We start from the raw sequence: 70462 nt of genomic DNA, 5'->3' as shown, positions 1-70462 counted from the left end.
AGAATGTGACGCACCCCCAAGGCGGCTGCTCTGGCCTGGCGGGTTGCAAAGCCTGTTCCGCTTCCCCGTGGCCGCCTTGGCAAGTCCCCGCGACCCCCGGAGAGGAACGGGAGGGAGCAGCAGCGGCAAGCTCAGGCCTGCGCGCGCGGGTCCGCCAGCTTCGCTTTCCTCGCCCGCCCGCCTGCCCCATTTCCAGGGGGGCATCGTGAGCTGCGCCCCCTTCCCAGGCCGCGAGAACAGATGCCACTCAGAGGACGCTTGTTTCGTAGGTTGATCTGTGAAATGGGCACCTGGCCGCCTTCCCACCAAACGCGCTTCAGGTGGCAAAGGGCAGGAATAGACTCTATAGGGAAACTCAGCAGCGAAGGGGCGCGCGGGCTTGCGGCAGAGCAGGATCCTGACCCTGCTGCGTGTTGAGGCCGAGGGGGCTCTCCGAAACGGAGCTCTGCCCCCTTATTTTCTCCTCCTGGTCAGGGAGACCCCCACTCGGCAAGCAGCCGCTGAGCTCGGGACGCTGTCCATGGTACTTACTTGTTTTATTTATTTACAAAACTATTTATATGCCGCTGTGCCATAGAAATAGGCACAATATAAAAACATAAAACTATACACTAAAATCACGAAAAGCTAAAAACAAGTTAAAAGCAAAAGAATTGAAAGCAGACATCAATTAGCCACGGGGAAGGATGCAGTCTTCCTCTCCTGCCTAGGCCTGGCAGAAGAGAGATTTTTTACAGCAAGCGGACACAGAAGGCACCTGCTGACTCTCCCGTAGCAGGGAGTTCCACAGGCTCAGCTCCTCCTGGTCCAGGAGGGCTCCCTGGTGCTTCCAGCTGCCCGTGGCATGCCTGGGAGGGTGAGCAAAAGAGCTCAGGGGCAGAACACTTGCTTGGCATGCAGAAGGTCCCAGGTTCGATCCCTGACACATCTCCAGGAACAGCCAGAAGAGACTCCTGAGTCTGAAGCCCTGAAGAAACGCTGCCAGTCAGGCAGTCCTAGAATTGTAGAGTTGGAAGGGGACCCCCAAGGGCCATCCAGACCAACCCCCTGCAATGCAGCAATCCCTGTCCCTGTCCCTCTGCTGCTCGTAAACACGCATTTTCACACCATTATATTTTTCAAAGGAAATCTGCAGATAGTCTTGACATGACCTGCAGGACAAAAAAAAAGCAAATAAAAAATAAAAATAGCAGCAATACAAAATAAACAGAAGATTGAAAACAAGAAAAAGCACCCAAAATCATCACAGACGAAACATCAGGCAGAAATGCAGATTGTTATAATTTATTCCGTTTATATGCTACCCAGATTAAAGGAGCCCAGATTAATGCAGTCCTGATATTGGGGGGGGGGTGAGACATGAGTGGAGACAGGGGGGCAAAGGGCCCCCACCCCCCCGCTCCCCGCTAGAGCCCAATCCCAAAGGCAGCTGCCTTAGAGAAAGCCCTGGCACTCTGCTCTTTCCAGGAGGACAATAGTCCTTCTCTGCCATCTAGATGGCTCACTGCTCAGCCTGTAGCTGCTGCTCCTGAGAGCAAGGGGGGTGCACAGCTAGACTGCTATGTTCCCGTCTCAATTGCGGCCTCCAAATCTCACCCAAGGGGCAGGTTTATTTTTAGGAAAGGTTCCTTGTAGAGTTCTCTGCTTGATAATGAGTTTGCTTTCTGCTGCCAAGCCTGGCTGATATTCTTTTCCCAGGCAATGTGGTCCTTCAGAGAAGGTGCTCTTTTTAGGGGGCTGGGGCTGTCATGGAATCACAGGATTGTAGAGTTTGGACCCCCAAGGGCCATCTAGTCCAACCCCCTGCAAGGCAGGAGCCAGAGCTGAAGACTCCCTGACGGACGGCCACCTGACCTCTGTTTAAAGGCCTCCTGGGAAGGAGAGTCCAGCCCCCTCAGAAGGTGGACAATCTATGAAACGCACAACTAGAGTTGCTGCTCAGTCAATTCAGGGCACACCAGAACCTCGCAGGGGGAGAAAGGAGCCCCCTCGCCTCTCCCCACTTTCTGCAAACTAACTCCCCCAACTGCCCTCTTCTTCTGCCCATTTGAGAGGAACAAAGGAGGTCAAAGATGCTTCGGAAAGGTTGGAAAACAACAAGTCAACAGGCAAAGCATGGCGTGCGGGGGGGGGGGGGAGCAGGGGGGGATGGCTGCCCTCCTGAGTTTTACGTAAGTTCCAAAATCCATTTGTTCAGCTTCTTGCTGACCCCTTTAATAAAGTTTATTAAAACAGACAATCCCTGGATCATGGAATGAGGCAAGAACTATTGCAGTTACCTAAGTCACGAAGGAGGAGGCCGCAGGGCTCTCTTCACTCCCCCCCCCAAACCAGAGAGTCAGGATCTTCACCAGCCAAATGCAAGTCAAAGGAAGTGGATGTGAACTCCTTTTTTTAAAAAAATAATATTTATTACTTTTAAACCTTACAAAAAGGAGAAAAGAAAAGAAAAAAAGAAAAAGAAAGAAAAAACAATACAATACAATATATAAACAATACACAACACAACATTAACACATTAAACAAAACGAGAGCCAAAACAATTCAAAAAACACACATCATACCATCTCAATACCCTCTCTTTCATTCCCTTGTTTCATCGACCTCCTCTCACCTCCCTTTTTGTATTCCATTTCTATTAATTATTTCAGCAAATCCTTTCCATCTTTCTCTATTTTCTGTCATATGGTTATCTTAACATATTTTAACCTTATTTTCCATTAATACTATAGTACTTATTTATACTTAATTCATTATAACATTTCTACTAAAGCCATATAATTCCATTCCATCATTTTTCTAACACTCATTAATTTTACATTATTTCTATATATAGACTTTAAACTTTTTCCAATATTCTTCCACCGCCTCTTCTCCCTGGTCTCGGATTCTGCCAGTCTTTCCCGTCAATTCCATATAGTCCACCAACCTGGTGATCTTCTGTCCGAGGCTCTTAACTCTTTTCCAAGTCCCTTCTGCAAGTCTTCTTCATATTTATACATGCACTTTACTTTGTCTTCTCCTGATCTTGTTCTTATTTTCCTTCCTTTGATGCAGAAGAGTGGATCTCAGGGAAATTCCCACCTAGCAATGTTTTTATTCCTTCTCGACAGGTCAGCCAAATCTCCATAGTTAAAACTAAGATTCAAAAGATATTTCAGGACGTATTTCAAAGTTCCTCCAAATCTGGCAGTCCCCACAACTCCAGTCTCCTCCTGACCCAAGTCCAGGTCCCAAAGGTCAGTAAATCCCTGCATGAAGGGATCTATCCAACTTTCCTTTTCCAGTCCAAGCGGGGCTCCAATCCTCAAAATCTGACTTTCTCTAAATTCACTCATAAAAAACATCAACTTATAGTCATCAAATTGCATCTGTAAGGCTGGGGCTCTCTCCCTCTCCACTTGTGCTACTTTAGGTTCAACCACAACAACTTTCTCCCCCGCCTTCTCCACAATTTGCCATGTCAATTTGCCTGTATCGATTCCTGAATAGTTTCTGTAATAATGTTCACTTTTTGTCCCAAATTAGTCACTTTTTGTCCCAAGTTATCAATTTTTATGGTCATCACATCCGTCTTCTTATGGAGCTGTTCCAGTGAATCATTTATCTTACATAATGCAACCACTAAGGCTTCTTCTGTCAACATTCTTAACGCTCCAAGGTCAATCCCAGATTCTCACAGTTTTTTATCTTGCAGCTGGAAATTCCCCCAGCTCAGCTCATGTAACAATTTCAAAGGCTTCCTCTAGGGGGAAACAATTTCTATTTGTATCAATCCTTTTAAGCACAGTTCAAGCAATAAAGTTAGTTTCAATTTTCAGTTACTTTTACTCCTTTTTAAACGCAGAAGGAGACAATGGAAACAATGTATTTCTTTTATTTAACCAGCTGTCAACAAACAATCTATTCACAGTCAATGAGCATTTCCAAAACGTCAGTCTTACTAGCAGCCCGTTTCCAGGTTCAGAGCGGTGGTAATTTGACTTTCTTCACTCTCTCCTGCAGGCTTACACGATCCAAAATTTCCCCCCTCTTCTCCTGCTTCCAAGGGGGGTTTGATAATTTTAGCCGATGGAAGTTTAATCCTTTACGGAAGGCTTTCCAAGACTTTAGCTTGCAGTCTCTTTGCTTCAGTCTATTTACAAAAGGGGAAGGCGGACTTCCTGTTTGAAACCTCCCCGTTTCGGTTCCAAATTAAGACGTTTAAAAATCCAATTTTCCGTTCTACTCATGGGTGGTTGTTTTCAAATCAAATTGTCCACAGGAAAAAGTCAGTGCTCTCCGGCAACAGCAATGCGGCTTCACTCTGTGAAAGAAGCAGTCAATTCGAAGCACCGCGCCACTCACCCCACGTCGCTCCAGATCCCCGAAACCGGGTTTCCCCGCGAGTACGGGAGGAGCAAAAGGTGCCAGCCGAATCCCACATTCACAGGCTTCTCCCGCCTGTGATTTTTTGTGGGTCCCCGCCTTCGACGTGGCGGCCAGACCCTAATTTCCACGAAGCAAATTCCTCCCCATCAGAGGAATTCCGCCATTGTCCGGAGGCGCCAACCCGGAAGTGGAAGTGGATGTGAACTCCTGCATTTAGGCTCAAGGTGGGGGGGGGAGGAGGAGGCCTGGCTTGGCAGAAAAGGATCCAGGGGTCTTAGTTCCCAGGAAGCCCCCCCCCCGGAAGCCTCCTGATGGGACCCCTCTCTTCCACCCCCCCAGAAAGAGCTCCTTCCTGCCCCTCACTCCCCCCCTTTGGACTTTTTTTCTTTCTTTGTGGGTGGCAGAACAACTGGAAGAAGCAATGGTTCATTTCAACATCCCCACCAATAGCATTACTACTTGTTTTCTGATTTGCCTTGGAAGAAATAAGTCCTGCCCTCCAGCTGTCCGATAACAAATTTCTGATAGATTTCTGCTGCCTGTGAGAGATTTCCGGCCCCTGAAGAGACTCTGAAACTCTGAATTCCTAACTGATTTGCATTTGTGTCATCGGGTTAAGGTTGTGTTTTTGTTTTAACATATTAATGATATATTGTGGTGGTTTTTGGGACTGGACATGGCTTAAGAATTTTGAAATATTAAGCAGTTTATAAATGCTTTTGAGTGATATAATACAAATGAATGAACAGCTGGCCTTAAAGTGTCTGGTCATAAATGAAGGAATGGCGGCAGTGGGAAAGCTCTGAATTATAATTCATCAAGAACAGGGGTGTCAAACTCAAATTCATCGGGGGGCCGCATCAGCAGTTTGGTCACCCTCAAAGGGCCGGTTGTATCTGTCACATCACAGGATGGCATGCGCTCAATATAAAAACAAGTGGAGGTTTCCTGAATGCATGTAAAGTGGAGGTTTCCTGTGTAGAACGGCTGGCGCTACACGGGCCACATGACGAGGTCTGGCGGGCCGGATTCGGCCCGCGGGCCTTGTGTTTGACACCCGTGATCAAGAAGGTCAGCGCTCTCACTTAGGGACTGAATTGGCCTAATGCGTATTTATATTTATATTTATATATTTATATATTTATATATTTATATATTTATATATTTATATATTTATATTTATATTTATATTTATATTTATATTTATATTTATATTTATATTTATATTTATACCCTGCCTTTTTTCCTGGTGGAAGTCAAGGTGGCTTATAGATAAAAAAGAGAAAACAATTATTTTTAAAAAATAATAAACACTGATAGAATTAAAACTCTCCCTCTCTCTAAAAGAATGTGTTAATTGGCCGAGCAATGCTGGGATCTCTGTGTTATCAACAAACAACATTTTCTGAATAGTCACTATTAATTACTTAATTATTACTTTCCACCTTTCATTTCCACCTGCCCTCCCTGTTTACATGTCCACCTCCACCTGGCAAATTGCTTGTTGCAGAGACCAGTCGGTCAGGATCTGGTGCAACTCCACACCTCCCTCCGTTCGCGTCTGCTCTGAATGCTTCTTCTGCACTTCTCCCAAGGAGCAGCAGGCACCTCCGTGTTAAAGCCGTGCCATGCAAAATAAAACAAAAACCATTAAAAAAACAATTAAAATGTCTCAGTAACCACTGACTTTTGTTCTTCTTTGAGGTGCCAAAAGAGTCTTCATTGGTTCTGCTGCAATTTCAAGGTTGTAGCCAACTAAGTTCTACTTGTGAGTAGGCCCAGTAAGCCTGGTTAGCCAGGTCCATTCATTTCTATGGAGCTGCTATGGCAGAGGTGGGAGACAACTTTCTCCTGCAGAGGCAGGACCCTTTGGCTCTCAGGTGTCGCCCAATTAAATCTCCCCCCAGGCCCCAGGAAGGATGACCAGGAGGGAGGCTGGGAACTGGAGTTCAGCAGCACCTGGAATGCTACAGGTTCCCACACCTGTGAGAATGTCGATTCCGAGGGAAAGAAATGTCCTCTGGCAGAGAACAAAAACCCACAGCAGGCAATTAAAAAATCTGTTTGTCCGTCATCTTTCCACATTTGACGTCTCTTTCAGTCCACATTCCATGCTTCTTCTTCATATTACAAACATTCAAAAGCTAAGCGACAACATGCTTCAAAACGAGAGAGAGAGAGAAATACGGTCCTTTTCTAAGGAAGAGGAAAGTGAGGCGCAGCGGAGGAGGAAAGGGCGAGGTGCCTGGGCTCTTCCTTCCTCGCTAGCAAATAATCAGAATTCAGCAGCACAGCAGAGAGGCAGGAAGGTGACATTTTCACATGGTTTTTATCAGTCTGCTCCAAGAGAGAGCGACTGGCAACACCTCACATTCATGGCTTGAATCAGACCAGGTGACCAAGCAAGGGATCCTCAGAGATTACAGTATTTGCAGGGAAAGCAAATCTGAGCTTGCCAGAAACCACATTCTGCTTTCAGGTTCCCCACAGGCACCCAGTTGGCCACTGTGAGGAGAGGGTGCTGGGCTGGATGGGTCCCCTTTGGCCAGATCCAGAGGGCTCTTTCTAGGTCCTTACGACCCTCAGTCCCTTCCAACCCTGCAAGAGATCACCTATGATGCCCGCAGAAAATGGCAGCCAGGCAGGGAGAAGAGGCCTGGAGCAGCAGAGGGGCAGAGGGAGGGGGCAGGTGGGACTTCTGGTCCTAAACCTGCCCATTTGTCTTTGGACAGTGACACATTTACACCAGCCCCCTGCTGTGCTTGTTCTCCTCCACGACCTTTTAATGAGGCCATTAATATTTGTCTGACTGGCCCAACTTCCCTTTTCTCATGGGCTGGCATGAGAAAAACTGTGGATCAGGCCAGCAAAGGTGTGTCCAGGGGCCCTGAGACCACGGCGGCTTCTGTCCAGCAGGTCACCCTGTTAGTTGGCCAAGAACAAAACCCCGCCGTGGGGTGCCCCACTGGCGGTCTCCTCTCTCTCTTCCAGATGGAGCAACATGCCAGAGACTTGGGCTGCTTCTCAGGGTCTTCAGTGGACAATCACAGCACAAAAGCCTTCCTTCTCTGCAGCTCCATCGAGGTTCAGTCAGAGAGGGTGAAGTGTGGGCCAGGCCGTGAGGGAGGCAGTGAGGACGGGTTTTTCCTTGCAGGGAAAGGGGTGTTTCTGCTGCAGCAGGAAAGGACGGAGCCAGCCGGGTTTCCTCTTTGGAGAGAAGAGGCTCTGCTCTCCCAGGGCTGCTGCTGCTGCTTCTGTGGAAAGTGCGGAAATGGCTGCCTTGGCACCAGGAGTCTGAGTCCACAGCCCCCTTCCTTAGGCTGGGGGGGCATGCTCTCTGGCCCATGCAGAGCCCAGACCCCCTGCCTCCTTCTAGCGTGGGCTGAGACAGTTGATGGGGGGGAATCCTGGGGTGTGGATTTACTCCACTGCCCAGCCGGCTGGGGTACCACTCCCCATGGTCCCTCCAGTCCGCAAAAGGAGGAGACTCCAGCCAAGTTAGAGAAGCAAAGCAGCAGTCAGTAGACCTGACCAAGGTTCAAAGACAAGACGAGTAGGAACCCCCAGCATGGGGTGGCATGAACTTGTAAGAATCATAGAATCATAGAATAGAATAATAGAATCATAGAGTTGGAAGAGACCACAAGGGCCATCGAGTCCAACCCCCTGCCAAGCAGGAAACACCATCAAAGCACTCCTGACATATGGTTGTCAAGCCTCTGCTTAAAGACCTCCAAAGAAGGAGACTCCACCACACTCCTTGGCAGCAAATTCCACTGTCAAACAGCTCTTACTGTCAGGAAGTTCTTCCTAATGTTTAGGTGGAATCTTCTTTCTTGTAGTTTGGATCCATTGCTCCGTGTCCGCTTCTCTGGAGCAGCAGAAAACAACCTTTCTCCCTCCTCTATGTGACATCCTTTTATATATTTGAACATGGCTATCATATCACCCCTTAACCTCCTCTTCTCCAGGCTAAACATGCCCAGCTCCCTTAGCCGTTCCTCATAAGGCATCGTTTCCAGGCCTTTGACCATTTTGGTTGCCCTCCTCTGGACACGTTCCAGTTTGTCAGTGTCCTTCTTGAACTGTGGTGCCCAGAACTGGACACAGTACTCCAGGTGAGGTCTGACCAGAGCAGAATACAGTGGTACTATTACTTCCCTTGATCTAGATGCTATACTCCTATTGATGCAGCCCAGAATTGCATTGGCTTTTTTAGCTGCCGCGTCACACTGTTGGCTCATGTCAAGTTTGTGGTCAACCAAGACTCCTAGATCCTTTTCACATGTACTGCTCTCAAGCCAGGTGTCACCCATCTTGTATTTGTGCCTCTCAATTTTTTTGCCCAAGTGCAATACTTTACATTTCTCCCTGTTAAAATTCATCTTGTTTGTTTTGGCCCAGTTCTCTAATCTGTCAAGGTCGTTTTGAAGTGTGATCCTGTCCTCTGGGGTGTTAGCCACCCCTCCCAGTTTGGTGTCATCTGCCAATTTGATCAGGATGCCCTTGAGTCCATCATCCAAGTCATTGATAAAGATGTTGAATAAGACCGGGCCCAAGACAGAACCCTGTGGCACCCCACTAGTCACTCTTCTCCAGGATGAAGAGGAACCATTGATGAGCACCCTTTGGGTTCGGTCAGTCAGCCAGTTACAAATCCACTGAGTGGTAGCATAGTCAAGACCGCATTTTACCAGCTTCTTTACAAGAATATCATGGGGCACCTTTCCCCGTAATACATTTCCAACAGCAGCATCAATACATCACAGATATGTCACAGAAGAGGAGTGTTTGGCATGAAGAAACATGAAACTGTCACCCACCCCTGTCAATCACCCCAGTTCCCGAGGCCTTTTAACTACCCTCTTCCCCAAAGAACAATGGCAGTATTTACACATCCCCTGCACTTCTCCCTTGAAAGTATCAGGATTCAATCCACCATCCCAATGGGTTTCCACCTGGGATATGTGCTGCCCTTGACTGCCTCCTGCCTCCTATTGTGTGGCTAAGTTCCCACCTTGTGGAGGGGGGGGGGGGAGAATGTTACGCTTAAGGGATTATGGAGGCAGGGGAGACCTGGTTTCCCGTCTTCCAGAGGAACCAAGGAAATCGGTCAAACCGTTAAATTCTGGAGATTATTTGTGAAGTTTTTACAGTTCTCTATATTGGATAGTCAGAGGAAACAGTTTGATACCTGATATCTGTTTATGGCTACAATTTTATAGACTGCTTTTCTGAGCCTCTTTGCTGTTGCGTATCTATGGTGCCTGTGTCAATGGTCATTGTCCGGGTCTTAGCTGAGGCTGTGGTGGGGACTTGGGTTTTTTGGGGAGTCGTTTAACTCCCCCCCCCCGTTTTAAGACTGGAAAGGCCTCCTAGCTGAGCAGAGAGATGGAAATGGGGGTGGGGGAAAGCTCTTGCAAGCCTGGAGTGAGCCAGGAGAGCCCTTGTGGGCAGCGTGGGTGAAGGGGAAGCGCCACCAGCCATGCGCCCTCTGCACATGGAGCCAGGCCAGGCGCGTGACAAGGAGGCCTCCCCGGTCTTCCTCAGCACCAGCGCAGCCGGCCAAGTAGTGAGCTAAATATAGCCTGGCCCCAGAGGGAGAGCCGGAGCCAGAGCAGGGCAGGCTGAAGGAGGCAGGAGCAGGCAGGGAGCAGCCTCTGTCACCAGCCCACATCAGGCAGAACAGGCGCTTCCTCAGATGGAGGGACAGCTGGGGAAAGGGGGCTGCCCCCCCCAGGCAGGCACCCAACCTCCTTCCCCTGGCCTTCCTTTGGCCTCCCTCAGCATCTGGCTGCCCACAGAGGAGTCTGCCCTGGTGGTTTTCCTTTAGCACCAGGCTGGGCCAGATCCTGCACCTAGAGGGTCTGGTCCTTGCGCGCAGGGGGGTGGCTGAGGGGACCCTTGGGGTCTCTTCCAGCTCTGCGGTTCTATGAACTGTGGGGCTTCCTGCAAACAGAGAGTGAAGTCTTAGTCCTGCTGGAGCTACATGCCAAAAGGTTCCTTTGCCAGAGAGTGACGGAGGGAGCAAAGGAACAGAGCAAAGGTCTGCACCTTGGTGCCCCGACGCTCCCTGACTGTCCCAAGCAGGAAGGGCCTCCTCCTCCTCAGCCACTTCCCCAGGATGCTGAGCCCCCCCCCACTAGCAGCAACTGCATCAGACATGGGGGGCAGCAACGGGAGAGGGGGGGCTGCAGGAGGAGTGTGCTCAGGTGCAGGGGGGCTTGTTCCTCTGGCTGCCAAGGTGCCGTATCCGTAGCTCCTGGGCCCCTTCAGAAGGGAAGGATGGCCAGCCATAGGGAGTTTCCTGGCTAAGACATTACGGTGTGCAGCAGCCCCTCCCCTTATGCTCCCAGCAGGGGCTGAATGGCTGGCCTGCCCATGCTTCATCCTGCCCCCCCAGACATTTCACATCCCCCCTTGCTTGAGTGATGTGCGCCAGGAGGCAGCAGTGTGTGCAGAGTTCCCTGGTTGTGCTCACTGGCCACACACACGCACGCACGCTCTGCTGCGCAAGATGGATCTGTGGGTGTCGGAGGTGCAGCCAGAGAGACGAATGGGCAGGAGAGAGGCGGAGCTGCTGATGCAATGAAGTCAAACCCATCATGGAGAATATGTTCTGACTCTGACTCTCCCTCTGCCGCCTCCCAAGCGCTTCCTCAGCCTTCATGTGACACTTTTATTTTGCAATGCCTCACTGCCAGGCAGTTGGGGCTGGCTGCGGCTTCGCTGCTTCCTCTGGCTGCTTTCGACCAGGTCTTTCCTGTCTACTGGCTGATGGCATGAAGGCTGGGGAGGCTGCCCTCTTGCATTGGCAATGGGGGCGCAGGATGCTGGTCTAGCAAGAAATCTGTGGAGCCCAGCCTGCCCTGCTCAGGCCTGTGCAGAGCTGGTCTGAGGGCCAGGGAGGGAGCGCCCAGTCGGCAGGGAGGCACTGGGCATTCTTGGCATGACAGCGAAAGTCCAGTAGGGCCCAGCTTAGCTGTCCAGGATCCCCGGCTGCAGCCCCCTCCGGACTTGCCTTTTCCCAGAGACACGGGGAGAGCAGCTGGCATAAAGGCCATCAGAAGACCCCAGGAAGACCCCTATGGTCCCAGATCACCACCACAGCAAGAGCTTTCCCTCCAAAGGGAAACATAAGAATAGCCTGCTGGATCCGGCCAACGGCTCATCTAGTCCCTTCTCACAGGGAACAACCAGAGAGCAGGACCAGAGAACAGGAGCAACACTCCTCTCCTGTGGTTTCCAAACATTGGATTCAGAAGCCTGGCTGCCACCGATAGCTGCCTCCTCCACAAATTTGTCTAAGCCTCTTTTAAAGCCACCCAAGTTGCTGGATGTCTCCACCTCACTTTGAGCACAATGCAAGCATGCTCAGCCTTGCCTCTTCCACAGCGGCAGAGCATTGCGCACGGCCACCAGAGCAGCCTTTGGACCCCAGAGAAAATAAATGTGCGCTACGCAATTCTATGAACAAAGGATGCCTTTGTCCTATGGCCTTGCATTCCTAGTGACATAGAACCACATAATTGTAGAGATGGAAGGGGGATCGAACCTGCAGCCTTGGCGTTATCAGCATCACGCTCTAACCAGGGCAGAACAGAAGAGTCCTGCAGCTGGATCAGGCCAAAGGGGCCCCACCTAATCCAGCACCATCTCTTCACCATGCCCTATCCGATGCCTCCATGGGAAGCGCAGAAGGCCTGAGCAAAGCAGCAGCAGCAGTCCCCTCCCCTCCTGGGGTCTCCAGAAGTCGGGACTCGGAAGCATCTCTGCCTCCAACTGCTGTGAAAGAAGAGCTTCTTCTTCTTCTTCTTCTTCTTCTTCTTCTTCTTCTTCTTCTTCTTCTTCTTCTTCTTCTTCTTCTTCTTCTTCTTCTTCTATGATCCCTCAAAGCCGAGTAAGTTTGTCTTCCATGAACACAGTTTTAACAATGAGTCCGTAAGTGACTGTAGAAGCCAATTCTGGAGCCACACGTCCTTCCACAGTGGGGACATGGGTTTCTGGATGGGAGTTGATCACGGTGTGGATCTTGCCAAGTGTGCCTTCCTCCTAGCACGTTTCACCCTTGCGTCCTGAGTTTGAGTGTCTTCAAAGCTCATGACACCTTTGGCAAAGGCTGTTCTCCAACTGGAGCGCTCGCAGGCCAGTGTTTTCCAATTGTCAGAGTTTATACTTCATGTTTAAAGATTTGCCTTGAGAGAGTCTTTAAACCTCTTTTGTTTTCCACCGGTATTTTGCTTTCCAATCTTGAGTTGGGAATAGAGTAGCTGCTTTGGAAGATGATAATCAGGCATCCAAACAGCAAGACCAGTCCAACGAAGTTGATGTTGGAGAATCGTTGCTTCGACACGGGTGATCTTTGCTTCATGGCCACCACGTTTGAGGAGCCGGACATGGTTCCCTCGCTCCAGGATCCCGCTTGCTTTATGGGGCAGCCAAGCCAAAGAGGTGCCTCACAACTCTCCCAACCCGTGAACCTAGTTTCTGATGGGGCAAGGACTGGGGAGATTGAGTCGTGCTGAACTGTCCTCTCAGCTCATTTCCAAATATAAAGTGTAATTAGGAATGGGGAGCTGCAACCAATAATATTGACATGCTGCTCAGCGAGGGTCCCCTTTCCAGGACTTAAAGTCTCCTGAAGTGCTCAAATGAGTTCACAGCAGCCAGACAGGCAGTGCTCCAAGCACACCCACCCTCCGCTGTCCTGGGCATGGGTGCAAACTGCCCCTCCTGCCCCCCATGCCCAGTCGCACCTCTGCCATGCAGAGAAATTAATTCATTGGTGCTTCCTGACCTCATTGTGTTTGGCCCCCTGCCTGGGCTGGAGAAACCCAGATCAAAATTCAATTTTTAGAGGACAAGAACCAGCAGGTATCCTGCTAATTTTTGAAGCCAGCTTTTTTGCTGGGGGGGGGGGGGGGAGAGGCGACTCATTATCAGCCCCACCAGGAAGCTTTCAGAAGAAGGCTTCTCTCTGGACCGGGAAGAATCTAGAGGGGACTTTGTTTTTCTGCAGCATTACAGACTCTTAATTGATAATAAGTGACAAATACTAACTGCCACACAGCTTTAAGAAGGTAATGGACAATGAAGCCAAATGCAGTTGCGTAAAAGCATCAGAAACTGAGGTCCATGCACAGCCCCTGCCCCAGAATGACTCAGGCCCCAAATACCCCACGGCTGCCTCCTTCCCTACAGGCCCCCTTGGGTGCAAGACTGGCAGGGGGACCTCCTGGCAATCCCTCCACCCTCAGAGGTTCAAGGGGGGGCCTGGGGGAGAGTCTGCTGCTGGGCTCTGATGTGCCTTTGCACGCACAAGCCCAGTTGTGAGACTTTTAGTGATTGTTTGGAGTGGCTCCGTTTATCTACAGCCACGGAGCCTGTCTGTGTGTCTTTGTGTTCCAGAAGCCTCCTTTGCTTTGCGATTGCACAAGAGGAAGTTGGGGAAAAGGCGAGGATTAAATGGCGTGAGAACTCCAGCAGAGCCTGGGGACTGGGAAGTCCAGAGATAAATGTGTCAGCAGCAGCAGCAGCAGCAGCAGCAGCAGCAGCAAGCAAAAGGCAGCTCTCATTTCCAGTCGCCCAAAATGCCCCAGAGCCAAAGGAGGAGGGCCTGGTCTCCGAAGCAGAGGGAGCCGGGGGCAACTGGGCACCTGAGTCAGACCGTCTCTCCACTGCCTGCACTCTTGCCTGCACTGACTGGCAGCAGCTCTCCAGGGAGGCGTTGGACTCTGTGTTTTGAAAAGTATTAAGAGCAGCGGCTGGCGGCTTTCCTCACATGCCAGCTTCCCACCCCAATTTCCCCCTTCCATAGCTGCTGCTCCTTGTCCTGGGGGGAAAAGGACCACAGTGGCTGCAACACAGATATCTGGTGGGAAGGAGTTTTCCTGGTCCAATGAAGTGGATGCAAGCTGAGAGGTGCCCGTTTTGTAGGGTTTGAAATAAATAAAGGTCTTATGTATATAATAAAGGTTCATAAATGTACCAGGCAAACACGCACATAGATATATAGGCCACATGTCTGAAGCTCCACAGGAGAGAAGCCATGGAGCCATTTTGACTCCCAAACTGACCAGGTGGTTTTTTTCCTGCAAGGTCAATGGAAAAGCCTCCCCATTGTCTTTTCTTTCACAAAACCTGTCTTAAGGGTATGTCTGTGTATGAATAGGGTGAGCCTGTGACCTGGCTCAGGAACTAAGTATTTATCATTACAAAAGGCTGGCCAGGCTCCCCAGGGTATCAATCCAGTAAGCATTAACAGGTAACTTGTCAGACAGGAGGTAATCAACCTACTCAGATTTCTGCTTTAGCCCGCCCTTTTTTTTTTTTTAAAAAAAAGATATTTATTAAGATTTTCCACCATAATACAATAAAAAATCAAAAAAGAGAAAAAACAAAAAAGTTTAAAAACACATAAAGTTCACAATCCTTATTATCTATAACATATTTCCCTGACTTCCCCACACCTCTCCCTCTTGTATTCCAGTTCAGATTGTTGGTTCAACAAGTTCTTGTCCCTATTTTTAAACCTTTTTATATTTAGTTCTTTTAAAAAAACCAATTTTGCCTTATAGACTTCATATTTATACATCATTGCTTATTCTTTAAACCTTTTTCTAAAGTCGGCCTAAATTCCCTTCCACGATTTTCCCAATTTTCATACAAATATCCAAACAAAATAAAAACAGAGCAGGTTAAATTATACACCCTTTGGATTCCCAAACTCCACCCCCCTTTCCCGGTTTCAATCCCCAACAAACGTCCATCAGTCCATCTACTATCAGCCTGGAGATCTCACGTCCGAGGCTCTTAATTCTCTCTCAATTCCTCTCTGCCGGTTTTTTTTGTAGTCCTTGGTATTAAACACCAAATCTCGGAGAAGCTCTAGCCCAATAAGGTCCATGTTTCCTCCAGCCAGACCTCCATATTTAAAAGTGGAGCCTGAATCTTGTTTCTTAATCCTTTCAAGTCCAAATGTCCCCAAAGCTCCACCTTACACCTTAATCAAATTTGTAATCCTTAGGTCCACATAAGGAGATCCCTCCATTTTTCAGTTTCCAATTCAAACCAGATTTTCATCATCCAGTACTTATTTTCCTTTGTAGCCATCGCGTCAGGCCTCTGGCCTTCTTTATCTTTGACAACATTGCAGCTCCTCCTTCCTTTTCCTCAGGAACAACATATACCTCTTTCCCCTCACTCTCAAATCTCTCAAGTTTCTCTTCTTGGCCAGCTGCATAGGCTTCCTTAGTCAAATCCTTATCAAATTCAATGAATTTGTTTACTGTTAAGTCCAGAGTTGCAACATTTGTAGCCAAAACATCAACGTGGCCTTGTAGCTTTCCCAAGAGAACAAAAACTCTGTCCAACTTAGCTTGAATTTCCCCTCCTTCAGCCATTCTTGTAATGTCCCAAAACCCCCTCTAGAGGGATTTTGGTTACTTAGTATTCCTTCCAGTTCAAATCCAAAAATCAAATTAGTTTGTATCAGTTCTTCCTTATTTTCGACAAAGTATAATCAAATTGTCACAGATATAGCCAGCAGAAGCAGTAGAAACAAAGTTCCCTTTTTCCGTCTTGACAGCTAGTTTGAGAGCTGTCAAATTCTTCAATACCTTTCCAACAGGCTCTCTCGCGGATCACTCCCGGGTCTGAGGGGGGAGTGGTACCTCAGCTCCCAAAATTAGCTCTTATCCTCCAGTACAATTACTTGTAGTGCCAAATCGTGAAATTAATATCTTTTGCCCAATAAAGAGAAAGAATTCTCACGACCTTAGTTAGCAGGTCCTTGTTTTAGATTGTTTACAGGACAGGGAGACGGACTTCCTGTTTACGCCTTCCCCGATCGTGCCTAATTCAAAGAAGATTTTCTTTGCAAATCCAAATTCCGTACTACTCACGGGTTGTTGTTTTGAGGTCCAATTCACAAGAAGAAGTCAGCGCTCTCCGGCCATGGCAGCGCGGCTTCACTCCGCAGGAGAAGCAGTCGACTCTCAGCACCGCGCCACTCAACCTGTCCCCCGTTCCGTAGCCTTTAAAAAGGCTCCTTCGTGGGTCGGGGGCACGCTAATGGTGCCCGCCGAGTCACCAGGTTCACAGGCTTCACCGCCTGTGATTTCTAAGGGTCCCCGCGTCGCCGCCGCGGCAAGACCCAACTCCTACGGAGCCGATTCCCTCCGGAGCTCGGAGGGAATCTGCCATTAGCCGATGGCGCTAACCCGGAAGTCCTAGCCCGCCCTTTCCGTGATGTATGCATGATGTTTCTGGGGGTGGTCTTGGACTCCAGGGGGGGGCAATTTAAAATGTCTAGGTAAGGACGGGCACACCTTGGTTCTGGGTCTTCCTCCTTCTCCTGCGTGTGAAGGGGGCACCCTGTTGCAACAGTTCAATAAAGATCAGGCTTACTAGCTGCTTTGCTTCTCAATAATCTCTGGTTGGCCTCTGTTTTTTTCTTGCAACCAATGGAGAACCTACAAAGGACTCTATTAGGGCTCTTGTGTCCCCCATAATGGAATAAGTGCAGATTTTCATTTATTACATAGGGTTGCCATATTTCCTCTTTTTTTGAGGACACACCTTCTTTTTCAGGATTTTTAAAATTTGGCAAAATGCCTGAGTTTTGTTTGTTTGTTTTTGTTTACAATAACTCAATAATTTTTTCTAGTGCATTAGACTCAGATCTATGGTACCCGGCTAAGCTAGTCTGCAGCAGAGAATCACAACAGAGCAGCATCTTAAACTAGCTGCATCCTGTATAAACACCTTCTCTGTGGCTGAACTAAAAGGATGCTGGCTCAGCTACAAGATCTTGGAGAAGGAGTCTGGGAGGGCAAGAGTTAACATCCCTCTGGGCTTAAGGAGAGTCCATATGTACATGTTAAACAGTTTAATAAATTGTTCTGTGCACATTGATGTTCACAAAGATGTGAACATGAGCCCAAATGCTTTCATGTGGCAAGTGAGGGAGCAATAGGTATTATTATTATTATTATTATTATTTTGTTGTTGAAAGTTAAGAACTTTGCTACTAGCAATATATCACAGCTATAGCCTATATATAAGAGGGGTATTTGAAATGAGTCGTTATAGCGATCTGTAGCTAACAGTGGAAGTCAGCAAATCTGTCCTCTTTCTTTGCTCTTCAAAATCCGTTTGGGTCACTGGTGGCTGTTTTGCTCTCAGGCTCCCTTCCTGGGTGATGTGGCCTCAGGCGACCCAAAGGCTCAGGCTGCAAAGACCCTGAAAGGCTGAGCAGGGGCAGGTGCCCAGGGTGGGGATTCAGGTACTGGCAGAGATGCAGGAAATGGACTTTAAGGCGTTCAGTTCCTCTCTGGGAAGGCCAAAGCAGCTGAGGGGGGCAGAGAGCCTGTTTTTCAGGCTGAAGGGACCCCCTTCCTGAAATCCTGGAGAGCCACTGCTGCCAGCCCGTGTGGACAACACTGGTCTGGCTCAGGATAAGGCAGCTTCCTTTGCAGCTGATGGTTCCGCTGAGGGAAGCCGAGGCTTTTTGGCCTGCCCTGCTCAGCGGGTGCAAGGAGCTCGTTCCTGTCTATCCAAGGGGCGTGGAAGCCTTTTGAGAGGTTCGGGAAGGAGGCAGACAGCATCACCCTGGACTGATGGGGGTGCAGCATCACAGCGCCCTCCTTGCAGTAGCACAACAGGGGAGGAAGCAGTGATCCAGCAGGACCACTTGGGAGGCAACAGACCTCGACAGGGATCAGAACCCAGGAATGGCAGGCGCAGGTGGGAAATGCTCCAGGAAAAGCCGCCCCATCTGCCCCGTCTGTTTGCCCAACAGGAAGAGCAAAAGCTGTTCAGATACAAATGCCTTTGATCTTCCTCCTCTGGGATCCTTCCATTGGCATTACAATGAAGCGATATTTCATTGTACAAATAAACCTGACAAGCAGACATTTGAAAGGACTTACCAGGCAGGCTGGCCTCTGTTTACAAGTCCTTTCCGCTGGAGATCTCCCCCCCCCCGCAACTCCTATGCTCCTGGGTCATGTTTACAGCAGCCGGTGGCTTCTCAGGGAGCTCAGAAAGGATGCAGAAGTCTTCCGCGAAAGGACCTCCATGGGGGAGGAGTCTGGCTGTTGCCCTTCTCAGTCCTGTGCCAGGGAATCCATTCCACAGTGCAGAGAACTCCATGGAACTGTGGAACTCCCTCCCACTGGAGGCAGTGATGACCACCAACTCGGATGGCTTTAAAAGAAGATTGGCTAAATCCATAGAGGAGCAGAGAGCCAGGATGGCTCTGCCTGTTCTGAATGTCTGTGGCTGGAAACCACAGAATGAGTGTGCTTTGTGCTCAAATCCCACTTGTGGGTTTCCCTTGGGATGGGCCATGGGCCTGATCCTGCAGGCTCTGCTTGTGTTCTTACTCCAAGTATGGGAGGATCTGAGGGGTGCACCCAAACGAGGAGCCAGCAGGGCCTGCAGGATGCGGATCGGCCGTCATCCACCTGCTGCCGCCCAGCTGTTCTGCACCACAACTCCCAGCCAGCGCAGCTCTGTGATGGGGCTGATGTCTGTGAGAGATCCTGCCACTCTGGGAGTCAGGAGGATGGAATGGCAGGCAGCTTCTCTGATGCAGGCTGGGCAAATTCCAGGTGGTGTGGGCGAAGGCCGTGGGCCTTAGCAGAGACCCCTGCTCTGGAGAGAGATGGCTGTGCTTCCTCCTTTCATTGCCACAGAACCACAGAATTGTAGCACTGGAAAGGGTCCCAGGGCCATCTAGTCCAGCCCCCTGCAATGCAGGAATCGCAGCTCAAGCATCCCTGGCAGAGGGCCACCCACCCCCTGCTTAAAACCCCCTGGAGTTCTCTTTCAGTGCACCCGATTGCACAGTTTTGTGTTGGGATTGTATGCAGCTGCCTTTGCCAGGGAGGCTCCCCAGGACTGAACCTGGGCCCTCCTGCAGGCGAGAGAGAGGCTTCGCCCCGCAGACAAGGGCCAGCGCAAGGCAGTGTCCTCTGTGACTGTCAGCCTTGCCAGCTGCCTGCGTTTCCAGCTTGGCATCCCTGAAAGGGCTCGTGTCAAGGGGAGCAAAGGAATGCAAAGTTCCTGGGGCTGTTTTTTGCTCCAGCCTCTCTGGAATGGCCAGGCAGACTGGCTTTCTGCTTGCTTTATTCATCATCCCAACATCTGCTGTGATGAGGCTCCCTGGCGTTTGCCACTGGGGGCCTGGGGGGGGGTCAGGCGTCCCCAGGGCTTCCAGACCGCAGAGGATCATCACAAACAGGCCTGGGGACCTCCTGGGCGCCATTCAGCAAGGCCCAGAGCGGGGGGGGGGAGTTACAAGGAGAAGGCAGGACGGCCCAAGGCAGAAACCCAAAGGCAGCCTCCCCAGGGGGGCAACTTGGAACATGAAGCATCCCTGATGCAAGAGCAGTGCTTAGTGTGGGACTTGTACTGACCACCCACACATCATTCCCCTTGCCGTGTGTGCTAAATAGGGGAGGGCTCATTTCCTTCATTCCACCCCTCCCACTGCAACAAGCCCAAGGGTCACACTTTTTCTCCAGCTCAAACAATTTTGTGTCTTCTACCTCCTTCCTTCCTTCCCCTCTGACTTAATAGTCCCTGTTCCCTGGCAGAGCTCTCCTTGCGCAGCCCAGGCGCTGATGCTCCTTGGCCCTCCGAGAAGGGGCTGGCCTTGGCTTGAGAGGGGATCTCATGTGCTCACCTGACTGGTGCCTGGACAGCATCCACCTGGGCGACTCACACCCGGGTTCAGGCAGCAGAGTGTTTGAGAGAACAATACGTCCCAGATCAAGGGCAGAGCAGCCACCTGCCGCTTCCTTGTTGACCATCTATCTCCCACTCTGAGTCAGCAAAGCCCTCGGCCAGAACCAGACATCCCTTGTTGTGCTTTCAGATCAGGACTCTCTGCGTTCTCTTTATTGTGAAACTGTCATCTGGAGGAAGAGATTAAACTTGGAGTTCCTTTGGAGAGGAGCCAGGATCAGGCGGGGCGAGGCAAAGGGGTGCATTCAGCCCTGGGGAAACAGCCTCCCCCTCCCCACACAACTTGTCCCTGGTGGGCGGGGGGTCAGTCCTGTTCTCAGGTATCCAGCACCCAGTTTTTGATCCTGGGGAGGCTCTGGCCAAGGGTTGAGAAGGCAAGGAGCAAAGCCCCCTCCTTCTGGACCAGGGCAAGGTCTGTGGTCCTTTCCTGGGGTCGCAAAGGGCTATAGTCCTATGGGGCAGGACTGGGTGCTGGAAATCCAGGCTCCAGGCCCACAGGGCTCTGCAGTCCAGAGGGGCAAGGAGGTCCTGGGTGCATCCACAGCCCAAGTGGGAGGAAAGGGGTTGCAACCTGCCGGGGCCCCCCAGCCCCACTGCTGCAGAACAGGGTCAGCCCAAGGGGGGCCCATCTAGTCCAGCGTCCTGTTCTCGCAGTGGCCAACAAGATGCCCATGAGAAGCTTCCAAGCACAAGAGCCCCCTCCCCTCACGGGGTTTCCAGAAAATAGTTTCCAGAAGCTTCGCTGCCTCCAGCTGGGCGATCCAGGAGCCAAACAGAGCCACCCAGAGCCCTCTCCTCCTCCTCCTCCTCCTCCTCCTCCTCCTCCTCCTCCTCCTCCTCCTCCTCCATGAATTTCTCTGCTCCTCTTTTCAAGCCACCCAGGACAAGGGAGTTCCAAAGTTTAACTGCAGGCCGTGTGAAGAAACGTTTTCTTTTTTCTGCCCTGAATCTCCCACCCTTCGCCTTCATTGGATGGTCCTGAGTTCTGGTATTACGAGAGAGGGAGAAATATTTTTCTCCTCCTGCTTTCTCCACACTGCACGTCATTTTACAAGCTCTTCTCCGTCGCCTTTACCCTAAATTAAAGCCCCACATTTCTCCCCTGGAGAGTCACTTTTCAAGACCACCAGGACCCAGACCCTTGGGCAGGTCCAGGCGCTCTGATGGTGTCCTGCTCCCTGTTCTGCCCAGGCCTCTGCCTCCCTCTCCTCTGCTCCCCGTGGAGCCAGAGATGAGCGTCTGGCCTTCCTGCAGGGATCACAGCGGGAAACTGGAGCGAAAACAGCCAGGCTTATGTAACCAGGCTCCCTGCCCTCCGAGAAGAAGCAGCAGCAGCAGCACAGCCTTGGCTGCTTAAATAGGGCAGAGCAAGGACTGGAGCAGCCGGTCGGTTATTGAATACACACACACACAAAGGAAATTGACATTCGACTCTTGCACAAGCCTCTCCAGAAATTTGGGGCAGGGAACATTTTTTTGATGTAATATAGAGCCTTTTATTCTCGGTCCTCCTTGTGCCTCCAGTGGTTTCAGTCACAGGTTTATGTTTCTTGCAAGACAGGTGTGCCTCACCTCTTGCTCTCTCGTTTCTTATGACGCTCCTCTCCACTTACCTGTCTGCATCTTAGCATGACTAAGCGAGGGCCATACATTTCAGTAGGTCTACTCTGAGCAAAATGTGGCTGACTGCCACCCACAGAGGGTTGTTGTTGTTGCTTCTGTGACGCACGTTGCACATTCCTAAAGCGCAGGCTCCAATAAGAGGCAGTGTGGCATAGCGGTTAGAGTGCAAGACTAGGAGCTGGGAGACTCGGGTTCAAATCCCCACTTGGCCACAAGGCTCACCGGGTGTGTGACCTTGGGGGGACAGGCATTGCCTCTCAGCCTAACCTACTTCACAGGGTTGCTGTGCAGATTAAATGTGGAGGGGGCGAAGTCTCTTCACCACCTTGAGTACCTTGGGGGGTGTGTGGAAATGGATATAAATGCAAATAGATAAATAAATAACTGGTCTTGGATCCTGCCCCCTGCGTCCTGACAGCTCATACTTCTGAAACACAGAAAGCCACATGGTGAAGAAAGCTGGGAGGGGGAGGGGGCTCCATCCTGTGATTTTTTGGCGGGGGGGGGGCCTGCTCCATGGCTTAATCTCCAGCTGTTTAAGTGGGTCTTCCTGTTTTGAGCACAAGGCAGCCCTTCCTGCCAGGAAAAGGCATCTGGCTGTGGAAAATACGCTCAGGAAATCTCTGGAAGAGTTGAGAGAAGCTGGAGCAGACGCTGCCAAAAGGGGCTGGACCTGCAGGGAGCCCAGCAAGGATGGAGTTTGTGGGGGGAGAACATCCAATGGATGAGGCGCAGTGGGGAGATGAGGCCCCCCAAGCAGCCCAGCGCAGCAGAGAGACCCAGTGGCAGGAGGGGGGCGAGGAGAGGCTGCTCACGTCCTTCCCAGACTCATAGAAGGGTAGGGGTGGGACTCGGAGGGACCCCAAGGCTCATCTAGTCCAACCCCCTCAATGCAGGAATCTCAGCCAGATCACACATGACAGAGGGCCACCCAACCTCTGCTTAAAAGGCTCCAGGGAAGGAGAGTCCACACCTCCCGAGGAAGTCCGTTCCACTGTGGAGCAGCTCTTATCGTCAGAAAGTTCTTCCTGATGTTGAGTCGGAATCTCCTTTCTTTGAACTTGAAGCCATGGGTTCGAGTCCTGCCCTCTGGAGCAGGAGAAAACAAGCTTGCTCCCTCCTCCTTGAGGCAGTCCTATCAGTCTTCTCTGTTCCAGGCTAAACAGACCCAATTCCCTCAATGGTTGTTGTCCCAGGACTGCCAAGTTGTGCCCAACATTGGGGAAGGGGCCATCGCCCGTGCATGACATCACACACACAATGCCAACTTGCCCTGCTGGCCACCCCCAGCTGCCTTACCTTTTGGAAAACGATGCTCAGGGCGAAGCATCTTCACTCTGCGCATCCCTGATAGAGATCTCCAGAGCACCTTCCAGGAGGACATTCTGGCCATCTTCCCAGAGAGGCACAGGGCCCTCCACTCGTCCCACCCTCACCTGTCTCCTGGGCACTCACCTGGTGACAGCAGGGGATGACAGCCCTTTCAATATTGGGGGGTCCTCAGCCCCCTGCACACCAATATTGAGGGGCCTGAAGCACCTTCTGCCCTCTTACTTGGCTCCCCTGCCTGGGACTCCGGGGCCACTGGCTCTGCCCCCTCCCCCGTGTCCCTGATCTGAAAATCCCTCCTCACCCACAGGCCTCATTAGTGGATCCTGTTCTTCCAGCTGTGCCTGAAACTGGCTGTGACGGACTCCCCGAGATCCCGGGGTGGCTGTGGAGCAGTGACACATCGGCCAGCCTTCTTTCTCAAGAAGCCAGCCCTGGGGTAGATGGGTCAAATGTTGCTATTTTGAAAACCTCAGGGAGGCCTGAGGGCAGGTGTCAGCCTTGATCCTGGGCATGCCTAGACTTAACACTATTTTCGGGTGGGATCCAGTCACATACCAGCAGATCCGGGTTGTGCAATGGAAGCGGATTTGCAGCTCTTGAAAGAGCAGGCTCTTATTTTTGCCCCAAGGACTGTGATGGGGAAATGCCCTGGGAAGTGCGGGGTGTGTGTGTGTGTGTGGAGAGAGTGTTGGCTTTGGTGCCAAGGTCATCTGGCCTCCATAGCCCAAAGGCCAGCTTGGGCAGGGGGCTGACCTGGGCTGAGGCAAGTGAGTGGCTGGCAGCATCTGCATTGGCACCATCCTTGGCGAGTCACAGCTGCCAGCCTGCCAGTTCTTCCTGGGCCAGCTTGGCACTCTGGTGCACAAACCCAGGCTGAGCCAATCCCGAGGCAAAGGGAGGCCTCAGGCAGCAGGATCCACAGGAGCAGCAGATCCTGAGGTAGAAGACCTTCATTCCTCCTTTGCTTCTGAGGCAGATCTTCCTCTGCCCGTCTTCAGCAGAGGGATTTGCTTTGCCAGAGTGGAAGCAGCAGCCTCTCTGCCTGGCCGTCCTCTGGCTTGCGTGGGGAACCGGTTGTGCTTCCATGCTGGGGGAAGAGGGTGGGGCAACCTACATACCAGCCAAACACGTCCCTCCCAGAGCCAGCTGGGCAGCGCGGGAGGCGTCATCCAGGGCTGCTGTGTCCCAGAATAAGAAGCAAAGCGCATCAGAAGAGTCTGCAGGATCAGGCCAATGGCCTGTTCTCACAGAGGCCAACCAGAAAGCAGGATTTGAGCGCAAGAGCAGGTCTCGCCTCCTGCCGTTTCCAGCACCGAGGATTCAGACCCTTTGCTGCTTCCAGCCGTGGAGGCAGAGGATGGCTGTCCCGGCTAGTAGCCGCTGGCCGCCTTGTCTAATGCCCTTCTAGAGTCACGCGTGTCGGTGGCCCTTGTTCTCTGCCCCTTCGAGGGCGGCAGTCTTGTTTCCCTCCAGAGAGGGAAAGGGACCCCATGTCCCACTTGGCTGTGCTGTCTCACTTCCCCTCCCCTCTGCTACAGCCCCCCCTCCAGAGCCGCACGTTGTTTGTCTGGCCGCATTGTATCTCTTCCATGAGCCGCAGAAGGAGGAACTGGGATATCCTGTTTTGACAGAGATCGCCCCAGCTTTCCCTCTGTTATCGAGAGAGGCAGATAAAACCCAGGGCAGCCTGGCGACTCCATCCCGGAGGAAATTCCATTCCTCACCTGCCGGCCTCTTGGCGGCTGCTCTGATCCCCTGAGAGTCGCTTGTGGGGCAGGGCAGCAGAGAGAAAGCAGCCAGCTCTGAGATGGGGAACTGAGCTCAGGGCTGGCCACGGGGCAGGAGGCCAAGGCCCAGCTGCAAGCGCCACCAGCGAAATGGGTCAAGGGTTGAGGGCTGCCTGTGGAGGAGAAGGCAGCGGGGGCTCCGGGAAGAGAGCCCGGCAAGCGGCATTGGCACCACCCTGGCACAGCTCTGCCTTGACAGTGGCATTGGCGCTGGCTGGCGATGGGCATCCTTCTGTTTTCTGGTTGCTGCCTGTGAAGACGGCCATGATCCTGGACACCCACCCCAATCTGTGAGGCTGCCTCCTCTTCCTCTGTAAGGCTCAATCTGGGGTTGGACTTACAGAAAGGTAGCCGTGTTGGTCTGCCATAGTCAAAACAAAACAAAAATTTTTTTTTCCTTCCAGTAGCTCCTTAAAGACCAACTAAGTTAGTTCTTGGTATGAGCTTTCGTGTGCATGCACACTTCTTCAGATACACTGAAACAGAAGTTGCCAGATCCTTCTATATAGTGAGAAGGTGGGGAGGGGTATTACTCAGAAGGGTGGTGGGAATGGGTGATTGGCAGATAGCTGTGATGAGCCTGTTGACGACTCTTAACGACTGCAATAGGTCTTACAGGAAAAAGCAAGGGGTGAGAAGGTGAAAAATGGCTTTGTCATGTATAATGAGATAATAATCCAATGTCTTTGTTCAGACCAGGTCTCTCCATGGGGTTGGACGTATCCCGTCCACACGAGAACCTAAGATGAGGCTGCTAGACCAAGGGACCCATCTAGTCCAGCCTCCTCTTCTCACAGGGGCCAAAGGGAGACACGCAAGCAGGATTCGAACACAAGAGGACTGTCCCCGCATTTCTGCTTCCAGCCGTGGAGGCAGAGCAGAGCCATCCTGGCCTGCAGCCCTCCATAGCCCCTCCTCCTCCATGAATCTCTCTAGTCCTCTTTGAAAGCAATCCAAGCTGGTGGCCATCCCTGTCTCCTGTGGGAGGGAGTTCCACAGGCCACATCAAGGGTATCTGAGGAAGCTTCTCAGGGCGAGAGAACCCCCAGTTCAAGGAGCTCCTTTTCCTGGCAGCATTTCTGCAGATCAAGGGGCTTTCTGGGGTGAGGGGGGAAACTGAGCTTCCCAGCTGCCTGCCCAGGACAACTCGGCTGAAGCTGCCAGGGCTGTCTTTGTCCCCGGAAGAAGGGGGCTCATTCCTTTTGCTGCAGGTCAAGGCGGGGAGGGAGGCAAAAGGTCAGTGGAGCCAGCAGGAGGAGGAAGAGGAAGAGGAAGAGGAGGAAGAGGAGAAGCAAGCTTGCTTAACAGGATCATCGCCAGAGAACAATTAACTCTGGAGGATCAAGGCCTAAGCTCATTACCCTTCCCAGGTGCCAAATTTAGCTGTGAGCTGCCTCAGGAACCCCAAGGCAGAACAGAGGCTCTCCTGGAAGAGGGTTTTGCCCAGGGACGGGGCTGGAGCAGGCAAGAATATTCCCAGGGGGAAGAAAGCGGGCAGAGGGGCATTTTCCTTCTTCTCTTGTGACCCCCCTCCCAGGGAGATTCAGGGCAGGCCAAAGGGAGGAGCTTGTTCCCAGCTGAGAGGGGGAGGAAGAGGGCACTGGCTTCCAGAACTTGACTTTGGAATGGGAGACATTTTGGGAAGAGGAAAGTCCATCAGAGGTGGCATGGAGCCTCCATGGCCAGAGGCACTGAGAACCAAATGCCCCCCTGGGCACCAGTGGGCAGCTCTTGCCCTTAGGCACCTGACCAGCAGCCCCCACTTGGGACCACTAGACGGGCAGATGAGGAGCTTTAGCCTGACCCTGTGAGACGGCTTCTCTCCTCCTTCATCCTCACCCCCCACGGCTTGTCTTGGCCTTCTGCTCCCTGCTAAGCCAAGGGGCTGGCAGGGCAGGGGCTGGCTGAGGGTGCTCCTTCCACCAGGGGTCCTCGCCTGCCAGGCTGCATGGGGGCCACATTATGCAAACTCCTCCTCTGCCCCCCCCCCCTGTGTCACATCCATGCATCCCCAGGAAGGCTAAGGAGATCAGGGGACTTAAAGGCGCTTTGTGGCAATGGATGCAAATGGCCCGTCAGGCCCTCTTCTGCTCAACTCACAGGGCGGCTGGGGGCAGAGGGTGTTTCTGCCTCACAGGCGGCAGAAGGCGGCCCCTGCTTGCCAGCCGGGCATCAGAAGCATGGTGTTGGCAAGCTGCCAGGGACATTGATTCCTGTCCCACATGGCAGCCCACGGACTCCTGCCTGTGACTCAGGACTGCTTCAGGTGTTGTGTTTTTCTGCCCAGGAGTGGAAAACACTGGGCTTTCAAAATGGGTTTCTGGGTGAGAGAGGTGCCAGCTGGGTCTGAGTGGGTTTCCAGTGTCATGTTGCCTGCGTGGAATTTTTTTGCATGGAATAACTGTAGCACCAAAAGCGACTCCAAGCTTCTAATAGGTCCCCCCACCCCGGATGTCCCTATCTGCCCCAGCTTCCCTCCTCCTGACACCAATTCTCTGTTTACTCAGGAAACTCCCTTTTAGTCTTGTGTTGCACATTCCAGAACTGGAGTCACCAGCCGTGTCTCCTACTTGAGAGAGGCTGCTCCTTGATTCGAAGGGTTGTGGCGATGGAGACACAGTCTCCTCTGCTAGGGGGAGATGCATTTAAATTGCAGCCGCTCTTTCTGAATCTGTATCTCTGCATGCAAATAGAGACTTGCAAATATTACGTAAGTCCTTGTCTGTTTCCCCTCTGGCCATCTGTCCTTGCCATCCCTCTACAGAGCCAAGTCCTCTGACCCCCCCACCTCCCCACCAAGGCCAGATCAGCGCCTGCTTCCCCATCACATCGCCATGAACTTTCCTAATCCTGCCTTAAAGCCATCCAAGTTGGTGGCCTTCGCTGCCTCCTGAGGGAGGGAGTTCCATAGGCTAACTCTGTGCTGCATGAAGGAGGACCTTCTTTCCTCTGTCCTGAATATTCCACATTCCGCTCCATTGAGTGGCTCTTTTGGGATCTCGCACTATAAGAGAGGGAGAAGCAGGCGCATCGTAAGAGAGTCGGTTACAGAAGACTGGAAGGATTTCGTCTCAAATCACACTCGGTCATGGGTTTTGGAGTCAGAAAAGTGCACACACGGTTTGCCACTCTCCCCCCTTCATTAGGCTCACCCTGGCATTTGGGGAAGAACGTTGCACAGTTTTTATTTTTGGCAAATGTCCGTAATGTGTCTGTCACTTACAGGGCATGTTGCATGATGAGGCTGCGCTTCAGATTTTCTCCTCTGAGGATCCTTCGCTAGCTGCCACCAACAAGCCTCCCAGGGGTAGATTTTTATCCAGACTTTATCTGCATTAGACTAGGTATTGTATTTATACATATTTTCATAGCTGGGATAAGCTCCCGGGTGTTTCATAGAACCCAGTTCATGAAGGACAATAAATAAATGAAATTGCTCCTAGTTATATTTGCTCCATATTTCTACCCCGCATGTTCATCAAAGGTGCTTGAAGCACTGGCCTCCCCCCCCCCATTTCAGCTTCTCCCGCTGCCTCCCAGCTGATCTCTCCCCAGCCATCAAAATCCCCACTCCAGTCCATTTGTTTTGGAAATTAGTTAGCTGAAGGGGGAATCGACACTTAGATTTTGTTGCTTTGCTTTTTCATCCTGCTTTGTTTTTCATTTATTGCTGTTTCATTTCAGCTTGTATTATATTGTGTGTGTTTTAGCTTGTGATTCTGAAATTCATATGAAAAAGCGGCTTATTGCTGCCAATGCAAGAACGTCCTGAGCCAGGAAGGGAAGTGTCAGCCTGAAAGGCAGCTGCCAAAAGGCAGGAGGGCAACTGCTGCTGCCGCCTCTGGAGAGACGCCCCATTCCCTCCCCGAGGCAGCCTTTGGTCTCTTGTGGGAAGGGGGTGTCCAAAGGAGCCCCCATCTCCCTCCCTTGTCTCAGAAACAACGCAGGGCCTTGTGGCACCTGAAAGATGAGCGCATTTATTTCTATGGGCAAATGTTCCTGCTCAGTCTTGAATGTGCTGCAAGATGGCAAAGCTGTGACTTTAAGGCAGGCATGGGGAGCCTCCATCTTGGCCCCCCAACCCAAATGGCCCCACTGGCCTCTTCAGGCAGCAGCCCCCCCTCCCTGCCATCAGGAGGGCCCAATTTTCGCCCAGCCCCCATCGCAGTGTCCCTTGGAGAGGAGGGGAGAGAAGCCATGCTGTGGGGCAGATCAGCGCCTTTCCAGCCTGGCAGGGAGGGGGCTGAGGGCCCCCCACCACCTGGGCCAGGGTGGAGATGCAAATCCTCCCTCTCAGCGGAGGACAGGGATTAGCGGAGGAGGCCGGAGGGTGTGAGAGAAAGATCCTCTCTCGGGGTGTTGGGTCTGGGTGTCCTGCCACCTCCCTAGACCAAGTCTCTCTCTTCCCCTGCTTCCAAGGGTCTTCAGGGTCACGGGGTGGGGGGGAACCATTCCTCTCTTTCCTGATGCTCAGCACTTCACCCAAAGCTGCCCTTGCCAGGCTGTTGCCCTGGTTCTCCCCAGAGCCACCCAGAGCCCTGGCCCTGTCATAAGAGAATCAGGGTCAGAGAGGGGAATAAAGGAAAAATGATCCTAATGATATAATCCTACCCCAAAGTCCCACAACCATAATAAACTGTGCCTTAAAGAATGCATTGTTGGGAATATGCCATCTTACTATGTCTTTTCACGTATCATTGAATGTAATATAATGTGTGCCTTTTAATGCATCATCTTAACGTAACGTGCCTGTTGCCATTCCTGTGTACCTCTTTCTCCATGAAGCTATCCTTTTAAAATGTATTCGTGGATGTATCTTTAATGAAATGCCGTACTATGCTGTACTTTTCTGAATGTATCCAAAATGTAGTTTTTAAAGAATGTAACAATCTAAATATTTCAAAATGTATATACTTGACTCAATATTGTATCCAAAAGGCTGCCAAAATTCAATCCACCACACTGCCTCCTACTGGGTCTGCAAACCATACCATGAATACACACAGATATGAGCTCAAAATAAAGCAGTCCTGTTTTCCAAAAAGTATGCGAACATCAGGCTATCACACCTGAATTGATAGCAATGCAGAATAGGATTTCACATTAACATTTAAGTCATTTCCTGAACATCTTCTCAAACATCCAGCCTCACATCTGCATGCTGATTATCAGCAGTTGTGGAGGTTTTCCTGTAGATAAAGGAAAAGCCATTTTAAGCAGATCCAAAATTAAATAACACGAAGATCGACACATACCACCTGAGCCCTTCAGCAAATTGACACCTCCAGAAAGTCTTTCAACATCCTGCTCACCTTATGTTAATCCACTCTTCACACCCCTCCTTTCGCTCCCCCCCCCCTTGCTATTGATCTGAATGAAAATCAAAAGGTATAAGAATCAAGGCAGCCCTTTTCTTCAGGGTCTCTGACTCCGTGTCATTGCGCGAGCGGCGACCCTGTTGCAACAGTTTTTTTGTGTTGTTGGTTTTTTTTCTGTTCTTTCAATAAAGATCAGGCTTTGCTTTTTCCAAATTTTGGTGTGGTCTCTGTCTTTTCCCGACCGGTACAGAGCCTTCATTTGCGCTCCTTCCAAGGTCCTGGTCCTCCTTCTGAGGCAGGGGCCCCTTGGGGAGGCAATTCAATATTTATTTCAGCCCCTTCCGGGGTCCTTCGCGGAAAAGATTTTCCTGCCAGGGGGTCCCTGGACTGTCCTCTTGTCCAGCCAGGGACCCCCTCCCTCCTCCGCTCAAGCACTCGGCTGCAGTGACACTCGACTGACCTCAGGAACAAGCGCTGCTGCCGCTGGCTGGCTCGGTTCCTATTTTTATCTCATCTTTATCTGTTTCTTGTAGGTCTCACCCCTAAATCCCTCCTCCTGCTCCTGCTCTCAGCTGCTCTGACGCTGGCGAAAGCACAATCTCAGCCTGCACGTTAGAAGCCCCCCCCCAGCCCCCCCAGGCCTTGCGGAGGTCAGAAATGTCCCAGGAGTCTTATTCCTCTGAGAAGGAGAGGTGTTATTTAGGCAATGCTGTGTACTCCACACATAAATGTGATGGAAGCAAAAGACAAATATGTGTGAAGGCAGCATTGGAGAAGAGTATTCTGGAAGGGATCCTTCTTTGGGTCGCATATAAATAAAACACCAAGAACAACTCTATGGGAAGAGCTTCCTGGGACGGTTCTCTGAGCCCAAGGCTGCCTCTGCCAGAGGAGAAGGGAAGCCCAGGGGGGTCAGAAGAGCAGGGGCCCCATCTAGTCGAGGGTGGGCAGCCTGGTGCCCCAAGGAGAAGCCCAGCAGGGGCACCAAAGCCACACAGCTGCCCTCATCCCAGTGACACCTCTCCCAGGGGAGGCAGAGCATGGCCTGCAGAGCTGGCAGCCTCCTCTAGCCCTCTCCTCCTCCTCCCGGAATTTGTCACCATCCCTGCCTCCTGTGGAAGGGAGTTCCATAGATTAACATGCTGCATGAAGGACTTTCTTTCATCTGTCCTGAATTGCCCAACATTCAGTTTCACTGGATCACAGAATCCTGGCATTGTAGAGCTGGAAGGGACCGGTGGGTCATCTAGTCCAACCCCCTGCAAAGCAGGAACAGGCAGCTGCCCCAGATGGGGATCGAACCTGCAACCTTTGTGTGCACCACGCGCCAACCAGCTGAGCTACGTCCACAAATTGCTATGAGAGAAGGAGAGAAAAAATGCTTTCCTCTCTCCACTTTCTCGTGCAGGTAGGATTTTATAAAGTTGTCTCATGTCGCCTCTTACTTGTCCTCAACACATGGCAGCCATTCCTCATAGGGGGGTTGCTCCAGCCCCTGGATCACGGGGGGGGGGCTTTTCTGCAATATCCTTTTAGAGGCAACCAGAACTGAACGCAGTATTCCCAGAGTGGTTTCACCACAGATTTGCATAGTATTTGCAGCTTTGGTTTGTGTCCCTGCTTCCAGGGCCTGGGTGAAGCTCCCTCCCAGCTGCTCTGCTCCCCCTCCTCCCCAGCCAGCTGCCTCTGCTTCCAGGGTCAGCCTAGGCTCTGACGACAGCCGTGTTCTTTCTCTGCCTTCCAAGGCTTCTCCGAGGTGGGAGCAGCGAGAAGGATGCCAGGCAGGCCTGATTCCAAGGCAGGGAGCTGGGTTCACGCTTCCTTCCTTTACTGTCCTCCCTTTGTTCAATCCAGAAATGTAAACCAAAGAGCTTAGGCGTAGCCCCATGGCCAGTTCAAAGTGGGCGGGCTGGACTGGTGCCGGTTGCCCCGTGTCGGCTTCATTCGGAGTCGGGGTCCTCAGTCCAGGGAGCCCAGGATGGCCTGTGCCATCCTTTCCCAATCTAATGCTCTACAGATGTTATCACATCAGCCTCTGGGGTCAGGGGAGTCCAACCCCTTTGGAGCTTTGTTTGGGTGCAGGTGGAAAATGGTTCCCTTACACCCACAGCTCCTCCAGAGAAGCTCTATTCAGCGGCCAGCCCTGATTCGCTTGCATGAAGCTTGTGAGATGGTCAGACAAGCTCCAGTCTTTGCTGAGTCTTCTTTGGTAGGACATTTGTCCCGAGCTGTTTATGGGGTGATTATATGTCTCCCCATTAAGTCTTCATTCCTCCCACACTTTCAATGCACTCCCCTCCCACTTTCCTAACTGCAAAAAGTCATTTTTTAAAAAGTGGATATGTTGTGTTGGGGCGGCAGGGGGCTTTGATCCACTTTAAATGTGTCAGCCTAAATTTCTGGGAGAGAGAGTTGAACAGACACGAAAATCCCTACTTCCAGTCATATGTTTTATTTCATATGCAACATTGATAGAACATGGTCATAGGCCATGGGAGAGGGAGACGCTGGAATCCGCCTGCTGCCTCCATCACTGTAGTTCTCCCTGACACCTTCTGTGGACCTTGGAAAACCTGCTGGGGGGGGGGGAGGCCCTTCCTGGCTAAGAAGAGCCCCTTCCTGTGATGTGGAAGTGGGGGGGATAACCAGCCTCAAATAACCAACATGCTTAAGTCTAATTAATGCATGAAAGAGTTAAGACCATAGAGTCAGCTGTCCTGACAGGCTTAGCTCACCTTCGCCTCCAGTCTCCCTGATGAATTCAGCATGCAAAGAGGCGAAGCTGGTTGCTCCAGCTCAGACCACATGGCTCTCACAAGCCACTCTTAAGTTCCCATACCAATAATTTAGGGACTTTTACCACTTTGAAAGTAAGCCAAGTGTTCCTGCCTGTGCAAGCTTTCCTGAAGCACGTGAGCCTGACCTTGAGAGAGTTTGTAAGCAAGCAGTTCTTAACTTACCACACCTGGGGTCTTTTTCTGTGCTAGAATAAGAGGGAAGCTTGGAAACTCCCTGGAAAGGGCATTTTTAAAAGATCTATCAGTCTATATTTCCACATTTTGCTTCACAATATATTTTTTGACTTCAAATCTCTGCTGGAATTCTCTCAACGAATAATATTCATTTGTTTGTTGGTTTTATTAAATTTCTATACTGCCCGTCATCCGAGGATCACTGGGTGTGTGTGTTACAATATAAAAACACAAAAATACATAACATAGTAACAAACAAAAACAATATTCCCCTCCCCCACATAATTTTATGTTGTTTACTTGCCCCAGACTTGGATCTTGATATGGAGGAATTCTCTTCATGTCTCTATTTTTTTCCTTGAATTAATGGTGGCGGGGTATGTACACACAGTATCCAGCATGGGAAACAGTCCCGTATGACTCAGAAGCCTGTTGAAAGGACACTTGCAGCTGCGTCAGGGCACCGCCCCTCTGCCTTTGTCATTTGGACACGGATGCCGGGATGCCCCTCTTGCATTTGAGACCTTCCCTACCCGCGAGAAATCTTCTTTCTCCCTTAGAGCATCCAGCCTGCAAATAGATCTCTCCCAGACCCCACCGTGAAATTGGCCACATGCACATATACACACTGCAAATTGGCTTTCAACCCTGCAGATTTGACCCAGTTTGGAACCCGCAGCCCCTGCCCGCCTGCCTGGAGTCCCAGGAACAGACCATATGGGCTCAGCAGTCCTGCAGCTGCCGCCATCCGTCCGTCCAAAGGGATCAGATTTCCTTGCTGGAATGAGACTGTCTGAGGAGGGCGAGAGAGACACCTTCTGCCCCCACCTGAGCTGCCTGCAAGGAACCAGGGTGCTTGCAAGAGGGGGGGGGTAGAGAGAGGGGGCCTTTCGTGGGGAAAGTGCAGGTTTTCAGTGCTTCTGCAAAACCAAGACACTTGCAAACTCTCCCCTTCCTTGTCCTGCACCTGCAAGGCCTCATCCTGCCTGGCACAGAAGACTCCATGGGGCCCCTTCAAAGGAGTCCCCCGGGGCAGACATGAAACTCTGAAACTGAGCACCCGGCCATATGCTCAGGGTGAGCCTGGCCCCCGAGGCAGCCACACTCTCTGCTCAACATCAGCCACTGGGAGAGGCACTCGGACGTGGGGCGTCAGTGGGGCACCCTCCACACTGTGGGAATGGGAGGGGGCTGGCATCATGTTCCCCACATCTGTCTCCTGCCTGCCCCTTGAGTTCCTCTGTCTCTGTCTCAGGGGTTTCTCCTCTGAAGCAGCTGTGCTCCTGATCCTTGAAACACCCAGGAAGCGCTTGCAGGATCAGCCCAGAGAGCCCCTCAAGGCCAGCATCCTCCCAGTGCCCCTGGCAGGATTTGAACCCAAGAGCCCTCTCTCTCCCCTCCTGTGGCTTCCAGAAATTGGGATTCAGAAGAAGCCGTGACTCTGCCTAATCCTCTTTTGAAAGCCATCCAGGTTGCAGAAGGAGAATGTCTGTGTGTCTGTCTTTCCCTGCCTGGGCTGCTTCCTGACTCCTTCCAGAGGGGTTTCCTGTGAGCAGGCCCAGATCTGGCCCCCTCCTCCTCCCTCCTCCTGGCCCAGCAGCTGCATTCTTGACTGGAAGAACATCTTGTTTTTGTTTTGAAAGGGCAGGGTGGGATCCTGCGCCCGCCCGGGAGGCAGCAGCAGCAGCACCGTCATCCCGAATGCTCCCCAGCAGCCCTTTCCAGCTGCAGGGCCAAAGCTCTCCGGTTTCACAGGGCCAGGAGGTGGCTCTGCTAGCAAACCCATCCAGATGCTGCCTGCTGTTTTGCCTCTGGCGGATCCGGGGGGAGGAGGGCGGAGAGGAGCTCTGGGTCCAAGCACCCCCCTTCCTGCATCTGCTCCTAAGGCAGAGGAGATGCCTCCTTGGACCACAGCACCCTAGAGTTGGAAGGGAACCCCAAGGCCATCCAATCTGACCCCTGCAATGCAGAAATCACGGCTGAAGCATCCAGGACAGAGGGCCGCCACCTCTCATGGGAGACCCTCCCCCTGCCAAACGGCTCTCACTGTCAGAAAGATCTTCCAGATATTGAGTCGGAATCTCCTTTCTGGTCAGTTGAAGCCATGGGTTCGGGTCCTACCCTCCAGATCAGGAGAAAACAAGCTTTCTCCCTCTTCTTTCCCATTTGGGGCAGGGGGTGGGGCTCCTGCATTGCTGGAAGGGGGGGCTAAACAGCCCTTTCGGTCTCTTCCAGCTCCACCAGTCTAGGATTCCATCATCCTTTGCGACAGGTGCAGAGGGGCTGGGAAGATCAGGCCGTGTTCCTGGAAAGGAGTTTGATCCAGGAAAGGGGAAGCCAAGAAACGGGATGACAATGGCTGTGAGAGCATGTTTCAGACACTGGGAATGGCCTTCCCTCAAGGTGACTGGAGGACTCTGAGGGTGACGGTTTTCTCAATGACCAGCCAAAACCATTTCCCCATTTCCCCTCCTCCAGGAACAAGCACCCCGGAGGGCCGGGAAGCCCTTGCACAAGTTAGAAAGAGGAGTTGGCTGTGCATAGGGGTGACCGGCAGGCACCAGAGAGGTCACTAACTCCCCAATTCCCAATGCAGGTTTTGTCTTGAAAATATAAGTTTAGGATTTTTTAGTAATATAGAAACAAACAGATGGGTGGGTGCACATAAAGGGTTTTCCCCCCCAAAGGGGGGGTGGGCAAGACTGGCAGGTGAGCTTCTGCCACCAGAAGTGCCTGCCATTTTTCTGGGGAAGCCAAGCTCTGCCTGGCAGCTGATGACTCTGCAGAGAGCGCTCCTTCGATGCCTGCATCTGCAACCGCCCAGTCGGAAAACCGCAAAGGTGTAGCTGAACTGGACAACTTGAAAAGAGAATTAGACAGATTCATGGAGGAGGAGAGGGCTACTGACAGCTACTAGCCCCCAAGGCTGTGCTGTGACTTCCCCCTTGAAGGCAGGGGAGAGGGGGCTCTTGGGCCCAGGACCTCCTGGAGGGCTTCCCAGAGGCCACTGTGGGAAGATGCTGGTCTAGATGGGCCATGGGCCGGATCCAGCAGATGTTCCTCTTATGTGCCACTTGCCTTAACTTCCTCCCTCAGCTAAAACGAGAGCCGGCCCTCTTAAAAATGGACCGCAAGGAGGAGGAGGAGGAAGGAAGGACCTGCCCAGAGGCCCCCCTGCCTTGTTTGTGCTCCTTCCTTGGCCAAATTTAACTCCCTCGCCATCTCCACAAGGTCTGCCGGATCAGGCCAACAATATTGTTCTGGGGCTCAGAAAGAACTGCGACTGAGAAAGGATTTTCTATCTTGCAAGTGTTAGTTATCTTAAGAATCTACTTGTAATTCTGAATTGTTACAGGGCGCCCTGCCTGGTGCAGAAGTGCCAGCAGAGCAAGGCAGAAATCTGGATATAAAAACGAATCTTTAAGCTGCGATTCCTGCATTGCAGGGGGTTGGACTAGATGACCCTTGGGGTCCCTTCCAATTCTACAGTTCAGATGTCAAGGAAATAAGCCACTATCTGACTTTTAGAAGACATCTGAAGGCAGCTCTGTTTAGGGATGTTTTTAATGTTTGAAGTTTTATTCTGTTTTTAGTGTTCTTTTGGGAGCAGCCCAGAGTGGCTGGGGAAACCTAGCAAGATGGGCGAAGTATAATAATAATAATAATAATAATAATAATAATAATAATAATACCACAATTGAAACACGCTGGGAGTTGTGGGTATCAAGAGGCAGAGAGCAGTGTAGGGTGTGGAAGGAAAACCTCCCTTACTGCACAGGCTGCCTGGGCAGAGACGAGGGTGGCCAGGTGGCCTCCTTTATGGAGGAGTCTCCTCTACCCGAAGGGCCACCTAGTTGAAAGGGGGAGGCCACCAGAAAGGAGTGGCTCTGCCATGGCTGGGGGGAGGCCCTTGAAGTTGCCCACCCTCCCTGGGCAGCCCCTGGCCAAGGGGGATTCCACTTCATTTGGCTCCCCCCTCCATGGGGGCTTCATTCACACGCTCCCCGTGGCCTCCTGGGTGTTCCCCACAAGGAAGCACTTTGCCCACCACTCCCCCCCCTGGCTTTTTCTCTGGCTTAAAACATGGGTCAGAGGCAGTTGGGGGCAGAGGCTTTGCTTATATGCACAGACAGATAAATCCTAAAAAGAAGCACACCAAGATTAAGAGGGGATAATCTCTTGGCCATCTCAGAGAAAGGGATCAGGAAGGGAGCACCGCCCTGGTTTGGCTCCTCTGGCTGGCACCAGCTCCCCAAGGCGCCAAGAGGAGGGCACAATGCCCCACCTACAAAGAGGCCTCTGGATCAGAGCAATGGCTCATCTGCCCCAGCATCCTGTTCTCACAGGGGCCGAACGGATGCCCAGCTGGGGAAACCTGCAAGGGGGATGCGAGTGCAAGAGCCAGCTCTCCCTGCCTATGACTGCGGTGAAATCTCTGCAAGAGTTTTACAACAAATAATAAAATTTCCCCCCTACCTCACAGGGTTGTTGGGAAGATGAGCACCACGGACGCCACGCTGACGTCCCCAGATGGAGGGGGGATTTAAATGGAAATAAGAGCAGATTCCCTGCAGGCCCCAGCTGGCTTCCCTTTGAGCCTCCCCCCCCCCAGGCCCTTCCTGGGAGCAACAAGGGGGCTGCCAGCCACCTGCCTCTGAGGCTTCTCCTGCGCAGGAGGCAGACAAGGCAGGGCCATCACTGGCTTCTTTGCAGGCAGGAAGAGGAAAGGCAGGCACTTGCTCCAGCTTCCCTCCCTCAGTGCAGGAAACTTGCCATCTACTGAATCTAGACCAATGGGCCCATCTTGCTCAATACTGCCTACACTGACTGGCAGGAGTGGATCTCCAGGACTGCAGTCAGGAGTGGTCTGCATGGAGATGTCCGCAGGAGTTGAGGCTGGGACCTTCTCAGCTCTGCCCCAGAGCGACAGCCCTCCCCTGGGTGCCAAGTAGGGGTCGCCAGGACTGCCCAGGACTCACTCTGGTGACACAGGCCTGGTGGCTGCCTCCTCTTGCTTTTCCTCCAAGAGGCACTCCTGGCTCTCAGAGGCTTAGGAAGCAGTTTCTTGCTGGTGGCCTGGGAGAAGCCCAGGTGAGCTGATGAACTAGCCCTGCCACAAGGAGGCTCACCACACATAACCAGCTGATGGGAGTCTCTGCCACATGCAGGCCAGAGCAGAAGAGCTCAGGGAAATCCCAGGTGGGTGCAAGTAGCCGCCGCAGAGCCCCTCACGCCACAGGGCAACCATTCTTGCAGATCTTGCTGCCAAGGAGGGATTTGGATTTGATATCCCGCTTTATCACTACCCTAAGGAGTCTCAAAGCGGCTCACAACCTCCTTTCCCACAACAAACACTGTGAGGTGAGTGAGGCTGAGAGACTTCAGAGAAGTGTGACTGGCCCAAGCTCACCCAGCAGCTGCATGTGGAGGAGCGGAGACGCGAACCCGGTTCCCCAGATTATGAGTCCACCGCTCTGAACCACTACACCACACTAATATTTAGTTTGAATCACTGGTGGAGAGCAGAACCGCAAGGAGGATGGAAAACCAGGGACCCCAGTTCCTGACATTTCCACGCCCCAGTCTTGTGCCAGGAACTGCCTGCTCCCCACTTCTGCTCCCTGAGGAGAGGCAACGAAGCAGCCCAAGCTCTTTGGAGGGGGGGCGAAGGGGGAGGGAGGAAAGTTTGCCTCTTGGGCAGGTGCCAAAAGAGGCAGGAGCCCATTCAGGGGGGAAAATGGCTACCCAGGGACTTCCTCTACTGGCTCACCAGCCCCAGAGGATCCCTGCAACTCCCTCTCCCTTGCCTGGTATATTATAGCTGAGGAATCTGCTTGGCGGAGGGGGAGAAAGGGGCCACTCTCCCCACTAAGAGCCGCTGTCCACGGCAAGCCCCACGGAGAAAGAGGAACTGGGAGGGAGTCCCTCTCCCCCCAATCTGTTATATTGGGGGGGGGGTGCTCCACAAACCCTGAGGCCTGATTATCATCTTCCAAAGCAACTACTCTATTTCGAACTTAAAAATGGAAAGCGTGATGCTGGTGGTCAACAAGAGGTTTGAAGACTCTCTCAAGGCAAATCTAAAAAACTGTAGTATAAACACCGACAATTGGGAAACACTGGCCTGCGAGTGCTCTAGCTGGAGAACAGCCTTGACCAAAGGTGTTATGGGCTTTGAAGACACTCGAACTCAGGACGCAAGGGAGAAACGTGCTAAGAGGAAGGCATGCTTGGCAAACCCTCACCGTGATCAACTCCTGCCCGGAAACCAATCCCCACTGTGGAAGGACATGTGGATCCAGAATTGGCCTCCACAGTCACTTAGGGACTCACTGTTAAAACTGTGTTTTTGGAAGACAATCTTACTTGGCTACGAGGGATCGCCAAAGAAGAATATTGGGGGGGGGGGCCCATGTGCCACAGACAGTCCCTCCTGCCTTCTGCTGTCCCCCTTGTTGCACTTTGAACATGTTCCTGCCAGAGCTTTGAGGCGGCAGCCGTAATCCCACAGGACTGGGATCTTGAATTAATTATGGGCTTTTGTCACCGGAGCTGCTTTGCCTGCCAAGGGAGCATTTCTCGCTTCAGGTGACTTTCTGAGCTACTTTCGTATGAAATTCAAAACTTTCAGCTCCTGATTCTGCACTCCTCCTGCCGTGTAGGGCCTGGACTCTGGAGGCTGTGTGCTGGGGAGGAAGTGGAGTCCTGGCCTTCTATGGGGGAGGCCTGGGCTCAAAGCCCACCCCCACCCTCTCTCTTGGAAGAGGAGAGGGCCTTGCAGGACATCTTCCCCAGGGACTCTGTGCAATGGAGGCTGTCTGGGTCCGGACAGCTGCCCAGGTTGGGCCTGAAGAGCTCTGGCAAGGGAGAGGCCACCACTCTCCCTATTTAGATTGCTCTTACCCTTGCAGAGCTGATCACTCTTCTCCTGCAAAGGAAGCCCCCCAGGCCTGGCCCGGCATTCTGCTTCTGCAACAAAAGCAAGCCAAGGAAACTACCTCTCAGCCTGGTCTCCCTCACACGGTTGTTGTGAGAACAAAATGGGGTGGAGGTGAAAACCCTGTATGTGACCCTCAGCTCCTTGGAAGATGGTGGCGGAACAGGAGTCCAAGAGAGGGAATAAATCAGTCCCAGCTGTTGCTTGAGCCTGAATGACCCTCACTTGGAACCAGGCCATTTCTGGGCTGGCCACCAAACCTGCAAAATCAGAGGGAACCAGGCCTGGTGGAGGAGAGGGCAAGGCCTGGGAGAGGGGAGCAGCCAGGCTGCCCAAGAGCCCAGCGGCAGCAGGTGGGAGGCGGTGACACCATTCCCAGGGGGCCAAAAAGTGGGGCACCTCATGAACTCTTTCTTGTAGCATCATGGAGGAGGCAGCAGCAGCAGCAACAACAACAAGGGTGAGGCAGGCAGGGATGTCAATTAGCAGCCAGCCGCCCTGCCTGGTGCCTTGGCCTGGCTGGGCAGAGAGTGCCTTGAGCATGTGCAAAGGTGCTCTGCTGCTCCAGAGGGCAGCTGGGAGGGCCAGTGCGGGCAGAGGTCCCTCTCCCACTGCTGCAAGCAGGTTGCTTTGCAAGTGGGTGGGGAGCCATGCGGCCAAACCCTGCCCCCTACCACGTTCCCTACTGAACCCAGCCACCCCTTTCAGCTGCTGTTGAACCAGCTGAGGAAGGAAGGGCAGGTAAAATCCTGGCACCTGCTTCTCTCTGCCCTGCCAGCACCAAGAGGAGGTTTCTCATCCCTCCTAGTGCAGTTACAAGCACAGAAACCCACCTGCTTTTGGATGTCAAGAGAAGGGTGCTGGGGGGGGGGCAGTGGTGAATCTCCCCATCCAGTTGAGCCCAGAGATCCTTGCTTGGCTGGATATTGGAAGGTGGGGAGGGCTGAGCCATAAAGAGCCTGTTGCCCCTTCCCACATTTCTCCCCCCAGGATACCAAAGAATGTCAAGAAGCTCCAGGCAGAGAAGATGTGACTGGGCTGGGGGGGGCACAGGCCTGGGGGAGAGCCATGGGGGCAGCACAAAGGCAGGCAGCCTCCTGCTCAGCCGGCAGCAGCAGCAGCTTCCGCTGTGACCATACCCAAATACGGGGAACAAACCCAACCAAGGAGGCCAGGCTCCTGCTCCAGAAATTAAGAAAAATAACAACAACAGCAACTAAATGTATTAGATATACATTTGTGTTTTCCATGGGTTGAAGTAAACATCCACATGTACAGTTTCCTTTTGCACAGCAAAAGATATAATAATAATTATAATATATCTATACATATCTATAGAAACACTGAGACTGGAGAAGAAAATGGATTTGTGGAGAATAAAAATAATATTCACCAAACCTCATAATTTAAAAAAAACAAACCCAAAAGGTCTCCATGATCTTCACCACAGTGCAAAAAAAGAAAAAAGAAAAACCTTAACACAGCATGGAATGGAAGGAACCATGGAGGGAGACAGACGTTTTTTCAAAAAAGGAGGAAGGGTAGAAGGAGAGTCAGGCAGGGAAGGAGGGATGAAGACCCCCTTCCCCCCTTGGGGATCTGTAAACAAGACACACCCCTCCCCCACCCCCAGGGTTACGGAAAAGCATTTGGCAAGTCTGGGGGTCCCCAGAAGCTGGGGCGTCATCGCACCATTCGGGAGCGGGTGGTCCTACCGGCGAGCGGGCGGCCGGACGGGGCTCCTTCTCTGAAGACCGGCCGCCGGGCCGAGGAGGAAATGTGCCGGGGCTTTTCTGCCTGGAGGGGGAGGCTCGCGTGGTGGCCCCGGGGGGCAAAAGAGGGTCCCACCTGGAGGGCGCCGGCAAGCGTGGCCCGTCGTCCCTGCGGCTTGGCGCCTCGGCGGAGCCTCCCCTGCCTCCGACGGCTCCGTCAGCCGCTGTCTCCGGGCTCGGGGCTGTCCGGTCCGCGGCACGGCTGGAGCGGCGGCGGCGGGGACCCTCCGTCGTGGCCGTTGCTCTCGATGGACGACTCGCTGCCGGTGCTCTCGCCCGAGAGGAGCCGGGTGACGCGCAGGTCGGCGCGCAGCAGCGCCACGTCGTTGCCGATGGCCAGCTCGCCCAGGTCGCAGATGAGCTGCCCCAGGCTGGGCGCCGCGTCCGCGCCGTCCTCGTCCTCGTCCAGCGGCGCCAGCAGCTCGTCGTCGTCGCAGTCGCCCTCCTCCTCGTCCTCGCCGTCGGGGCCGCCTCCGTTGGCCAGGCCGGCGGCGCGCTCCTCCAGCTCCTCGCCCAGCGCGTCCTCGGTGATGGAGCCCAGCTTGGGCGCGCTGCGGCTGCGCTCGACGGGCGGCTTGTAGCAGCAGCCGGGGCCGTGCAGGAGCAGCTTGCGCAGCGGCACCAGCGGGATGGCGCCGTCGGCCGCCGCCGCGCCCGCCTGCTGCAGCTGCTGGTGCCGCGCGTCGGCGCGCTTCTTCAGGCGGCGGAACTCGGCCAGCGCCGCCGCCGACGTCTGGTAGAGGAGCAGCGCCATGGCGCGCGCCTTCTCGGCCTTGGAGACCAGCACGGCGTGGCAGCGCAGCAGCACGGCCTTGTGCTTCACCTCGTGTCGGTAGATCCAGGCGAAGAGGCGCGGCAGGCGCGGGTCAGCCACGCAGTAGGTGACGCGGTGCAGCAGGTAGAGGTGGCCCGGGCGAGAGGCCGCCTCGGAGGGCGCGGCGGGCGCCATGCGGATGCCCTGCGGCCCGATGGTCAGCTTCATCTTGGTGCCGTGGCGCCCGGCCTCGCTCTTGGCCCAGATCTTGCCCACCGCCACGTCCGTGCAGCCGTCGCCCTTGGCCTGCAGCGTGGTGGCGTTGCCCAGGTAGAGCACCGTGTAGGTGGGCGCCTCGCTGCTCACGCGAAACTTCTTGCGCTTGCAGCGGAACAGGTTGCCCATCCTGCTGAGGGCGCCCTCGGGCGGGCACGCGCGAGCCAGGGAGCCCAGCGCCGCCGAGCAGGGCAGGCTCCCCGCGCCCGCCGCGCAGCAGCTGCCCTTGCCCTTCCCCGACGGCGCGCTTGGCGGAGGAGGAGGCGGCGGCGGAGGCGGAGGATGCCGCCGGTGCTTCTGCTGCGTCTTCTTGTGCTGCTGCTGCGTCAGCTGCTCGTCGTCCACGGCCAGCAGCTCGAACTTGTGCCTCTTCCAGGGCAGCATGGCGTCGCCGCCCGACGGCGCGGCCGGCCCGGGGCGCTGCTGCTGCTGCTGCTCAGCTGGAGGCGCCCGCCGCAGCCCCGGCCGCCCGCGCATCCCGAGGGCGCCCGAGGGGGACAGCCGGGCACGGGCCCCCCGCCTGCCACCGCCGCATCGGCGCGCGCGCCCGCCGCCCCTCGCCGCGCCGCCGCCGCCGCTGCCCGACCCGCCGCTGCTCCGTCTCCATCGCCGCCGCTGCAGCGCGCTTCACATCCCGTCCGCGGCCGCTGCTCGGGGCTCCGCGCGGGCGGCCGCGCCGCTAAATATAGGCCGGCGGCGCCCCGAAGCCCCGCCGGGGAGGAGCGGAGGCGGCGCCGACGGAAGCGGAGGGAGGGACCGAGCCGAGGCGGGAGGAGCCCCGGCGCCGCTGCCCTCCTCTTTCCCGGCCGGGGAGCGCGCTCGGCAGGGAGGGGGATGCGCGTGCGGCTCCGGATCGACGCCGCGGCTGAAAACGGGGAGCTCAAGGCGGAGGGGGAGGCTTGGCTGGCGTTCCCGGCTGCGTTTGCGCGCTGCTGCCTCTCCGCCCACCGCCGGTCGCATCCTTGCTGGGCAGCCGGAGAAGCGGCAAGGAGAAGCGGGGCGCAGTGGGGAAGCAGAGGCACAAAAGAACCGCGTCGCAAAAGGGCGAATTCGGGCCAAATCCCGGCGGGGGAGGACGAGGCGGGGGAGAGCGAGCCGGAGGACGGGGCGCGATACGGAAACGGGGAGAAACGGGATAGCAAACAGAACTCCTCATCTCTAACCATCTTAGGAAACGGAGCTCCCGGGTCCTGTTTTCTGTTTCTTTATTTCCATGTTTCTGCATTTATGTCCCAGTCCCCCCCCCGTCCAAGGAGCTCAAGGTCCAGGGGTCTCTCTCTCTCTCTCTCCCGGTTTTATCCTCACACCACCAGCCCTGGGAGGGAGCTTAGCCTGAGAGGCAGGGACGGGCTCCCAAGGTCAGGCAGGAGAGTTTCATGGATGAAGTGGCCACTTGAACCCGGGTCCCCCAAATCCCAGTAGTCTGTCACTGTAACCACTATTCCACACTGTCTTTTGACGCCTTTGATGTGAGAAGAAGAATGCTGCATCTCCCTGGCCAAAGGGTCCATCCAGGGAACATCCCAGCATCTTGACTCCGACAAGGTGGCTTTTCCGTCTCCCACAAACAGAAGCCCCTCTGGCGGCTGCTCCCCTTGCCAGGGCTGACTGAGGGGTAGACTGCTTTGGAATATGGAGGTTGCACCGAGCTGCCACAATGATTACTGCCCCTCTCCTTCTAATGGTCTAATGGCTAATGGTCAGGAGAGCATTGTCTAGTACGGCTTCACATTTAGGTGATGTGTAAAGGAGCATTTTCTTCCGTTAGGTCTGCTGGCTTCACGTTTAGGTGATGTGTCAAGGAGCTGTTAGGTCTGCTGGCAAGGGCAGAGCACCTGCTTGGCATGCAGAAGGGCAGTGGTTCCATCCCTGGCAGCCTCCTGAGGGAGGGCTTGAAAAAGACTTCTGCCTGCCTGAAACCTTGAGAAGCTGCTGCGTGTCAGTGCAGACAGTGCTAGGCTGGAAGTGAAAAACAGAGCTTCCTGTTTTCTGCTCAGTCGAATGAGAATATTCCCGGCACGGATTCCAGCTGCTTCCCCCCTTTCCTTGGCTTCACGGATTTCTCCCCACAGCCCCAAGATCCCTCTCCTGGTCAGCTGCTGCCAACGTGGACCCTATCTGTGCACATCTGAGGTCAGGATTCTTTGCCTCCATGGGCATCACTTGACACATCATTTCTTAAATATGTATCCTGCCCTTCATCTGAAGATCTCGGGGTTAGGGCACAGCAAAAAGACACAGAAATAAAACCACAAAGTACATAACGAAAACAAGAATGAAAGCAAAGCAAACCAAGAACCCACCCAGCCTTGGACATGTTGTTGCCCAGTCACCCAGTTTGGAGAACTCCTTACAATCTGCTCAAGTTTTTGCTGCCCCAAATGCTGAGTTTCCCCCTTATATCATCCTGGCGCAGGCAGTGCAGAAGGAATCCCCAATATAATTTGGTGTTACGCAGATGTGAGCAGCAGGCCTTTGTAATGTGCCATTACTCACTTCCCTCCATTGTTCAGGGCCTGTTTACTCCTCCTCCCTTTCTCTGCCTTCGGTTGTTTAACTGACAACAGCCCCCAAGAGTTCCTGTCTGTCTTTGTCTGCCATGACTGCTGTGTTTTCCCTGGAGGCAGAGGTACAGTGGAGTTGGAAGAGGGTTCAGAAAAGGGCAACCAAAGAGTCCCCTACAAATAAAATCTGCAGCATTTGGGACATTTTTCGTTTAGAGAGGCCCAGCCACACTTCCCCTTAAGCTTCTTTAAAAAACATCTTTAGACCCGGCCAATTTGGCCAACTATCGCCCAGTCTCAAATCTGCCATTCTTGGGCAAGGTGATTGAGCGGGTGGTTGCTGAACAACTCCAAGCACGCCTGGAGGAAACGGACCATTTGGATCCCTTCCAGTCGGGATTCAGGCCTCATCATGGGACTGAAACTGCCTTGGTCGCGCTGGTCGATGATCTCCGGCGGGCTAGGGACAAAGGTGAGAGCTGTTTCCTAGTTCTGCTGGATCTCTCAGCGGCCTTTGACACCATCGACCATAACATCCTTCTGGACCGTCTAGAGGGGCTGGGAGCTGGGGGCACTGTCATACAGTGGTTCCGCTCCTTCCTCCTGGGCCGTGTTCAGAAAGTGGTGGTGGGGGATGAGTGTTCAGACCCCTGGGCTCTCACTTGTGGGGTGCCTCAGGGTTCTGTCCTCTCCCCCATGCTTTTTAATATCTATATGAAGCCGCTGGGAGAGATCATCAGGGGGTTTGGACTGGGTGTTCATCAGTATGCAGATGACACCCAGCTCTACCTCTCCTTTAAATCAGAACCAGTGAAGGCGGTGAAGGTCCTGTGTGAGTGCCTGGAGGCGGTTGGAGGATGGATGGCGGCTAACAGATTGAGGTTGAATCCTGACAAGACAGAAGTACTGTTTTTGGGGGACAGGGAGCGGGTTGGTGTGGGGGATTCCCTGGTGATGAATGGGGTAACTGTGCCCCTGAAGGACCAGGTGCGCAGCCTGGGAGTCATTTTGGACTCACAGCTGTCCATGGAGGCGCAGGTTAACTCTGTGTCCAGGGCAGCTGTCTACCAACTCCACCTGGTACGCAGGCTAAGACCCTACCTGCCCGCGAACTGTCTCGCCTGAGTGGTGCATGCTCTAGTTATCTCACGCTTGGACTACTGCAACGCGCTCTACGTGGGGCTACCTTTGAAGGTGACCCGGAAACTGCAATTAATCCAGAATGCGGCAGCTAGACTGGTGACTGGGAGTGGCCGCCGGGACCACATAACACCGGTTCTGAGAGATCTGCATTGGCTCCCAGTACGTTTCCGAGCACGATTCAAAGTGTTGGTGCTGACCTTTAAAGCCCTAAATGGCCTTGGTCCTGTATACCTGAAGGAGCGTCTCCACCCCCATCGTTCAGCCCGGACACTGAGATCCAGCGCCGAGGGCCTTCTGGCGGTTCCCTCATTGCGAGAAGTGAGGCTACAGGGAACCAGACAGAGGGCCTTCTCGGTAGTGGCGCCCGCCCTGTGGAACGCCCTCCCATCAGATGTCAAAGAGATAAATAATTACCTGACATTCAGAAGACATCTTAAGGCAGCCCTGTTCAGGGAAGTTTTTAATATGTAACGCTGTACTGTTTTTAACACTGATTGGGAGCCGCCCAGAGTGGCTGGGGAAACTCAGCCAGATGGGCGGGGTATAAATAATAAATTATTATTATTATTATTATTATTATTATTATTATTATTATTAAGCCCATACCTCTTTGCCTCATTTTCCATTTGGTTTGGGGCACGGTGATTCCACTTGTGTTTTTTGCCTCAGACCCCCAAAGCCCCATGTTTTCCTGTTCATACTTCCTATAATCAATAGTCTGCTTTTTGTGTTCTCTCTACCTTCAGCTCTCCCCCTCCCCCACGGCAGAGAGCCAGAGAATCAGAAACCCAGAAAATCAGATTATCAGAAAACCAGGTTTTCAGAAACCTGAATAATCAGACAATCATTCAACATATACAAAAGAAGATCCTCCCAATACACGTTTTGCACATACAGTATACTGTTTGCTTGCGATTTTTGTAAGAATGCTAAAGAGAGAAAAGTAAAAAAAATAAAATAAAAATTAAGCATGCCGAGAAAACTGGGAGTGTGCTGCTGGAGAGAAGCTGCAAACTGGAAAAATTATCCTGCCAGGGTAGGCAGGGAGAGAAGGAGAGAAAGCGGGAGCCGACTGCCCCCAACATCACTTTCAGGAAAGCACAGGAAATCTCATTCAGGAGCTATTTTAGGACCACTTCAGAAGAGGGACAAGTGTTCCTTTGGGTTTTTCACAGCTTGATGTTTGTACCAATTCAGCAGTAAACACGGGGTTTTTCCAGGGAAAGTGGTGGGCCCAAAAGACAAAAACAAAACCATAAGGTAAAGTTACCCCTGCCGGTACGGGCCAGTCTTGCCAGACTCTAGGGTTGTGTGCTCATCTCACTCAAGAGGCCGGGGGCCAGCGCTGTCCGGAGACACTTCCGGGTCACGTGGCCAGCATGACGAAGCTGCTCTGGCGAGGCAGAGCCGCACACGGAAACGCCGTTTACCTTCCCGCTAGTAAGCGGTCCCTATTTATCTACTTGCACCCGGGGGTGCTTTCGAACTGCTAGGTTGGCAGGCGCTGGGACCGAGCAATGGGAGCGCACCCCGCCGCGGGGATTCGAACCGCCGACCATGCGATCGGCAAGTCCTAGGAGCTGAGGTTTTACCCACAGCGCCACCCGCGCTAATAACGGATCAATACAGAATACTAGAAAGGCTTGAGTGTTCATTTTGCACCTTGGTTTCCTTCCTTGAAGCCTGTGTTGAGGTATAATCTTGATAGCCATCGTGGAGCGTATTAGTCGGTAATCTGTCCAGCACTTGCCAGCAAAGATCACCAGTGTTGAAGCAATGATTCTTCAACATCATCTTCGTTGGACTGGTCATGTTGTTTGGATGCCTGATGATCGTCTTCCAAAGCAACTACTCTATTCCAAACTTAAAAATGGAAACTGTAATGTTGGTGGTCAACAAAGGAGGTTTGAAGACTCTCTCAAGGCAAATCTAAAAAACTGTAGTATAAACACCAACAATTGGGAAACACTGGCCTGCGAGCGCTCCAATTTGGAGAACAGCCTTGACCAAAGGTGTCATGGGCTTTGAAGACACTCGAACTCAGGACACAAGGGAGAAACGTGCTAAGAGGAAGGCACACTTGGCAAACCCACACTGTGATCAACTCCCGCCCAGAAACCAATGTCCCCACTGTGGAAGGACGTGTGGATCCAGAACTGGTCTCTACAGTCACTTACGGACTCACTGTTAAAACCGTGTTTATGGAAGACAATCTGACTTGGCTATGAGGGATCGCCAAAGAAGAAGAAGATCAGAATACTAGCAATCATAGGACAAGCAGTAGTCATGGCTGTGCCCTGAAGGTGACGTGATAGTTTATAAAATTATGCCTGGCAGAGAGAAAGTGGATGGGAGAAGTCTCTTCCTCTCTTCTGTCAGTAGAATTTGTGGGCATCCAATGAAGCGGAACCTGGCAAGATTCAGGACAGCACAGGGCAAAAACTCCAATTGGTAAAAGTAGACAACAAGAAGCGTTAAATACTTTACAGGATAGCAATGTTTAAAAGTCTGAGAAAACTAAAGGTCTCCTGGCAGCAGAAGGAGAACAAAGCAGGTGCCCGGTGAGCTTTCCAGGGTGTTGGGAAGGGTGTTCCATGTGCAGGAGGCGCCACCAAAAAGGCTCCACCTCCTTGCCTCCTGCGGTCCTTCCAGTGGCCAGGATAATTGCCTCAGGGGCCAACCTCAGGAAGAAGTGGGGAAAAGGATACGGGACAACACTAGAATCAGGCCAAAAAGCTGGCAATTGCCTGGTTCTCAGCCCACTTCCGAGATCTCTTTGGAGAAGTACCGTATTTTTCGCTCTATAAGATGCACCAGACCATAAGACACATCTAGTTTTTGGAGGAGGGAAACAAGAAAAAAAAATATTCTGAATCTCAGAAGCCAGAACAGCAAGAGGGATCGCTGCGCAGTGAAAGCAGCAATCCGTCTTGCTGTTCTGGCTTCTGGGATAGCTGCGCAGCCTGCATTTGCTCCATAAGACGCACACACATTTCCCCTTACTTTTTAGGAGGGAAAAAGTGAGTCATAGGGCAAAAAATATGGTAAATGAGTTGTTATTAAAGTGTTATTCTTGTTGATACTTTATTATTATCATTCTCATCATCTTCATTTCAATTCATCTGTTGCCTGAGGAAGGCCCTATGCAACTTACCCACAATTTTTTTTTTAAACCTATAAAATGTTGTCATCTCCCAGTCATGACTGAGACAGATTTTTGTAATACTGTGCATGTATTTGTAAGGAGAGTCTCTGTCCGACAGTAAGAGACGTCTGACAAGGGAATGGGCTGCCTTGGAAAGAGGTGGACTCTCCTTTGTTGGTGTTTGCTCCATAGAGGTCAGGTGGCCATCCATCAGGGAAGCTTCAGCTGTGCTTCCTGCATTGCAGGGGTTGGGCTAGATGACCCTTGGTGACCCTTGCAACTCTAATTCTGTTTCACATATGAGATATTTATGAATGGCCTGGTGTCCATCTGGACATGGCTATTGATTCAATTTGTCATTTCTCCCCAGAACTTCCTCTCTTGTTACTTCCATCTGACCCAAAACAAACACGGTGTCCAGTGTGAGTTTCTGAAGACGATCTTTCACAGTTAAGACCAATGTAAATGATTAATTCAGCTTCTTTGCACCCTTTGTTGAAAACATTTCCAGTAATCTGTTCGTTCTTTTGTCACCTAAACAGTCTAATCATCTTCCTTCCTGGTTGCCTTCCTGCTTCTGATTTTTTTCTTTCTTTTCAAAACAAATGTATTGTTTTTAGTGATACCCAGCTCAATGTTTTCTTTTGGCCAGAGGATGTGCTCACTTCTTCCTCTCATTCTGGTTAGATTTCCAGTTTGCAAGGAAAGTCTTTGGTTGGTCAGTGTAAAAGCAGGACTTTGAAGTATACTTGTCTTTTATAGCTCCCCTGACTCTGCCCCTTAACCATGCTGACATCCACTTGGAGTTGAGGATACCTTTTCTAACCTGTGGTCTGCGTTCTCCAAACTGCGTGAAGGGGGAGCAGGCCAATGGGGGCCCAGCTAGTTCATCCTCCTGTTCTCCCAGCAGCAAAGCAGATGCCCCCGAGGGAAACCCGCAATCAGGATTCGAACACAAGAGCAACTCTCCCCTCCTGTGGCTTCTGGCAACTGGCCTTCAGAAGCATCGCTCCCTCTGACTAAAGTCTAACCTCTTTTAAAGTCATTCAAAATAAAACCATCTCCTTGATCATTTGGGTTGCCCTCTTCTGAATCTTTTTGAAATCCACAGAATCTTTTGGGGGGTGAGGAGACCAGAACAGGACACAGCATTCGAAACGCAGCTGCACCATCAATTTGTTTAATGGCCCCATGATTACCGGATTATCAGAATTCTAGATAATATATGAAAAAAAGTTTAGAAGCCCAGATCTCAATATAGGAACATTTCCCCCCCGGCATCTGGTCAGCCCCTGTGAGAACAGGGACTAGAGGAGCCACTGCGATTTTAAATAGCCTCCAACTGTCCTGAAGAGATTGTGTGATCCTCTCTACTTTCCCTTTCATCTTCCTTTCATCTAATACTCTCATCATGAGATGGTTCCTCTTTTGTTAGCAAATGTGGTGTCCAGACTGGGCTATTCAAGCAATGGTCCAATTAGTTATCCATCACAGGAATAACTTTCTAATGGGAAGAGCCGTTCAAGGGAGGAACAGGCTCCTTTGGAAGGTGATGGGCTCTCCTTCACTAGAGGTTTTGAAGCGGATGTTGGATGGCTGTCTGTCAGGAAGTCCTGAGCATTGCAGGGGGTAAGACTAAATGGTCCTTGGGGTCCCTTCCAACTCTGCAGCTTTTGTCCAGCTGCTTTGTTTACATCTTGCACTAGATTCAGAGGGGATCTCTGGCAACCTCTGCTCTAGTCAGTTTTGTGGCTCTCTGTTCTAAGGCAGCCTCATTTAGGGGATCTGCCTAGTTGGCTCTGTTGCAAGGGCACTGCTCAGGCAATCTGGGGAAGTCAGAGTCACCAAGTATTGCAGCACTTGGTTCCTGGGCTCTCTCTCCCCCCCCCCCCCGGTTTCATTTATATTTGCAGAAGTTTTCATGGCCTATTTTCAGAGCCCCCTTTGCCAGGTGCACAAAGTGTTCTTCTCGCCTGGTGGCAGCATGTAAATGAACCCGCCGCCCAGAGATACAGCCAGTGCTGGATTTACATATAAGCTAAACAAGCTCTAGCTTAGGGCCCCACTCTCTTGGGGGCCCCAAAAAAATTTCAAGGAAAAAACAACTAGATGTACATTTCCAAAATATAAGATAAAAAAAATGAAATAAAACCTACATCCAGCAACAGTGTTTTGTGTTGTGTAGGCTCCTATGATGTAAGTCATGGGCCCCTGCCTGCTAGCCTGTTCCCTCAAATAGCCCTGGTTTGCTCATTTCTATATATAGGGTGCCTACATTCTGCATGGCCTTTGCATTCTGCATGGACTTCTCAACAATTACTTTGATAAAATACATATTTTGTTATGTGAAAATGGCTTTAGATACCTATTATGTCCATAAATTACCATAGAGCATATATTCAACACAAAAAACCAGTGACAATTTGTTGTTGACAAAGGACAGCTGGGCATATAAATGGCCCCATTACCTTCAGTAGCTTAGGATCTTCTCAAACCTAAATTTGGCCCTGGAAGCAGCCCTGGCGAGGGGGCTCTGCATGATGTCCCTTTCTGTTGCCTTGAGACGCTGTGCATCACTGAGCTGCTCTGTAGTGTGCTCAAGGCCAAACAACGCGTGTCACTGAGAAGTTGTACAAAACTTTTTGCAGCTGCAAACAGAAGTTGTATGTGTCTGTTACCAAGACTGGAGCCACTGTGTGAGAGAAGGGGCGTGGCCCTTTATTTCCTCCTCCATCCTGAAGAAAATCTGTCTGTAATTCTTGCTCAAAAAAAAAGGAAGGCACATTCATTGAAGTGATTTACTAACCCCACATGCAATGCTCTGACACATGATGTGGTTCTGTGCTAGAATCTCAGTCTTTGGCCCGAGGTCAATATGGCTTTGGAAACTTTAATAATAATAATAATGATAATAATTATTATTTATATGCCGCCTGTCTGACTGGGTTGTCCCAGCAACTCTGGGCAGCTCCCCACAAAAAACCCCCAGTAAAAACGCAATACATCAGACACTCAAAACTTCCCTGGGCAGGGCTGCCTCCAGATGTCTTTTAAAAAACACAGTGTTTATCTGTTGACATCTGCTGGGAGGGCGTTCCACGGGGCAGGGACAACTACAGAAATTGGTATTTACAGGTGTTGATGTTGTACTGAATTATTCACCCGTCTTTTAGAACCTGGCAGAGGAACAATTTGACTGGCTTCTAAGGAAACACAGTGGCTACACTTCTCAATTCATTGGTTCTCAAAGTGGGTGGTTTTGCCCCCTGAGGGTTGTGGTGGCATCACCTGGGGGGGGGGGTGCTGAGGTAGGGGTGTGTGTGTACAGGAGAGCACTGGAGGTATAAATAACTACCAGACTTTGAAAAGCTCATATTACTGGATCAAGATCATCAGTTTTGTTGAACTAATTGAATAGAACTGAATAGTTTAAACTGGATATTTTTTTTGGGGGGGGGAGTGCAATTAATTGTTACTGTTCTGACTTTTACTTAGTGGCCATGCAAACCACTATTCTGGATAATGCTTTCTATAGGGTGGGGGCACTTTAATAACCGGATGCACAAATATAGGATGGGGGACACCTGGCCTACTAGCAAGATATATGAAAAGGATCTCAGAATCTTAGTAGACCACAAACTGAACATGAGTCCACAGTGTGATGCAGCAGCAAAAAAAGTTAATGCTATTCTAGGCTGCATCAGCAGTCTAGCCGCCCAGAGTGGCTGGGGAAACCCAACCAGATGGGCAGGGAACAGATAATAATAAAAATAATAATTAATAATTATAATAATAATTATAATTGTTGTGACATGGGGTTTGTGATTTCAGCTCTCTTGACATAATATGCTGGAGACAGTTCTGTAGTAACACTTCTTTATTAAAGCAAACAAGACTGAGAACTGAGGAGGGGAGAGCTACATTTATAGGGACAGGGAACTAGCTAGAAAGGATACATTTTGGAGGGAACAATATCAGGCAATCACAGTCCTGCCTTTTGGAGGAAACCAATAAGACAGAGGATCCAAATACAGCAGCTTAAATGAACCAATAGTAGCTGTACCCTCTGGAACCAAAAGGCAGTTACTTTACCCTAATGCAAATACAGACAATAATAATACAGATATAAAATCCTTTTGTAGCACCCTGCTTGTGGTTAACGCTTAGCTGGAATGAAATATTCAACGCAGCAATAGAGAAATTAAAATAATAATTTATTTGTCGGACAAATAAATAAGAGGCACAGTGGTATATGGTTACCAAGCTCTGGCCTGGCCTCCTGCCATTATGGCCAGCACTTATATTCCCTCAGCTCAGCCCCCTTGCTCCTCCTTTGGCTGCCTCTGTCCAATCAGCCTGGTTGAAATTCCTATTGGCTGTTTGCTAGAACCAATCATAAAAGATACACCCATTTCCTATTACCTTTTATGGGAGACAAAGAGCTATATTTCCTTCTATTTATAATTGGCAAATAAGTAGTCATATATCTTATATTTACCTCGACCAGGCACCTTAATTACCAAATAACCTTTTGCCCTAGACTAGGCGCCTTAACTAACATTTCATCTTTTGCCCTATTGCCCTATTCACTCCAAAACAGATGATGGCTAATTTTTATCTGAACAGATCTTTTGTTCATCTTCCCACACATTATCAATGAAAGATCTCCTTCTTTGGAGGTCATCAAGCAGAGGCCCGACAACCATATGTCAGGAGTGCTCCGATGGCGTCTCTCTGTCTGGCAGGGGTCCGGACGCAATGGCCCTCATGGTCTATTCCAACTCTTCTATGATTCTATAATTTCTTACTTTCTAAATCCTTTGCATAATTACATTTAAGCCAATATATTTCATAACATATATAGTTTTTTTAGAAGCAAAGATCTTGTCTAAGTAAAAAGGAACTTAGTAAAAGCTAAGCTAAATTCTAAAGATTCAAAGCAGTTTCAGAGAGAAGCCTCTTCCCTAGCCAGCTGCTGTTTGTATTAGCTCTTGCCCTTTTAACCTTAGGAAGATGTGGCTCAAGTTTAATGGGAGGCACAATAATTAATTGTTTTTTGCAACCTTGATTGTATTCTATCATTTGTATGGTCAGTGTGACCTTTTGTTCCCAGCCTGTTTTATGACCGCAATAAACCAAAGGGGCCTCTGACAAAGACCTTGCCTGCGACAAAGACCTTGCCTGCTGGTTTCCTGTCTCGAAAAGAAACATTTGTGAATTTAAGCTCATTTTTAGAATACAGGAATCTGATCAAAATATAAGCCTTGATTAAATGCAGGCTATGATCAGATGCCTCATTCCCCCCTTTCAAGCTCAAGGACCTTCCCAAGTGTCCTTGATAGCTTGACCTTCATCATATTCCTGAGGTAAAGCTCTGCATAGGGCCATGATATGAGGTAGAGTTTCATTTGAAATCATCTTGCTAATTGTACTTCTAAAACATGAAATGATACATGGCACCATACACAAAACCATTACTACTACCGTCAAGAAAAACAAGCAAGACAATAGTATCCCCAATTGGTGAGCCATCCCATATCCCATCCTTCCCATGTTTGTACTGGGACATGTGCTATATTCTCCATCTTTGTGGCCAACACACGGATTGCCTCACCATTATCAGAAATGTTAAAGCAACAGGCATTCCCTGTCAAGTTCAAGACTCCACATAGGCCTCCCTGCCTGGCAAGTACATAGTCCATTCCCATTTTCAGCTTTCATCCAACTGTTGTGCAATAAGTCTCAAACTCTGGGCCGTTGCATTGGTTACAAGTTCCACTACTGCTTGCAATCGAATTATTCTGTTTAGATTATAAATAGGATCCCGTGCCCCTTGTATGAGCTCATCAGGATTCCAGGAGGCAGGTTCATAATAGGCTATAATGCGCTCTGGTGGCCAATCATCAGTATCGCTCCAACTTTGGGTACTTCCTCCTGCTATATGAGAAATATCAGCGTTTCTTCCACAAAAGATTACCTTATTGTGATAACAAAAAAATATTAGCCCCAATATAATTCCCCCAGTGACAGAAATGGGGAACCACCAAGACCAAAACATATATCCCAAGGATCCCCAATGAGTAATATCTCTGATAATTGTTCCACAGGGGGGGCAGTCAATCAATTGTATAAGAGAATCTTCCTGTTCACAATCGCTGGTTCAGATGCTCCTCAAGCTTCAGGCGTGCGCAGGTCAGCCAGCTTCCAGGTTGTGGCTGCAGCAGGCCAGTCGTCTAATGTTGCCCGTGACCTAGCCCGTTCCCCGTAGGGCTAGATACAGGGGTTTTTGGAGAGAGTCAGTTTAAAAAAGGATTAGAGGGGTCACCTTTGCACGTCCAACTGCCTTCGGACTTCTTCAAACGGGAGTGATGAATCCAGGGGGTCACCTCAGCTACCTTCACCGCTGTTGGAGTAGAGAGCAAGACGGTGTAAGGTCCACGCCACTTAGGTGCAAGTGGATCATGTTTCCACTCTTTCACCCATACGCTATGCCAGCCTGGAACGGATGAATGGCTCGGCAATGCTGCAAGGCGTGTGCTTGAGGGCCCACCTGTTAAGATAAACAAACAAAAAACACGGGGGAGAGACAAAAACACGGGAGAGAGATTGCACTTGTCCCTGTGTCACATGGTCTCCTATTTGTTTGAGGTCAGCTGGAATATCCTGAACAAAGGAGGGCGGCCTCCCATACAGGAGCTCAAAAGGTGACAACTTAAGTCTTTTGTGGGTGCACACTGAACACGAAACAGTGTTATGGGTAACACATCACTGCTGTGGCCAGCATTACCATCTTTTCTTTCTGCCACTTCTTCTTCTCTTGTTTCTCAGCCTCATCCCTATTCCGATAAACTCGGCGTGCAATGGCCATAATTTGGCTCATCAGCATCCCTTCCCATCCTTCTGATTTCTGAATTTTCTTACGAATGTCAGAAGCACACTGGGCCACAAATGTAGCAGTAATCATTCTGCTGTTTTCAGGGGCTTCAGGGTCAAAAGGAGTCCATATACGATAGGCTTCCTGCAGCCTCTCTAAAAAGTCTCCCGGACTCTCATTTGGTTTCTGTTCTACTTCTGAGACTTTAGACATATTAGTGGGCTTCTGGCATGCCCTGCGGATACCTTGCACAAGCGTCTGGCGGTAGGTGGTAAGCCTGGCCAGGTGAATTGCATTGTTTGGATCCCAATTAGGATCTTCCAAGGGAAAGTTATCCTGGAGATGACGGTCAATATTAAAAATATTTCCCACTCTGGCCTGCTCACGCAAATATATCTGTGCCTTCTCAATTATGTCTCTCCTTTCCTCAGTGGTGAACAGAGTATTCAGGAGTTGGCGGCAATCTGTCCAAGTAGGACTATGAGTATTTACTATTGAAGTCACCAAGTCCATCATAGCCTGAGGTTTTTCTGCGAAAGATGGGGTGTGTGTTTTCCAATTCATCAGATCCGTAGTTGTGAATGGAATGTACTGGAGGGTCGAAGTTCGAGGTAGCTGTGGTCTGGGTTGCCCGTTAACCAGCACAGGCTCCTCAAGTGCATCAAATACTCTTCTAAGAGGGGCTACTACGTGACCTTTCTCTTCGCTTTGCTCTAGGGGCCTCAAATCATAGGGGATGGTATCTGTCCCAAGGCAGCTTTTAGCAGCTTTATACGCCTTGCTGTATTGCTTGCTGACCGATCAAGGTCTCCCTGTAACTCCTGTAATAATTCTCTAGGACTTGGATGTACAGGGGTTTGGGGTGGGCAATTAGTTGGTCCACTAAAGGAGACTGTAGATGGAGTTCTACTGGGACTCACAGGTGGAATAACCACTTCTGCTTGGGCTTTATTATAGGACTCCAAGGCCTCCTGAAGATATTTATCATAATCTATCAAGGAATCAAGTTCTGTGACTCCACCCCCATTATTCATTCCACTTTCTTGCCTTGGGGTTACAACTGGTGGAGTATTTGGATTAGGCTCCCTTCGATGTGGAGCATAGGGTGGAGGTGGAAGCACCTCTTCCTCTGGTCCCTCAAAAATGGGTTTGAGTTTATTTGGCAAGATTCCTTTCCTAGCTTCGGCTTTTACAGCCAATAATTTGCATCGTTGGACTTTGCATTCCCTTATCCATGGAGGATTTTTATTTAATGTGCTCAGCCAAGAATCTACATATGAAAATTGTTCTGGGCACCCTCCCGTTTCTTTGGCGATGTTAGTCCAAAGTTTGCTTACTAAATTTATATCAAAGGTTCCCTGAGATGGCCATTCAGTATTTTGTTTCGGCCACTCTAATTCACATAACGTTCTCAAGCGCTCTGGCGTCATTTTGACTCCATATGCCCCTGAGAAGGCTTTCTTAAAATTATTTAACATACATTCAAGAGGTGTATTTCCCCCCTTTGAACCTCCAACTCCCATTATATGGGCCTGTGAAGTATCCACTCAGTCACTCACACACTCGCCTTACTGGGAAACGAAGTAGTACCCACTCCACACTTACAGATTGTACTTTCTCACACATACAATGCGCTGGATACTTCACCACACTCTACCTCCCAACCTTTCCCTTTTCCCTACATCAGATCACCATCTGATGTACCCAGCCATGTAGCGTACTCAGTTTCCCCTTACTGAGACGCAGAAGTTTGATCAGGACTTCTCTTCCTCCTAATTAATTGGAGGGCCAAACCCTTTGTGCACTTACCCTTAGCTGGTTCCCAGTTTATTTCTCTGGTTCCCCCCGGTCCGTCGCCGTCGGTGGGCAGGGTATCAGACAGACGAGACTTCTGCGTTCCCCTGGAAAAATGTTCCAGTGCGCGCTGGGTAAGCAGTTAGTGGTCCTCCCTCTTGTACCCTGCCCAGTAAGGCGAAGGGGCTGCGTTCCAGCAGACCACTTATCCGAGTCACAGAGGCACCATAAAATGTAGCACCCTGCTTGTGGTTAACGCTTAGCTGGAATGAAATATTCAACGCAGCCAAGCGAGGGATTTCTCCGGGAGGGAAACCCTAGCTATTTCAGCCAAAAAGGGGGGGTTTTTGGGCGTAACCCCCCCCCCGCCAAACCTCTGGAGGGTGTCCAGAGATCCAGGTTCCCGGCGGTGCCTGAAAGCTGCTTGCCCGGCCGTCAGGTAGCCTCCGAAAAGGAGGTGAAGAGTACGGCGGTTTGAGACAGCTGGCTATCGGGAAGCCATTGCTGCGGCTGAATAGCGAAGCCCCGAGCTTGAAGGGAACAGCGCTCCGCTCTCAAATTAAAGAAATTCGGACTTGCAATATATAAATTGGACTATCGGCTTGGAAATATAAGGGAAGTCCTGAATTAATAAGAGAAGATTTCGAGTTCAGCGTTCATTTGGAATCAGTAAAGACGCACGACGGTAAGCAGAGCCAGAAAGCGAAAGTGAACTGCCGCTAGTGGCTATTGTTTCCGTTTCTCCCTAACAATAAGAAACTGTTGCAAACAAAGTTAAAGAAAGTAACTTCGTATAAACGCTAAGGGGGACAGAAGAGGACTGTGAGATTAAATGAAGGTCCCAGATGTATCTGAGGCTTTGAGACTTTGAGCTAATTTCCCGTTTATATTTCTGTGATTAAACTGTTACGCTAAAGAAGATTTATCGGCGCCATATTAACCAGCTACGCAGAGTGCTTTTGCAGAGAAAAAAAGCAATTAAAGTGTCTTTTTGGTGGATGTTGGGTTATATACATATATTGTTTTTTGTTGCCTCCTTTGTTTAAGGACTTAAAACTGAGAAATTAAAAAGAAGACAAGGGATTTTGAAGTATAATTCTGAAGCAAAATTAAGAAGAAGGTCTGACTCCCCCAGTGGATGTTCTGTGACAGTACAACTTGTTTTTCTTTGGGAATCTTCCGCTGTGGAGGCTATAGGAGAAATAATTGCTTTCTGTGAGATTTCCCTCCCCTGGATATGTTTTGAATTCCCCTATTTTTAAGGGACGGTCGCTGGAGCCTCCCATAGACAATTGGATTATAAAATTGGACTATACTCTGGGACTTTAAATCAAGCTTCTGCATTATTTCCCGCATCACTTTCTGGATTACAAGTGGGTCCTCAAGCTGGATTATAACAAAACTTTTTCTTTGGTCTGATAAGGATTAGCCCGAATGGGGGCAAGAAGATAAATTTATAGAATTGGTCATTTTCAACTTCACATTTGTTGTGGAAGCATCTCCAATCAAAAAGTTGGCTTGATATTAATCTCCTAATATTGCCTCAAAAACTTTGAATTAATATTTTGGACATTTGGACATTTGGAAACTGTATCTTGGTGTTTTTATGTATTTTGTTAATTGGTTTGTATAGATAATATTGGGTATTTGGAATTGGGATTGGAGAAGATGTCACATGTGCCAAAAAAAGGGGCGGAGGGGGGGACACCAACAGATAGGAGAGCTTCAAAACAGGAAACAGAGTTTAGAACGGAAATATTGAAAATGTTTGCAGAAATAAAACAAAGTGAGAAGAACCTGGAGACAAAACTAGAACAGGTGGACAATAAAATTGGGAAAATGGATAAAAAAATTGATGAGACAGTTAATGAATTGAAAGGTCAGATCAAAGAGGTTTCGAAAAGAGTGGATGAGGGGCTAAAGAGGACAAAGCAAGAAATGAAAGAAATGAAGCGGGAGGAGGAAAAGATGAAGAATGAGATGGTGGATTTAAACAAAGCACAAGAGGAAATAAAGGATTCCATTGCTATGAATGAATTGAGACAGAGGGAGGTAAATTTGAGATTGAGGCAAGTTCCAGAGGCGCAGAATGAAAATATAAGAGAGAAATTAATAAAGGAAATTGCACAGTGGTTGGAATTACCAGAGGAAGAAGTTGCAAAAACAGTACAAAATGCATACAGAATGAAAATAAGGACAACTAAAACAAAGAAATTTCCGGGAGACTGTTTGATTACATTTAAGGACAGAGAGATGAGAAATCTGATTCTACAAAGAAATAGAGAGAAAAGGCTCTATATCGACGGGAACTACATAATCATTTTTAAAGATATACCAGTTAGACTGTTGAAACGAAGAGAAGCGTACAAACCACTTGTACAAATCCTTAAGAAGAATAAGATTGACTTTAGATGGGAGTTCCCGGAAGGAGTCTCGTTCTTCTATAAAGGTATGAGAAGAAGACTGACAAGCCCTGAAGAAATAGGGAAATTCATGAGAAGATATAAAGAACTACACGCGGGAGAGGAAGAGGTTAAGGGAGCGGAAGGAGGAGTAAGACCGTTAGGAGAAGAAGAGGAACAGAATGGGGAAAAATCGGAAGAGGAAGAGGTTGAAGAGGAAGAAGAAGAGGTAGATAGATTGTAAAAAATAATTTAAATTTATTTAATTTGAAGGAAGAATGGCGCTAAAATTTTGGAATTGGAACATTAATGGGATGAATGATAAGAAGAAACGCAATAAAATTGAACAATATTTAAAAAAGAAAAATTTGGACATTATATGTTTACAAGAAACTCACGTGGCAAAAAGACACAGGAAAATTTTGATTAATAAAAGATTAGGGAATGAATTTATCTCCTCTGGCAAAGACAAAAAAAGGGGAGTGGTCCTCTACATCAAAAATAAAATTGAATCTCACCAACTGTTTAAAGATGAAGAAGGGAGAATCATAGCTGTTCAAATCAATTGGCAAGGCGAAAAGTTGATAATTGTCGGGATCTACGCACCAAATGGAAACAAGACTGATTTTTATAGATCATTGGAAGAAAAACTATCTGAATATGTGGACCAAAAAATTATAATAATGGGAGACATGAATGGTGTGGTATCATTGGAAATGGATAGGCAAAGAGAAGTAAAGAACAATGAAGGGAAATTGCCCAAGACATTTTTCACAATGACGAAAAACTGTAATCTGATTGACATTTGGAGACTCAAACACCCATTGGAGAAGCAATTTACATATTATTCAGAACCGAATCAGTCACTATCAAGAATAGATCAAATTTGGGTTTCGAATGATCTGACTCCAAGAATCCAAAAAATTGAAATTCAAGCCAAAGTTATTTCGGATCACAACCCTATAGAATTGGAGTTAAAAGGTTTTGAAGAAAGAACCTTTAGGTGGAGGTTGAACGACAATTTATGGGACGATCAGAAGATGGTGGAAAAATCACAAAAGAAACTTTCGGAATATTTTATGGACAACATCGATAAAGGTACGAAAATGAGTATTGTATGGGACGCAAGTAAGGCAGCAATGAGAGGATTCTTTATTCAGCAAAACTCATTGAGGAAAAATAATAAAGAAAAAAGGACAAAAGAGATTTTAAGACAGATCATGGAAAATGAGCAAAAATTGATCAAAAAACCTAATAACTTGAAAATAAAGCAGGAAATAAGGACTCTACAAACTCAATTTGCAATGATAATAAACAAAGAAGTTGAATGGAATATTAAAAGGTTAAGACAAAAAAACTTTGAGTTTGCAAACAAATCAGGAAAATGGCTTGCGTGGCAACTGAAAAAGAGAAAGGAGCAGAGCACAATTAATAAAATTAAGATAAATGGAGAAGAGACAGCTGATCCGAAAGAAATAAGGAGAGGTTTCTTGGAATTCTACAAACAGTTATATAAAAATAAAGAAAGGAACAATAAGAAGAAAATAGAAAGATATCTAAAAGAGAAAATGGTGCGGAAGATCCCGACAGACCAAAAAGACCAGCTGAATGCCCCAATAGGAAAAGAAGAAGTAAAGGAAGTGATAAAGGAGTTGAAGAGAGGGAAAGCTCCGGGTCCGGATGGGTTTACATCGAGTTATTATAAAGAAATGAAAGATGTGTTGGTGACCCCGTTGACTGAAGTTTTGAACAACATTTTAAAAGAAAGAGACATTCCAGAAACGTGGAAAGAAGCGTTTATTACATTAATTCCAAAACAAGATTCGGACTTAACTCAAGTTAAGAACTATAGGCCTATCTCATTATTAAATACAGACTATAAGATCTTTGCAGGAATTCTTGCGAAGAGATTGAAAAAGATATTGATAAAACTTATACATAAAGATCAAGCAGGCTTCCTACCAGGCAGACAAATGAGAGATAATGTAAGAAACATAATTAATGTCATAGAATATCTGTCTGATAGGAGCGATAAACAAGCAATTTTAATGTTCGTAGATGCAGAAAAGGCCTTTGACAACATGATTTGGGAATTTATGTTGAAAAACTTAGAATATATGGAAGTGGGACAAGAGTTTTATAATGGTATAAGGGCAATCTATACGGAGCAGAGAGCAAAATTGATTGTGAACAATGTTATTACAGAAGATATTCAAATATCCAAAGGAACAAGACAAGGTTGCCCACTATCACCACTGCTATTTATAACGGTTCTGGAAGTCTTTTTAAATGCAATTAGACAAAACAGGCAAATAAAAGGGGTAACAGTAGGTCTAAATGAGTATAAAGTTAAAGCCTTTGCCGATGATTTGGTACTGACTATGGAAGAACCATTAGAAAGTGTGAAGGAGGTGTTAGACGAAATGGAACAATTTGGAAGGGTGGCAGGATTCAGATTGAATAAGAGAAAGACCAAAATTATTGTAAAAAATATGGAACAAAGTACGATTGATTTGTTGCAGCAACGAACTGAGATAGAGGCGGTGAAAAAGGTTAAATATTTGGGAATTTGGTTATCACCTAAGAACATTGATTTGTATCAAAACAATTATATCCCGGTTTGGAAAGGAATTAAGAAAGATCTGGAGGTGTGGGCCAGAATGAAATTATCATTCTGGGGAAGAATATCTACGATAAAGATGACGGTGCTACCGAAAATGCTGTTCTTATTCCAGACTATACCCATATTAAAGGGTACAGGAACCTTCAGAGAATGGCAAAGAGTGATTTCAAGGTATATCTGGCAGGGGAAGAAGCCGAGAATAAAATTTAAGTTATTGACGGATGTAAAAGAAAGAGGAGGCTTCGCCCTGCCAGATATGAGACTGTACTATGAAGCAGCATGTATATGCTGGATAAAGGAATGGATAAAGCTAGAAAACAATGAGTTATTAGATCTTGAGGGTTTCGACAACAGATTTGGGTGGCATGCGTATCTATGGTGTGATAAAAAAAGGGTTCACAAAGGATTTGGAAACCATATCTTCAGAGGTCCACTAATAGAGGTCTGGGAAAGATATAAAAATATATTAGAACCAAAAGTACCACATTGGTTATCTCCACTAGAGGTACTGAGTGTCAAGAAGATTAATATGAGAGAAAAATGGGGTACATATGGCGAATTGGTAACCAGTGAAGGAGGAAAATGGAAATTGAAGCCATATGAACAAGTTAAAGAGTATATGAATGATTGGCTGCACTATTTCCAAGTAAATGAAACATTCAAAAAAGACTTGAAGGATAAAGGATATGTTGAAAAAGAATCAATTTTCCAAAAAGACATAATAAATAATGAGTATAAAATTCTGTCAAAAATGTATAAGATATTGTTGGAATGGTATACTAAGGATGAAGAGGTTAAATCGGTAATGATACAGTGGGCAAGGGATGTGGGGCACAACATTCAATTCGAAGAATGGGAAAAATTGTGGAAAGAGAATATAAGATTCACGGCTTGTACGTTATTGAAAGAGAATGTGATGAAAATGTTTTATAGATGGTATATGACACCTGTAAAATTAGCAAAGATGTATAAGGTTGATAACAAATGTTGGAAATGCAAAGAAAAAGAAGGGACATTCTTTCATCAATGGTGGGAATGTAAGAAAGTGAGAAGCTTTTGGGAATTGATATATAATGAGCTGAAAAAAATGTTAAGATATACTTTTGTGAAAAAACCTGAAGCTTTTCTTTTAGGGATAGTAGGAAAGGACATAAGAAGGAAGGACTGCAAGCTTTTCCAATACGCAGTAACGGCAGCCAGAATTGTGTTGGCCCAGAAGTGGAAACAAGAAGAGATACCGACAGTAGAAGAATGGAGACTAAAATTGACAGATTATGCAGAACTGGATAAATTAACTGGGAAAATTAGATATAGTAAAGATCAAAAGTTTATTGAGGACTGGGAAAAATTTGTGGACTATCTGAAAAATACATGTGGTATTAACACAACGCTAGCAGGATTTCAAGAGGCACTGTAAAAAACAAATAAGTATTGTTTATTAGAAAAATTAGGAACAAGGAGGAATATTGGCAATACGAAAAAAGGGAATGTGTATTAAAGGTATAAATATGGATGATTGTCAGAGACGCTGAAGGAAGTCCAAAACAGCTATGATTTGTTATATTCGGGATGAAATGTACAATTTGATGAAAACCAATAAAATTTATCAAAAAAAAAAAAAAAAAGAAATATTCAACGCAGCAATAGAGAAATTAAAATAATAATTTATTTGTCGGACAAATAAATAAGAGGCACAGTGGTATATGGTTACCAAGCTCTGGCCTGGCCTCCTGCCATTATGGCCAGCACTTATATTCCCTCAGCTCAGCCCCCTTGCTCCTCCTTTGGCTGCCTCTGTCCAATCAGCCTGGTTGAAATTCCTATTGGCTGTTTGCTAGAACCAATCATAAAAGATACACCCATTTCCTATTACCTTTTATGGGAGACAAAGAGCTATATTTCCTTCTATTTATAATTGGCAAATAAGTAGTCATATATCTTATATTTACCTCGACCAGGCACCTTAATTACCAAATAACCTTTTGCCCTAGACTAGGCGCCTTAACTAACATTTCATCTTTTGCCCTATTGCCCTATTCACTCCAAAACAGATGATGGCTAATTTTTATCTGAACAGATCTTTTGTTCATCTTCCCACACATTATCAATGAAAGATCTCCTTCTTTGGAGGTCATCAAGCAGAGGCCCGACAACCATATGTCAGGAGTGCTCCGATGGCGTCTCTCTGTCTGGCAGGGGTCCGGACGCAATGGCCCTCATGGTCTATTCCAACTCTTCTATGATTCTATAATTTCTTACTTTCTAAATCCTTTGCATAATTACATTTAAGCCAATATATTTCATAACATATATAGTTTTTTTAGAAGCAAAGATCTTGTCTAAGTAAAAAGGAACTTAGTAAAAGCTAAGCTAAATTCTAAAGATTCAAAGCAGTTTCAGAGAGAAGCCTCTTCCCTAGCCAGCTGCTGTTTGTATTAGCTCTTGCCCTTTTAACCTTAGGAAGATGTGGCTCAAGTTTAATGGGAGGCACAATAATTAATTGTTTTTTGCAACCTTGATTGTATTCTATCATTTGTATGGTCAGTGTGACCTTTTGTTCCCAGCCTGTTTTATGACCGCAATAAACCAAAGGGGCCTCTGACAAAGACCTTGCCTGCGACAAAGACCTTGCCTGCTGGTTTCCTGTCTCGAAAAGAAACATTTGTGAATTTAAGCTCATTTTTAGAATACAGGAATCTGATCAAAATATAAGCCTTGATTAAATGCAGGCTATGATCAGATGCCTCACTTTGACTCAATACACAACAATAATTATAGTGTCTAGATCAAGGGAAGTCATAGTCCCACTCTATTCTGCCTTGGCCAGACCATACTTTAAACACTGTTCAGTTCTGGGCACCACAATTTAAGAAGGATGTTCATAAACTGGAACATGTTCAGAGGAGGGCAAACAACATGATCCAGGGTCTGGAAACTTTTATGAAGAATGATTGAAGGAGCTGGATATGTTTAGCCTGAAAAAGAGGAGACTGAGAGGAGATAAGAGATCCATCTTCAAATATCTCAAGGGCTGCTACATGGAGGAGGGAGCAAGCTTTTCTCCTGCTCTAGAGCATAGGTCAGTAAAAGTAAAGGTACTCCTGGACAGTTAAGGCCGGTCACAGAAAACTCTGGGGCTGTGGCGCTCATCTCACTTTACGGATCATGTGGCCAGCATGACTGAGCCGCTTCTGGAGAACCAGAGCAGCGCACGGAAACGCCTTTTACCTTCCCGCCAGAGCGCTACCTATTTATCTACTTGCACTGGTGTGCTTTTGAACTGCTAGGTTGGCAGGAGCAGGGACTGAGCAACGGGAGCTCACCCCGTCACTGCGGGGATTTGAACCGCCGACCTTTCAATCAGCAAGCCCAAGAGCAGGGGTGGCAACCTAAGGCCCGGGGGCCGGGGGCGGCCCAATCGCCTTCTCAATCCGGCCCACGGGCAGTCCAGGAATCAGTGTGTTTTATATGAGTGGAATGTGTGCTTTGATTTAAAATGCACCTCTGGGTTCTTTGTGGGGCACAGGAATTCGCTCATATTTCCCCCCTTCAAAATCTAGTCCGGCCCCCGCAAGGCCTGAGGGACGGCGGACCGGCCCCCTGCTGGAAAAGAGGCTGAGTGGTGCTGTGGGACAGTGGAGGGGCTGGACTCTCCTTCCTTGGCCGGCCCTAGTCCTGCCTTGCAGGGGTTGGACTAGATGCCCCCGGGTCCCTTCCCTTCCCACTGGGCCACTCGGCCCCGACCAGGCCCGGGAGGAGGTCACGTGGCCCTTCCTTTGCCCCGCGGCTCTGGCGCCCCCTGGCGGCGAGCGGAGGAAGCCGCCCGGAACCGCAGGTCGCCGCCGGAGGTTCCCGCCGGAGCCTCCTCCGCGACGCGCCCGGCCGCGCCCTCCTACTGGCTGAGCCTGACCACGTGACGCGGAAGGAGTCCCGCCAATTGCAGTCCCCTTCCGGTTGCTGGCCCACGGGGCTCCGAGCAGAGGCGGCATCATGGGGAAGAAGAAGGCGGCGGCGGCGGCGGGGCTGGGCCGGGCGCTCATGCGGGAGCGCAGCGGGGGCCGCGGGGGCCGCCGGGCGGCAGAGGGATGGGTGAGTGGCGGGAGGGGCTCGACTAGATGGCTCTGGGGGGCCCTTTCCAGCTCTGCAGGGTCTGTGACTCCCTGCGAGGTGGGCTGAGGCTGCCCTGGGTCGGGCTGCGGCAGAGGTAGACTGCGCCTGAGCAGGGAGGCTCGTCCACCTCCCTGGAAGCTCCCCTGCACTAGGGAGTCTGAGAAAGACAAAGTCTATGCAAAGTCTGTGTAAAAGAACATGGTCAAAACGTGAATCGGTTGGCAGGTATTGATTGAGCTTCTGTGTGCAAATAGGATAATTTTATAAAATATGAAGTTAAGTAATATGGAGAAAATAAAGTGAGGTGCGTACTCAAGAAATCCAATTGGAGAACATAATGGGAAGATCAGAGGTCGTGTCAGAAATAGCTGCAGAATGATGTACAAAGCAAATACAGTATCAATTTAGGAACAAATGATTGTTTATTTGGTATTCTTTATTTTGTTTTTAACAATTACTGCTTATTTCTTTTATACAATGTTTCAACTAATAAAGCATGAAAAAGAGAAAGTCTCTCTCCCCCACCCCCGCACTTTCCCTTCCCTTCCTCCTGCTCCCTGTAGCTCAGCCATGAGGAGCCATGAGGAGTGGAGGCTTGAGGAGGAGGTGGTGGGGATGCCAGCCCTGCTTGCCCCCCTCACCCCTTGCCACTCCCAGACCCCCCTTCTCTGCTCCTGGGCCACGTGGGCTTCCAAGGCTCTGCATGCAGACCGCCCTAGGCTCAGCCCCCGGCAGCATCTCCAGGCAGGGTGGGGAATCACCTGCCCCCCCCATCTGAAACACTGGAGATCTGCTGCTGCTGCCAGCCCTTCTCAGTGGGGGGCAGCTTCCCGTGTCTGGAAAGCAGCTAAAGCAGAACCTCCTTGTGCCAAGGCGGTCTGCCATTGGCTACCCAGCACTGGAGAACAGGTGGAGGTAGCCGTCTTGCCCTGCCCAGAAGCTTCCTGGAAACATCTGGCCAGGTGTTTCTGGAAACATGATGCTGGCCTTGGTGGGCCCTGCAGCTGGCCTGGCGAGGGGGTTCAAATGCTCTGTTCTTCCCTCACAGCTGCACACCAGCGAATTGAACGACGGGTACGACTGGGGACGGCTAAACCTTCAGTCCGTCACCGAGCAGAACTCGCTGGAGGAGTTCTTGGCTACTGCTGAGCTGGCAGGAACCGAATTTGTGGCAGGTGAGTCCTTGGCGAGGTTGTTTCTGTGCTCCAAATCCTGACACTTTTGCTGCTCTTGACAGCTTCTGTTGCTCTGCAGAGAAGCTGAACATCAAGATTGTTCCTCCTGAGGCTCGGACTGGTTTGTTGACAACGGAAGAGACCCGGAAGATCCAAGAGTTGCATGAGCAGAACAAGCACTTCTTGTGCATCCCAAGAAGGTGAGTCTGTCGCAGAGTTCAGGGTGCTGGTGACCTTTCACGTTCTGTGCTGCCACCCACATCCCCTGTGTTATTTGCAGCCTGAGGGTGCTGCCGGTTTAGTAGCATTTCTGTGCCACATAAAACATGAGAGTGGAAAGTCCAAGAACCAGAGAGACACAACCTGTAGTGTGGTTGTAATGGCAAGAGATCTCTCTGGTTTGAAAATGGTGTTTGCGGTCAAAGCTGTAAAAGAGAACATAACATTCATAGCTTTTGATATGTCTGTGCTGATGAGCAGAGTATGGAAAATATGAGTTTGAACACTTACTACAAGAAAGTAAAATGTAGCTTGCTAAGCTAAGCTCAGACTTGGTGGGATGACTCCTGCGATTGGGATGCAGGAATTGAATCCTGTGACTTGATCAAAAAGAATGGATGCAATAGAAAGGGAAACAAGGAAAGAGTGACTTAGTTATCATTTGTTTGTTTATTACCAACCCTTCACTCTTTGGTTCCAGGGCGGGATACAGCTTTATAAACCATATTAAAAACAACTTAAAACAATAGAAATATAAGATGGGTCCTGAAAACATGCACCTGTACAGACTTCTGAGAGAGTGAACATGATAGTTCTGTGGAGAGCAGTTGGCTAAATATAGAAGCAAATATAGAAGCAAAAGTAAAAATACACAAAGAATATTGTGTCTGGGGCCTACCACAGACCAAACTAGGGTGTGTGTGTGTGTGTGTGTGCGCGCTGCTGTCCTGAAACAAACTGCAGATGCTTTAGGGAAGCAAGAATTTATGGTAACGTGGAATTCCACTATCCTGATATCCACTGGGAGGCAAGCTCTGCAAAGCATGAAATCTCTATCCCTCCACCACCCCATACTAATAAAACCCCCACAATCTGCCTTTGCTGATGACTTCCCCTGTGTCTGGTGAGAGCAGGCCACGTTGGGACAAGCGGACCAGTCCTGAGATGCTGAACCAAGCAGAAAGAGACAGCTTCCTGGAGTGGAGGAGGCGGCTCGCCAGGTAAGTGCCACCTGCTGCTGCTTCCTCTTGCGGGGCCTGGGCCTCTGGGGGCTTTCATTTCCCCTGACGCCACCTGGGAGCACAACATCTCAGGTTTCTTTCTGTCGAGGATTTTCACAGGGTGGAGCCATGCGCCAGTGTGGGCAGGGATCAAGAAGCCCACCGGAGCGGCAGCAATATTCAACAGGCGGTTCAGTACGCCTCCCTCTCGAATGCTGTTGCCTCAGTTAGGAAGCTGTCAGTCCGGATCAGAAGCCTCTGACCTGGGGAATCATCCTGGCCTCTAACACTCTCCTGCTTCCTCCTTTCCCGCCTTCCATTCCAGTCTGGAGGAAGAACAGAAACTCCTTTTGACCCCCTTTGAGCGGAACTTGGATTTTTGGCGCCAGCTGTGGCGAGTCCTTGAAAGAAGGTAAAGCTGGTCCTTGCCCTGTGACTCCCTCGCTGGGAAGCCGCGTGCTGGTGGTGGTGGGAATGGGTTGGAATCCTGTTCCAGAGACATGGAAAAAGGTTAAAGAATATTGGGGAATGATTTATAATGAGTTGCAAAGCATGTTTAAAACAACATTCCCAAAAG

The 70462-nt window shown here is 50.0% G+C and overlaps 2 protein-coding genes across 2 annotated transcripts in view; one reads left to right on the top strand and one right to left on the bottom strand.

The window, feature by feature from the left end:
- Positions 1–42004: 42004 nt before the first annotated feature.
- Positions 42005–43410, bottom strand: FAM43A (family with sequence similarity 43 member A). The gene has a single exon (XM_053390911.1). The coding sequence runs from the start codon at positions 43370–43372 to the stop codon at positions 42023–42025; it is 1350 nt and encodes a 449-aa protein (XP_053246886.1). The 5' UTR covers positions 43373–43410; the 3' UTR covers positions 42005–42022.
- A 23900-nt stretch (positions 43411–67310) lies between these two features.
- The window catches only part of LSG1 (large 60S subunit nuclear export GTPase 1), a 9638-nt gene continuing 6486 nt past the window's right edge, over positions 67311–70462 (top strand). Inside the window, exons 1-5 of the mRNA XM_053390899.1 lie at positions 67311–67469; positions 68539–68665; positions 68745–68865; positions 69799–69885; positions 70211–70297. Coding sequence (XP_053246874.1) covers positions 67371–67469; positions 68539–68665; positions 68745–68865; positions 69799–69885; positions 70211–70297 — 521 coding nt within the window. The 5' untranslated portion in view covers positions 67311–67370. The remainder of the gene's footprint in view (positions 67470–68538; positions 68666–68744; positions 68866–69798; positions 69886–70210; positions 70298–70462) is intronic.

This window comes from Podarcis raffonei, chromosome 5, assembly GCF_027172205.1.
Source record: "Podarcis raffonei isolate rPodRaf1 chromosome 5, rPodRaf1.pri, whole genome shotgun sequence".
NCBI lineage: Eukaryota > Metazoa > Chordata > Lepidosauria > Squamata > Lacertidae > Podarcis > Podarcis raffonei.
Note: the sequence above shows the minus strand (reverse complement) of the source record. Positions and strands in the feature narration are given on the sequence as shown.

Coding starts and splice junctions, on each gene's coding strand:
- FAM43A (XM_053390911.1), bottom strand. CDS start 43,372: ATGCGCGGGCGGCCGGGGCTGCGGCGGGCGCCTCCAGCTGAGCAGCAG.